Here is a 72,089-nt window from a genome sequence, read left to right on the forward strand (position 1 = left end):
TGATGCAGGGCAATCTTGATCCAGCATTTTCTAAACCATGGTCTCCCTCTCCTCCCTGCTTATACATTCAAATACCAGTGGCAGATGCAAGGAAGTCTAGCTCCCCACCGCCTAATGGACTATTACCTCCAATTGCAAAACCAGGCAGGGGAAAATGCACTACTACAAGCACAGTACTTGAAATAATTAAGGATGTTGAGATTGTAGTGTCCGTCAGTAAGGGGCGAACGATGCTTGCGCAAGCATGTGATGTTGCTTTTCCCAAAGGTAAAGAGAACTTGGCATTAGTTCTCAAGCGCTACAAGCGTTGTCTTTCTAACAAACCAGTTGGAACTCATGAAGGTGGGTCTGGTTTATGCAAGGTCCTCATGGGCACCTCTTGTGTGTAGTAACAACATGTGTATGATTCAGCATGGATAAGGATTTTTGCGCTTTGAAATTGTGGAATCCAATTCACTTTGTACAACTATTCTCAAGATGAAAACCAGATGTAGAACAACCACAAGGCTTAAGACATACACGTGGGTGATTGACTTGGGCAAGATTAGGTTTTTTTTTCAATTGGATTTGGCTGATTTAATTTATATGTATTACATTAGGAATGTTTTATTTACTTCATTATGTTTTGGAATATACAAATTTATATTGGTTATCCAAGGGAATTGGCTGATAATTCAATGGAATTAGCACTTTATGAATGCTACTTGAAATTTAATGGATAATATTCACAGTGGCTTATTACAGGTCCAATTCCATGTGAGGTCTATTTTCACGTGTATTCGATATTTTTTTTAAACAAAATATATATTAACGTCATGATAGTTGTCCTTTTTGTGATGGTTACAAGATGATTAAATTACTATTTTGTTAGAACTGTCACAAATGATATGCTTTTTTGTGATTGTTTTTAAGTGTTTGTTACGGTTTTATGTGGTGGATATAGGCTTATCTAGAGGAATTATTTGTGACAGTTTTGAAACAAAAAAATAACCCCCACTCCGTCACGGTTTTGGAAAATTAAAAACAATGACAAAAGGCTTTTTGTCACTGTTTTTAACAGTGATATAAAACATTTTTTCTTGTAGTGATTAGCCTTGATAATAAGCAAAGTTTATGATGAATTGGGTTTGATATTCACTCTTATGAGTGAGCAGCTTCAACTCACTTAAGAGATACAGGGGAAAGATAAAACCAGTGTAAATTTTTAAGGATGTAAAAAGCAGCATCACCAAACCGGGAAGGTAATTAAACATACTTTTTTAATTCACACAAAAAATTGTTTATCTCTCATGTTTCTCATTTTATAAGTAAAATAATAATAATAAGAAAATGATATAATCAAACGTCAATAAAACTTCTTCTCTTTCAATTCTCTTATCCAATCTCAAAACCTTAGTTAAACTAGTTTTGAGACGGAGAAAATGAGGGGAGAGATGGTTTTCTACTATAAAGCAAAACCTGGAGTTAGAAACTACACGATCTTCATGGTTTTATATAAACATGAAAATGAATGGAGATCTTATCGAGAATTATTTCCTTGAAGATATATCTGGTATGCAATATTTTTTATTTATTTATATATTTTATTTTATTTTCCATCGTTTTACCTAGGGGTGTCAATGCGGTTTTAGTGTTGTAAGAACTAAGGACCATTTAATGTTGCGGTTCTAGTTCTTAAAATTGTGGAACCTTACCCATAACCACCAATTCCGGTTCTTTATTTCAGTTCTTAAGAGATTCACTCCTACACACATTTTTTATTGGTCTCATTAAGAAAATGTGTACTAATACCGCACAAACGAGCCATTTTTTAAATATTGATCTAAGTAATCATGTCATTCTATAATTAATAAGTGAAGTAAAACCATATATTTAAGGTTGTTAGATATACTTTATATTATTTAAAACATTAAATGTTGTGCCAACTATCAAAGTTTGTAAAACCTTTGGGTGATGATGATACGAGAGGTCTGGGGTTTGAATCTCGCCGCATCAATGAGTTAATAATCTCGTTTAAAAACAGGCTTGCCAATAAAAAAAAAAAAAAAAGAAAACTACATATTATACTAATAAATAAAATTTTGTAATATATAAATAAACGTTTTGAGTTTATATACACTTTATTCGATAGTTTTATGCTAAAAGCAAGGACCAAAATATCACCGATATATCGATATATCGTTGATATATATATCGGTATTTTGGTACACCGACATCGATATTTCCGACATATATCCACCGAATATAGAACTTTTTTTCCCGATATATATCGGAATTTCCGATATAAAACTTTATATCGCCGATATAATTGATATATCCGATATTTACGATATATATCGGTTGCCTTTTTGACCATTTTTTAATATCAATCCGATATTTCCAATATATTTCCGATATTTATGATATTTTAAATAGTTTGGACTGGTCACCAAAAAAATAGATATATCCGATATATATCGATTTTTGGGTACACTGATATATTCATTGATATCGATATTTTGGGCCTTGGCTAAAAGTACAATAACATTCGGTTTTGGTCTAGTTTTTAGTTTAAAAAACCAAACAAATCCAACAACTTCCACCAGTTGAACTTCGTCGTCATATTTCTTCTACTCCATAAGTATATGGAGATCTTCCCAAGTTTTCTGGCAACTCTAAATATTGCAAAAGTACGTGTGACACGTCTGTGAAAAAAGTGGATGAGGCTATAGAATGTTTATTGCTTCTCTTTTATGGGATTTGAACAATAAATATTTGGGTTCGATCGCTGGCGTGGTAATTGGTCCTGCCTTTATTGTGCAATCATTAAATAATAATCTTGCGGAGGTTTGGTTTTTTGTTTAAAAAACCATTCGGTTCTCCTAATGGTTCGAGTTTTTTAGTACCCAAGCCATTTCTATAGGAACCGTAACCATGATTTTTATTTTTTGTTCCGGTTATGGTTCCCCGTTGACAACCGTGGGGGTGTCATTAGCCTCAAATCATAATAAAAAATTGAAAATTAGTCTAATTGATGTGAATTAGGGTTTCACATTGATAATTGAGTTCTATATTAGTTTCCATGTCATAAGGGAGTACTAGAATTTGGTCTAATTAGTATTTTGAGGTTATTTAGTATAAAAGTATATTGGGATTATTATTAATTCCGAATTTATGGTGTTTTATTTGTTTTAGAAGCTCTTTTCCTATATAAGGAGTTGTAGGCCTTTGCCATAATTAGTTTTTTTGGAATTGAATTGAATTGATTTTATTGAGGATTCTTGGAATTCGTTTAATTGCAATTGCGATTGTGTCACACCCCGAATTTCTACAGAATTCGGAAAAACATTATTTGTCCCCGACTCTTCGATCTCCGAGGTGTGACGCACTCTCCACTCCCAAAAACCCATCAACAGTTTAAATATGTGGATAAATAAAAAAACCAAATAAAAGTTCCATTATACAAATGTCCTCTTCCTTACAAAAATTTACAAATGAAAATACGTAAAACATCGTCTAGACTGAAAATCTATATCACCTCAAGGGAAAACAAAACACAACCTGAGATGCAATGCTAACGCAAACCACAAGCAGCAACCAATCTTCTTCATCACTAAACCTGTCAAGACTTATCAACTATGTTCATTTAATGAACACACCCGATAAGCAAACATGCAAATCGGGTCAGCATTATAAACAATGCTGGTGTGAGTAGCCCTAAAATACAACATATAATATACATATATATACACAATCCACAAGGCAGTTAGTTCCTCCACCGAGGCGCCTTAACTTTCAACGACTAATACAGCATCCTTAAGCACAATAATAAAGGGTGTAGTTCCTCCACTGAGGCGCCTTAACTTCCCACTAACCACACAACAAACTATACGCATAATAAATAAGGCATGTAGTTCCTCCATCGAGGCGCCTTAGGTTCAACTAAACAAATAATCAACCAAGCATATTACCATAATAAGATTATTTCAGACTTTCTTTGCGTGTCCCTAAAATCACGTCGTATATATGTCTTACCTAGTTTCCCTGGCTACCACAATCGCTACCCAACGCCGAACATGTACATCCACATGCCTCCCTTACATAATGAGCCACTCCGTGCGTAACTACCCTAAGTGGGATGTCACACACCAAGTAAATCCTCACACGGAAGCTAAATCTATGTAAGTACTGCCATTATTCGGCATAAAATATTGCGCATCATCGTTCTATTTTGCGAACGGAACAATCAAGCCACTATTCGGCTACGCCAGGAGGGCCATTCAGCTTTACTGAAACGCTAGGAGGGCCAATCACATTACTTACGCCCGAAGGCCATTCAGATTAAGCGAACGCCGGAAGGGGCAGCCCAAGGCCATTCAGATTAAGCGAAATGCCGGAAGGGCCAATCACATGAGTTGTGGTAGCTAGGTTCTAGGATTTTCGTTACGTAATTTATTCAAGTGTCATACATTAATGACTCATAATAAATCCACTATATCACGTGCATGTCAATTGCCTTATTGCATTAAGCCACAATATATAGAAATATCTCAATATATCTCATAACCATTTTCATACTTTCACGTGCCAATATATTATTGCACTACATCACACTCCGTGGGCAAATATTCACCAATACTATGCTACCTCATAGTAGCATCTCACATATATAATAATGGAGCGTTTATATAAATTTCTCCAAGATATTACATTAATATATATATCCCAACATATGATATCATGTCATAATGCTTCAACGATCGCATACATTTTATTATAACTTATTAGGAATATAATGTCTCCTAACATCTCAATATCGTCCACGTGTCAAAAAATACACAACATCAATGTCAAATCTTTCTTAGATAATGATAACCAAATTTATACAAGCTTTTACAGCATTTTATTACTATATGTGTCCATATAATATACAACATAAAACGTAACACAATTAGACAGTCCACAGTCCACAATCAAAGCCCAATATATATATGCTTTACACACTACTCACGTCAAATCTAAATTAGATAATGACCAACCAAGTTATATAATATCGACAATATTTTATTACTATATTTGTCCATACAAATCAAATAGGTGAAAAACTGGAAAAGTCAACATTTCATAGTCAACGGTCAAAGGTCAAAGTCAACATGTCATGGTCAAAGTCAAAGTCGACCGTCAATGGTCAAAGGTCAACATGTCCTGGTCAAAGTCAAACTGTCGTTTCCGTGTTCGACAGGTTCAGGGTCATAGCCATGGTTCATGGCTAAGGGCAAAGGTGCATGGCTCATGGCTAAGGTAATGGTTCGGACCTAACCGCCAAACCCAAACCTTAGAACCCGAAAGTCTAAAAAGTTGAAAGACCCATGTAGATCTATTTTAAGTCCAATGGGTGGCCCCAATCAATATTAGAAACCGCCCAAAAGCAGTTAAGTGGTTCGGTCCAAAAATTGAACTGAAACCGACCTAAAAAACTAAAAGCTGAAATTTCGGCCCAACCACCATTGAAATTTCGGCCTAGCCACTAAAAGAAATCGGCCCAAGACAAAACACTTAAACATTTTGGCCCAACAACTTAAAATAGAATCTGGGCCCAAACAAAACCAAAAGGTTTTGGCTCAAGGCCCAAAGCCCAAATCGTAATCACCCTCATCAGTTCTCTTCCACCACCAGCACCAAAATCCGGCCACCACAAGTTCAAATCGCCTACCCATTCCAACCAAGCGGTTGGACTCCTAAAGAAAAACCCCACAACATTAACAAAATCAAAACCCTCAAATTTTTGAATCCAAACCCTTCATCCAATCTAGATCTCAAAATTCACGCCGCCATTTATGGCTGGTTCAAGCTTCCAACAGCCCCCATCAAATTCCAACATTCACACATACATCAACAACCCACAAATCAACCAAAAACAGTTCAAACTGTTTTACTGGCGGAGGTTTGGTCGAACCGCCATTAATGGAGCTTCGAGCTTCAACAACCCTTTCCAGCACCCATTCGGCAGTCCGACCACCAATCTCCAAACTCCGACAATCAAACCAAAACAAAAAAAAAAACAAAACGAATACAGGGGTTTTCGCTGCCACCATTGACGCTCTGTCGAAGCTCCCAACAGTTCTATCAAATGTATCGACACCCCCCCTTTCCTAACCACAATTCAATCAATAACAACCCAACAAAAACAACACAACAACAAAGGTAAGTTAAAGAAAACAGTATGAGCTCGCGCCTCCATTAACCCATGTTCCGAGCTTCAACAGTTCAAATGAAACTAACAGATATCGACATAACTAAATAACTGTGAAAACTGAAAACTGGTCGGAAACACTTTTGACAAGAATTCAGTAAATTCTAAAAGCGGACCAAAATTACACGGTTTTTTAGTAGTGGTGAGAGATAACTCTACTCACCTTTATGAACAGCTCGACGAATCCTCCTAGTCCGAATCGTCGCGCTCCACCCTCCAGCAAACAAGCTTCTAGCTCTGCCTCCATTTTTAATATTTTATTATTTTAAAAACCCTATTATCTAAAACAATGTGTTTATATACTTGGGTTCGAAACCCAAGCCTAACACAGACTCGGGCCCAGAAACCAAGCCCACATGTCCCGAATCCAATCCAACGAATTTTGAAAATAAATAATTTAATTAATTAATAAATAGAAAAATACGTATTTAAAAAATACGGGCGTTACAGATTGCATCAAATTAGTATCAAGAGCTAGATTTCAAAGCTTCTATTGTCTTTGAAGGTTTTGGTTAATTGTTATATTATCATTGAAGAAGATAAAAGAATTAGACGAAAAAAAAATCTCTTTCGCAACTCTATCAAAGGTATATGTTTATTGTTTTTTTTAACAAAATATATATATATATATATATATATTGTTCATCATCTTTATTTAACCCTAAAATAATATTTAACCCTAAAATAGGTTAAAAAATGCGATATTGTTCATCATCTTTACTGTTACGCGACACTATTCACTGGTGTTACTATTCATTGTTACTGTTTCGTGTCCTGTTCACGTCACTATTCATATATCACTGCAGAAATAAAAAAATATTATTTTTATGGCGACCACAATTAGAGAACTTAATGTGAAGTTTGAGGCATTAGAGAAGGGTGTGAATTATATAATTGAGAAAACATATGGTTATGATGAGAAGTTCATTGCTTTAAATGAAAAAATTGAGAAATTGAAAGTGGATTTGACGAATTCTCTCGATGTGCGTTTTGCTAAGTTACGAGATTTGTTGATGAGTGGAAAGAAACCTTGTAGAGATAATTTGCCTCCTCCTATTATTGTGAATCGTCCTCCACCAACCGAGCGTGAATTTAAGCCAAAAGTTAATATTCCATAGTTTATCGGTATTTTGGGACTTGAGGTTTGTTTTGAGTGGATTGCCTCGATAGAGAATGTGTTTGCTTATCAAAATATTTCAGAATATGACAAGGTTTTTTGGGTTGCTACTAGGCTTCGCAATTTTGCTTTGATTTGGTGGACAGAGTTTCTCCAACAACGCTTATGCTAGAATTTGGGTAAAGTCACTACACGGGAGCACATTAAAGAAACTTTGGTTACTAAGTTTGTGCCTATGTATTATGCGCAACAATTGTACGGGAAGTTGCAAGATTCGAAACAGGATTCTAAGACTGTGTAAGAGTATACTTGTCACACCCCGAGACCCAACACATATCCCGAGGACGATAAGATGAATCTCGAGGCGGTCGCTATCCTGATTCTAACGAAATTTCGGCAGAGTTTCCTTTGTTTTATCGACGTTCGTATACAAAAAAAAACCTGTCATTACCTGGAAATCATATACTACAACCTTCCAACAACCATATCTATATAAAACCAACCTTATACACAACAGTATATACATCCACCAAATGTTTAAGTGTAACTGCTACTCAAATACATCAAGTATTACATCAAAATGAGTTTAAGCTCTCTATACAACCAAAAGGAGCTAATTTCACCCTATACCACAAAATAACTTGACCCTGTCCCTCGTCAAGCATAAGGAAATCAGCCCAAATCCCCATAACCTTCCTCACTAGTGGTAGGGAAAACCTCCTCCGCAACTGGCTCGGCTGAAATGTTAATGTAGGATAAGCAAACAACTATGCCCAGTAGAAACGCACATAACCAATAAATAGTCTACTTATAGAAAACATCCAAATATCGTGACTATATAATACATCACTAACTAGTATAAATCATTTTGACATGCTTCATTAATATTCAAAATATAGTTTTCATAATCATCATACAACTATTGTGGGGTTTGCAGATCCTATTAGAATGGTGAGGTAACGACCGGTACCCGACCCGATCCGCGGGCATATCTCGGTTCAGTACTTTCTAGTGTGAACCATGCACCGTTGTTTTCTTGATTTTACCGGCAGGGAGCTGAAATGCCATTATTGTGTTCGTACACACAAAATCCCCAAAGCTTTTAGGGCTCAGGTGGGCCCTGTGACCACGACCCCCATACGGGCTGTCACCTAACTTACGGTGGTCAACCGTTCGATGACTGTAGACTGCTCAGGATCCTGACACACATCCAGGAGTAGACTAAACTCTCACTCCTCGCGTCTAAACCTCATCAAGGTAACATGTAACCTCACACAAGCTAAGCACCATACAGCGTGACATGTACAAACATGGTTATCTAGAAAAAAGTAGAAAGGAATTTCGGACTACATCCGGTGATGCATCCCTTTAAAGGTGGCCCACCACCTCGAAAGGTGTACACCACAGTTGGAATCCTGAAATTTGCCGTCTCTAGGAAATGCAACAACGGTTCCTTCTTTATAGAATGCAACAACAGTTTTCTTAAATAGTGATAAGCATAGTAATATATATATATATATAAATATATATATATATATATATATATATATATATATATATATATATATATATATATATATATATATATACTCCTATTACCGGTCATTTCCAAATACTATAGATACATATTATTTAGTTTTTCTTTTAAAACTGTTGGTTCTGTATATGTGAGTTCCTGGATTTCTAACAATCGAGTAATGCAACCTATAACTCCCAACGGGCCAGTGATAGTAAATGACAACCGATGATTCCCAAACGGCGAATCATCGTAAATAACAACGAACCATCCGTGGAACAATCCAGAACCTCACACATAGTTACAAACAACCGGGTAATCCTTACCCGCATTACAAAATCCATCTCTCTGTCTCCTTACTGAGACAAGAGACGAGAACCCTTCCCAAAACCAGTTTTGCTCTTTTAACAAATAAAATAAATCTCCGCTACCCAGATTTCGCAAAAACCATTTCACACGAAAGCTATTCATATATTTAGTTTATATCGAGTAAATACAATGCAAAACATGAATATCACATATACATGCATGGTTGATACGCAAACTATCTTTCCTAATTTAAAATAATCAAATCATGCATGAAAATAAGCATGCTATATATTGGTATGTAAGTTCCTACTTTAGCAAGCTCCTTTCTCCTCAAGCCCACTTAACCGAATCGAACCCGCTTAACCGAATCCACTCTTATTTGACTCCTATAACATCATATACATATACGTCGACTATTAGAAGTTATCGAACGAACGAGAATTCTCATCTAACGTAAGTCGAGAAGAATCTCGACGCTACGAATTTGGTTTCAGGAAATTCTTCCTATAACTACAGTTAACAGAGCTACATGCCCTTTCTAGCACTGTACCTCACGTCGACACCAATCATATCACTTCCAACTTCCTATTAAGGTTTTTCCCCCAACTCTAACTCCAACAATTTCTGCCCCCTTCGATTCATATTAAATATAGCAATAATTACGGGTGTGTTCCTTCCCAACCATTCGTTAATCAACCTAATCCTAAACAAGTATATAACTAACATGAACTACTCTAAAATAGAGTGAATATATAATAATTCGTACCGAGTCAGTAAGAATAGCTCCTTAGCTATCTGCTCCACCAATTTCGCTAAGTTGTATCTCCTCCAACAGCTACTGTCGAATTTAAAACCCCCCAATTAGTTTTCATCAATATATCCAATTCCATCTAAATCGAGTTTAAACTATTTGTTTGAGGTGAAATTAACTCACATTTCACTTTGATTTCGCTTGGTACGCTGGAATTTCAAGAAGATTTCGAATCCTCACCTTTGGTTTTACGGTTTCTAAGGATTGGATGTGCGAATTGAGGTTTTAATCACTGAATTTTGGGTGAATTTGGGGTTTCTCTCTCCTAGGGTTTAAGAGTGGGCAAAATTGAGAGAATTTGGGAAAAAAAAATTATTTCGATTTGGTTTTGTTTTTTGTTTGGTTTTTTTTTTTTTTTTTTTTTTTTTGTCTTTTACTTGTTTAAGTTATTAAGGCCCAAGCCCAATATGCCCAAATTAGGCTTAAAGTCCTAATTAAATTCTAACCACTAACTAATTTGACTTAGCGTCGTAATTATTTTTTCGGCCCAACCAGCTTAATTTAATTTTCTACATTCTATCCCACCGCAGGCTATAACGATAACTCACTCATGCGTGTAAGCTGTTAACTCGTGCCAGCTTCGAACGCAGAAAAGTCGCTAACCGACATTTTTGTCAAATTTTCGTATATGAGTTGCTTACCTAACGTGGCTTATGAGTCGGAGTTAAGTTTCATTAATTTATGTACGTTTGAAATGTAAACCTGACCGACCAATTACATAAATGTCCCTAGGTTTGCTATGTAATTTACAAAAATACCCTTAACGAGAATTTGAGTCTTTACAATACTGAATCATTTTATCGTGTACAATCACGTTGCAACCTACCAAAAAGTGAAGAAGCCCGCATTTGCCTATTAGGGGAGATATTCGGTATGATTTAGTCCATGTACGAATTTCCACCTTAGAGGAAGCTTATAGTTTTGATTTTGAGTTTGAGAAGAAAATGAGTTATATGTCATCTATGTCATCTTACAGAGTTACTCCAATAAGTCAGAAGAGAATTGTCAAGTGCTATAGTTGTGGTCAAGAAGGTCATGTTCAAGCAAATTGTCCTAAGAAGCCAGTTTTGACTATTGATATGGAGTCACCTCAACTTGAGACGAATGATGAAGCATACAGAGACACATCTGAGGGAATTCTTACTCCAATAAATACATGGTTCCCTATGCTTTTAGCACATATTTCACCAGTACATGAGTCTGCATGTGGTAATGTTTTCCGACAGAGTGCTACTTTATATAATCCATTGGCTTCTAAGACTTGTCCTGCTCATGTGGTTTTGGATAATGGATGTAGTAATTTTTTGATTTCTCGTCGTATGGTTGACACACTTAGCTTGACTACTATGGTACATCGTCGACCTAGGAAGGTGCATTCTTTCAGAGTTGGAGATTTTGAGGAACAGGCATAGACAGTTTGAGTTGGTGTTCGCATGAGATATTTTAGTGACTATGTTTTTTGTCATGTGAGTGGTCTTGATGCATGTGACTTGGTCTTAGGCACCAATTGACAGTATAATGTCCGAGCTGTTTATCGTGTTTGGGAGCAGATTTATCGTCTTTCTCAGGGTCGACGTGTCTTTACACTGCATAATTAGCCATTGCTTAAGATGTCGTCTCCTCATATCGTGTTTATTACAGTTGGGAAGGATGCTTATCTGCCATCTCATCGTCGCAGTGATTGGAGATCTAAGAAGACTTTTAACTCGTCGGAGTTGAGTTCTTCAAGTGGGGGAGTATGATGTGAATTAGGTTTTCACATTGATAATTGAGTCCTATATTAGTTTTTATGTCATTAGGGAGTACTATAATTGGGTCTAATTAGTATTTTGAGGTTATTTAGTACAAATGTATTTCGGGGTTATTATTAATTCCGAATTTATGGTGTTTTAGAAATTCTTTTCCTATATAAGGAGTTGTAGGCCTTTGCCATAATTAGTTTTTTTGGAATTGAATTGAATTGATTTTATTGAGAATTCATGGAATTCGTTTAATTGCAATTGCGATTGCATCAAATTTGTATCAAGAGCTAGAATTCAAAGCTTCTATTGCCTTTGAAGGTCTTGGTTAATTGTTATATTATCATTGAAGAAGATAAAAGAATTAGACGGAAAAAAAATCTCTTTCGCAACTCTATCAGAGGTATATGTTTATTATTTTTTCTGAACACATATATATATATATTATTATTTTTTTTAGGGTTAAAAAAAATGCGATATTGTTCATCATCTTTACTGTTTCGCGACATTGTTCACTGGTGTTACTATTCATCATTACTGTTTTGTGCACTATTCACGTCACTATTCATATATCACTACAGAAATAAAAAATTATTATTTTTATGGCGATGACAATTAGAGAACTTAATGTGAAGTTTGAGACATTAGAGAAGAGTGTGAATGATATAATTGAGAAAACATCTGGTTATGATGAGAAGTTCATTGCTTTGAATGAAAAAATTGTGAAATTGAAAGTGGATTTGACGACTTCTCTCGATGTACGTTTGTTGAGTTATGAGATTTGTTGATGAATGGAAAGAAACCTTGTAGAGACAATTTACCTCCTCCTATTATTATGAATCGTCCTCCACCAACTGAGTGTGAGTTCAAGCCAAAAGTTAATATTCCATAGTTTATCGGTATTTTGGGACCCGAGGTTTGTTTTGAGTGGATTGTCTCGATAGAGAATGTGCTTGCTTATCAAAATATGTCAAAAGATCACAAGGTTTCTTGGGTTGCTACTAGGTTTCGCTATTTTGCTTTGATTTGGTGGACAGAGTTTCTCCAACAACGCTTACGCCAGAATTTGGGTCAAGTCACTACATGGGAGTGCATTAAAGAAGCGTTGGTTACTAAATTTGTGCTTATGAATTATGTGCAACAATTGTACGAGAAGTTGCAAGATTTGAAACAAGATTCTAAGACCGTGCAAGAGTATACTGAATTCCTTTTATCGTCTACAATCAAGTTGCAACCTACCAGAGAATGAAGAAGCCCGCGTTCGCCTCTTAGGGGAGATATTCGGTATGATTTAGTCCATGTACGAATTGCCACCTTGGAGGAAGCTTATAGTTTTGATTTTGATTTTGAGAAGAAAATGAGTTATATGTCCTTTATGTCATCTTACAGAGCTACTCCAATAAGTCATAAGAAAATTGTCAAGTGCTACAGTTGTGGTCAAGAAGGTCATCATGTTCAAGCAAATTGTCCTAAGAAGCCAGTTTTGACTATTGATATGGAGTCACCTCAACTTGAGACAAATGATGAAGCATACAGAGACACATCTGAGGAAATTCTTACTCCAGCAGATACATGGTTCCCTATGCTTCTAGCACATATTTCAGGCAGTACATGAGTCTGCATGTGGTAATGTTTTCCGATAGAGTGCTACTTTATATAATCCATTGGCTTCTAAGACTTGTCCTACTCATGTGGTTTTGGATAATGGCTATGGAATTTATTTGATTTCTCATCGTATGGTTGACACACTTGGTTTGACTACTATGATACATCATCGACCTAGGAAGGTGCATTCTTTCAGAGTTGGAGATTTTGAGGAACATGCATAGACAGTTTGAGTTGGTGTTCGCATGGGAGATTTTAGTGACTATGTTTTTTGTCATGTGAGTAGTCTTGATGCATGTGACTTTGTCTTAGGCACCAAATAGCAATATAGTGTCCGAGCTGTTTATCGTGTTTGGGAGCAGACTTATCATCTTTCTCAGGGTTGACGTGTATTTACACTGCATAATCAACCATTGCTTAAGATGCCGTCTCCTCATATCGTGTTTGCTAAAGTTGGGAAAGATGCTTTATCTGCCATCTTATCGTCGTAGTGATTGGAGATCTAAGAAGACTTTTAACTCGTCGGAGTTAAGTTCTTCAAGTGGGGGAGTATGATGTGAATTAGGTTTTCACATTGATAATTGAGTCCTATATTAGTTTTTATGTCATTAGGGAGTACTAGAATTGGGTCTAATCAGTATTTTGAGATTATTTAGTATAAATGTATTTTGGGGTTATTATTAATTCCGAATTTATGGTGTTTTATTTGTTTTAGAAATTCTTTTCCTATATAAAGAGTTGTAGTCCTTTGCCATAATTAGTTTTTTTGGAATTGAATTGAATTGATTTTATTGAGGATTCGTGAAATTCGTTTAATTGCAATTGCGATTGCATCAAATTGTCTTAGGATTAGGATATAGAGCCAAACTACATGTAAACTCCAAAAAATCTACACTTAAAGTGAGTTCAGTGGTGTCATCCAAATAGATTAGTTGGTAAAATCTATGGGTAATGATACTAGAAATATAGGTTCAAATCCTGCATGCATCCGAGTTGCCCGAGTTACTGATCTCATTGAAAACAAGTGTACCAATAAAATAAAATAAAAATAAAAACAAAAATATGACATGCTGGCTAGTAGGGTACCCCATTGGCATGTCAAACCGTTACAATGTGTATTTTAGCCGGTTGAGCATAAATTAACAGACGACATAAATTGGGTTATGTTTTGTCTCATTGAACTTTATTTTGACAGCTGAGCTAGATGTGAGGCCACAAATTTAGCTATGTAAATCACGCCATCCGAATTTCAAGAAATTGGGCTACAGAGTTGCTTCAAAAATAAAATTAGTTTTAAAGACCTAGAAATATTATTTTTGGGTTTTAATACCACTTTGGACTTTTTGCATTACTAAAAGTCATTATTTTTTAAAATGTTTTTGAAATTGGGGTTACGACTCGAGACCGCCCGCGAAACCATTTTTTTTCAAACTTTTCCTTCTTCTCTTTTTACCCTTTAACTGTTTTTGATAGAAACAAAACTACTTCACAGTTTGTTTAATTCATATTCTTCACTTAAATTCCTTCTTTTTATTTCTAATTTATTTCTTCCACAATCTCAGTGTTCATAAATTTTGTCAATACTCCGATATTAATAAGGTTAGACTCTTTTCTCATTTTAAAATGCATCATATTGTTATTTCACTCATATTTCATATAAGTGCATATTGTGTTGAAATGGAATTGTTTTGAATTGTTAATTCACTCATATTTCACTCATATTTCATACAAACATAATAATAACGTTTTTTTTTCGTGCAGTTGAAATGGAAAATACTGATACACATACTATTCAAAAGGATAATCATGTTTTTGCTGTGATATCATATCTGTATGATACACTTGCTATTCGTATTGGGTTGGATTCTACAGTTAGCGCACTAAAGCGCAACATATATGATAAATGGAGAGATGTTACCCCATTGGCTTGTAAGCTTTATTTTATTCGTGATGAGAAAAAGTCTTCAATTGATACTGATTCAGAGTTACAATCATTAGCTTTATTTCTTTGTGCAAAAGGAATTTCCTCCTATAAGATTTTTGTTGGTTTGGATGACTCAATTCAAAATTTGATTTGTGATGAGGTTGAGAATTGTAGCATGTTATTTGCACCAACTCTGCACAATGTTTTCCAATATCTCGCTGCAGTTCTGCACAATGTTTTCCTTCAAATGCATTCTCGAAGAGCCTTTAATTTGTCCTGTTGAAAGGAGACACTCGACTCAACAAATCAAATGATTTCTTGCATAGGTGCCACACAGTTGCTGATAGATTGTTTTCTTAAAGTTGTAATTCTAAAATCATATGCAGAGAATGTTAGAAATGAGAACCTCCAAACGTTTTGCCATGTAATTTGCGTTGGTATGGCTATCTTTGATGCATCCGTCGGATCCTTGGATCCCATCATCGCTATGTATGTGTAGGAAATGGGCAAAATAAGTGCGAGAACCCCAAGGTGGAGCAGAAATGGTACCAAGCGGGTGGGCCTTATTAGGGGCTGGTATGCCACCAAGAGCTACCTTTAGAAGTTAACAGTTAGAATAGTCAAGAATCGGAAACCAAAAAGATTAGTGCGGTTTGATTTGCGGACACACAAAGAAAGATCTTATTTAGCGGTTATGGAAATTTAGATCACGGATATAAATGCATGCATCTTATAATAACACACTCAAAACCGAGCTAAAAAATGATGCAATTGATAAATGAGTAGGATATCTCCTATTGCTACCGTGAGTAATGTCCCAAAGAACCGGGAAGTTTCTAAGCTTTAGAATTCCAAAGAACCTCGGGCTAGCCCTTAGTATTAACCACAAACTTAGTTTTTGTTGTGGCGAGAGAAAGCATCAAATTTTTCTAAGATATCTATTATATGAACCTTCTCTATATAAATAGGGAGAGAAGTGCTACACAGAACAAAATCAAACCTACCATTACTAGGACACAACTTTAAGTTAACTAAATCTAATATTGGTTAACTTTATTGTCCAAGACTCCCCTCTAGTTAGAACTTTATGTCCAACTTGAAAACAATAATTCAAACCGAAGTTAACAATATTAAGAAAACTATCAAGTAACACCTTAATTAGAACTATGGAGTTAAAGTCGCAAAAGCTAGGAGTTGGCGCCTAAGGGGTGAGCATAGACCCTACTTTTGACTGCATAGATTAGTGCGTTAGAAAGACAAAACATGGAGACTAACTTGAAATCAGTTTCTCATTTTTCCTTTCTCCAAAACCAAGCTTCCATACAAATATATAACCTCTTAAACTTTAGGAGCACCCAACTCAAAACCAATTAGTGATGAGTGGAGACTAGAGAGGCCCAAGAATTCATGCAACTAATCTATATTACAATCTCAAGTACTTCTGTTAATGCTGCAGTTATCCTTATTTAGGTGCTGTGACTTATGACTTCTGTACTTCTGCTAATCTGCAAATATTATATTTGTAGACATCGTCACATCCATTATGAGAATATATACATATATAATCAGAATCTTTACATACCCCTTTGTTCATTAATCAAATTCAAAGCAAATGGATACATTTAGTTCTCTCTCATACACAGAGAACCATTAGCATAATGCTTGAAAAGAGTTTCATATTCTATATATAGTAATGATGTCACCATTTAAAGATTTATATAGAGTTTTGACATCATATTGAAAAAACAAACATTTGATATTATGTTCTTCTCCTTGTAATTATTTCCTGATTGCAAAGAAATGCAGCAGATCCTATATAAACAATGACAAAGTCGCGGCAGATCGAAATGATTCCCTAGTATAATAGCAAAGTGTGTTTGTCATAAACATTGTTGTAGGAATCAAATTTTTAGTGGAACAATATACAGTAATTCCAAACTTTCAAGTTGACATACATTATAAACTAAACTTGAAATCCAAAATCGAAACACTCAGTTTCAAGTGATTCATTCTTCCTTTCCAATTACCGCATTTTATTCAGGCTTTAAGCTCCAACTTCTTTTCTTGTCAGACAGGATCTTGTATGTCAACTTTGCACGAGCTTTTTGAATTTTTTCTCCACAATTACTTGATGTGAATAAGAAGGCATTGTTTTTCTTATACGACATTACATGAACTTGCATACATAAATTGCACAGTCCACCCTGAAAATCATAATTGATATTAGAGTCCTCATAATTAGTCAATAATTTACAGAAACTTTAAAAGTATTGGGACTATGGGCATATGATGATTCTTGTTGGGGGCAATCCATAACTTGAATCAGCGAATCAATAGGCCACAATTTTTTGCCTTCTTTATTGTGATGTTTGTTAACCAACTCGGTCACTTTATTTCTCTATAAATTCAATCATTTAGTTAGACTAGGGAAGAATAATAAAGACAAATTAACAATCAAGAAATTGGGAAATTGGGTCACGGAGCCTCTTTTAGAAAAGTTTACAAACAATCAATTATAACCACCTATTTTGCATTTTTAAATGCATATTGCACAAATATAAACCACCAGCGTTAAAATACTAATGCATTTTAAAATGTATATGCGTAATGATATGCATTTTTCACAAAATGCATTTTATTATTTAGTAGTTTCGACCAACTATTATGAAATGCAATGCAATGAGTTGGTTTATGATTTAGTGTCTAGAGGTTTAGGGTTTAGGCTTAGGGTCTAGTTTATAGGGGTTTAGAATTCGGTGTCTTAAGGTTTAGGGTTTATGCAATTAGGGTTTAGTGTCTATAGGTTTTTAGGGTTCAGGCTTAGGGTCTAGTTTATTGGGGTTTAAAGTTTATTATTAAGGTCTAATTTACAGTGATTTAGGGTTTAGTGTGTAGATGTTTAGGCTTAGGGTCTATTGCCGACAAGTTTAATTTGTGATACACTATATGCAATTTAAAATGCAAAGTCATTGTCAGCACTCTAGGTAAGGCAACAAAAATGAAATATGCAGAATGCAAGCCCCCTTATACATAAGGTGCCATAACCAACACAGGTTTAAAGTACACCAAAAAAGAAATCCGTCATTGATGCTCCTGTTTTGACTTTTACATTGTAAAGATGCTAACCTTCAATGTTCCAAAAAACAAGGATGCAGCACGCACCCATCTATAGAGACACATCTAGAAGCAATTTGTTAACCTCTATGACAAGATTTTACCGATTAACAAAATACCCTATATATAATGCCACTCTTTAGAGAAAGAGAGAGTCATAACTGATTACTATTCTATAATTCTATATACCCTATATATAATGCCACACCTTAGATAAAAAAGATAGCTCAATTACTACTATTATAAAATGATAAATGACTACTATTCTATAATTAGAAATTATTACTATTACATAATTATCAATGACTACTATTCTAATGACTATTCTATAATTATAAATTACTACTATTCTATAAATCGAATTCTAATATCTACTCTAAATCCCCTATACAAGTATACCAGACTATAGATATAAAACTGCTCTCGTGTTAACGATCTTAAAACCGCCGAGCTATCGGTATCCAAAGGTAAATCCTAACATGTAAGCTTCTAAATACCCTATACAAGTATGCCACACATTAGAGTAAAACATTCCTCATCTGAGTCAGAGTTTTCCCCATCTGCACTGCTAAAATGAAATACAAAATGAATTTGCATTTTGAAATGTATGACCAATGAAGTGTTTTTACATTTTTAAATGTTGTCAGAGATTTCACATTTCAAAAAGTTGGCATACGCATTCCTAAAACAAATTGAAACCTTTATTTACTAATTACAATGTAAGTAATGCTTGTAAATAATTCGGTTCCTTTTTTTTTCACAATTTTATAAGGAAAGTGAGTGAAACATCTACGTTTTTGAAAATATTTTCGAAAATATGAATTCTGATTTTGGAAATAAATGAGAAATTAATGGAAGATGTTAATTGCTATACGTTGAATTCACTAATTAATAAATTTCTATATATGATAATATTAATATTTGTTAAAATTGAAAACAAATTTATTACATACCTTTGATCACGATTCGCAATTGACGTCTTCTTCATTTTTATCTCTCACAAACTTAATTTTCTCAAGAATTTAGTTCCTTAAATTGAGTAACTTTTCATATCTAAATTTTTTGATTCAGTTTTTTTTTTTTGTGAAAATCAAAATTTTGTTTTGCATCGTAATTAGTCGGTTTTGCTGGTTTATAAGTGAGGATATTTTCGTCTATTCATGGTAAAATTGGGTAAAAGGTGTCAGTTCCATATTCTAGTTAAGAGGAATATTAGGACTACTAAATATTTATAACTAACTCCTGTAGACTAATTTTCTAATCCGAATTTAAAACGTAGGTTGGAATGATCATTTTGTGTATGGGCCTTAGGTAACAACAACCCGAATGGAGTTGCTCTTAGTCGGAATTTTGGTGTACACCGTAGACCGTGGACCGTGGACCACGGAACACTAGGCGCATGTTAGCCTACAACTAGGAGTGTAAAAAAAAACCGTTGACCCATCATCTGGTAGGGTACTCGGTCTTCACCCGCCACCCAAACCCGCACCGACCCGAAAATAGACCCGCCCGCCCGCCACGTTTTTTTATGCGGTCGGGTTATGGAGTGTAGGTTCTATGTTCAAACCCGACCGATCAAACCCCCCAAACCCCACCGTGTCAAAACCGTTGACCCAAATCCCGTTGACGCACAATTTCAAGACTCTAACTCTAATATTTTTGTATTTTGTTTTATAATTTCTTTTAACTTTTGTAGAAATTTGAGATATAAATACAAACTTATGAGTTCAATATCAATTTCACATATTCAAGTTTGAACATTGGGAAAATATCGAAATTCAAATTCAACTTTTGAATTTTGGAGAAGATAAATCATTCATCCTTGTATTCATTTTGAATTATTTTTAGTTTATATTTTATTATTTTTGTCTGTAGATCCTCGCCCCATCTTCATTTTTTATCGTGTTATGGAAAATAATCAATTTCAAATGGTAAATCGCGATAAAAAAGTTTCAAATTTACAAATATGGTTTTGGATTCAAATTCAAGTTTTTTTTTTTGTTTATTTTTATTGATTGATTCCATTTTTTTATCTTTGTGAATTGGAAATATATTTCTTGCGAGAATTAGAAAGTTTTTTTTAGTGAAATTGGGTTAAAATGATAATTTCATTGGGCAGGATGATGACGCCAAAACCCGCCGTAGTAAAGTCGACCTAACGGTAGGGTGATAATTAAGACACGACATCACCCCCACTTACGCCACACTTTGATTTCAGATTTGGATTGTATCCCCTAACCCCGCTCCACCCCGTATTACACACCCCTACCTACAACCATTTGAAAAAATTATCTTTTTCTCATTTCTCACTTTGTATATAAATATTAAAAAAAAAAAAAAAAACAGAGTTTCCTCTTCTTTCTAATTTTTCTCCAACCTCAAAACCCTAGTTAGTTTTGAGAGAAGGAGGAGGAGAAGAAGAAGAAGGAGAGGAGAGATGGTTTTCTACTACAAAGCTAGACCCGAAGCTGGAAACTACACAATTTTCATGGGTCTAGATAAACATGAGAATGAAGATCTTATCAAATATGGTTTCCCTGAAGACATCTGGTATAAATAAACAATCTTTCGTTTTCTTTCTTCAATTTCCATGATACGCGTGTATTTTGATTGCTGATTTTGTGTGTATTTTGATTGTTAAACTATGAGACTGGCTAATTACAGACAATTAGTAAACTACATTGACACCACACACTAGCAATTAGAAATCATGTAAAGAAACAATGATAAATTTTATTATTTGTCATTTTTTGGTCGATTACAGACAAATCAGAGACTACCATGTGACAAAAAGACTTAAAAGGGAAGGTTTTGGAAATCAAATGAAAAACTGGATATAAGAAACTAATAACTGCCGCAACAGACAAAATAAAGGACACAAATAGATGATAGTAGAAGATGAGATATGAGTTAGAGCCTTAAGGTTAAATCAAGCCCTCGGACCTCTTCTATTGGTTCTGGTTCTGGCTCTGCCTCTGGCTCCATTGGATTATATTCAAACTGAGCTGGCTCGCCTGGTATGTTGTCATCACTAGTTGCAGAGCCAGATGATTCTCCAGATTGGAAAACAGTTCTGGGCTGTCCGAGCCTTAAAGCCAGATCAACTTGATTTTGGCTTGTCATGTCGAACCTGCCAGTGGGTTCTCCCCATGTAGCGTAGCTATATCTAGTACTGGAGTACCGAGGTTGGTAATATGGTGCATGGATGGCTAACCTTGGATACATCCCAGTCCCGGACAGTCTATTAGAGAACCCATATCTAGGATCAGATCTAGACACACTGGAAGATGACGCATCAAAGGGATTGTACTGATAATAACGCATCACCGCGTCAGAAATCCTCGGTCTCTGTTGTTCTCCATTTTCATCGTGTGTATGGGCATTTTGGTGCCTACCAAGCGCCTGTGAACTGGAGAATCTGTTAGGACAGAATCTGCAGGAGTGAGTTCTAGGTAACCCCTGCTGGGCTTGGGCTGGCAAACCCAAAACTACAGTACGTGTGACACTCCAAGGACCAGCTGGTGGTGAATGAGAAGCATCTGTGCTTTGTGCCTCCATTGAATAGTTGAGCAAGACCTTGCTTTTAGTTGAAAACTGAAATAAATTGGTGTTTAGAACAATGTGAAAGTGACTATTTATCAGTGGATCATTAAAGACAAAATCTTCTGCTTATGGAAATGTATCTTATTACATGTAGTAATATGAGCCTTTTTAGTTCGGCCATTATTTCCGTAAGGCAAAATTAACTCATTGCCAACTAATGCTATTCCATTGCTTTATTTGGATACTCTTATATGACCGTTGGTTTGTAGAAACGTGTAAGTTGGATCACCGCGAATTTTGACTGATGAAATCAACAATTCTAAATAGTTCTTATATAGAAGATTATCATGTTCATGGCCATAAATTATACTTACCTACTATGATATCCCGGGGCTGAGAATAGAAGGTTTAAGTCTTACCTTAACATATCCGTTGCAAGTTGGGTTATTGCATTTTCGTTTGAGCTGTATGGGATGAAGTTCACATTACCAGCCAAAGTATGAGAAGGTTTTGATTTTTAGTATTCAGTCCAATACACAAACTTTAAACTTTAAAGGTTTCCATGCAATAAAATGCTCTCTAGTGTTCTAATGTACATCATGTTGCATTTTTCCGTTCCTCTTGAGTGCGGCTCACATGCTTGAGGCACTTAACAGGAAGTTCTATGGGATGATACTCAGTATCCTCTAGTTACCTGAAGTCTTTTTATGAGGATGATATATAAAGTAAATGCAAGGCTTATTAACTTTAATTGCTTGCTAGGTGACTTTGATGTAACTTTTGGCGTTTGTTGACTTCAGACATTTTAGTTTGTTTTATTTTTCCTTTTCTTTTGTATTTGTTTTTTTTTTTCAGTCGGGGTCGGGAGAGGATCATGACTATGGATCAAAATTATCTTCATGGGACAGTTCCATGTGTCATTAGTTGTTACTGCACTTGCAATTTTGCAAACTATGAGAGCTCCATTGAAATTCTCTTAGAAGAAGATTAAATTATTCTCCTTCTTCAGAAGAAGATCAAAGCGTCTAGGCTAAAATAATCCATTATTATTATTATAGTTATCATGATTATGATTATGATTATGATTATGATTATGATTATGATTATGATTATGATTATGATTATTTTATTATTAATAATATTATTATTGCTATTAGCGTTATTTTTTGATAATAATCCCTATTTTCACCTTTTGTAGTTTGAATCACCTTGAGTATTTCCGAGTCTACAATCTCTCTCTCTCTCTCATCTGCATGTTCACCGGTTTTCCTTAACAGCAAAGAAATGTCTCCCTATTTTGTGTTGCTTTACCAGTGAATCTGTGTACTGCTCATTGATAAATCTTCTTGATTTGTCTGAGAGGTCCCTTTTTGTCATTTGAATAGGCTGTCTTGTGTTCCATTCCACCAATGGGCTATTTTCTGGTTAGACTTCCCTCGAGTTTTCTAGACTGACACAGATGTCAGATGTGCTCTATTTTCATTGCTTTGCTTTGATGGAAAAAAAGAGAAGAAAAGAAAAGAGCACGGCATCGAGTTTGTAGTTGGAGAGCAGAAAAGGTATGAATTGATGGAAACCGGGAAATAGATTTGAGGTAAAATTTAACATTAGAAACATCCTTTTTGAAGATGAGGCTCCTTGTTAGATATTATACTTAAAGGGTTTAGCCTGCTCTATGCTTACGGTCCTATGGCAGCGCTTGTGATCTTGTTCAGCGTGATAAGGTGTGATGGTTTCACATTCATTTGGTGGGGATAATGGTTTTGTGGTAGTATAGCGCATCTGTTTTAGTGTGATTAGCTAGTGTGGTTGTAAGTGCGACCTTATTTTCTCTATTGGCAATGAGTTCTGATCGTGCCATTGTAAAAAAGGGAACAAAAATCTAAAGCTTGTTGTTCTGGTATCGAAATATTTCTGAGTTGAAGTAGGGTTACTACTACTTTGTTTCTCCGTGTGTATGTGCTTTCCATGTTGTTTTTATTCTACTTATTCCCTTTTCCCACCAGTTGCCCGTCTACTGACTCCCTGCTCTCGTATTTAATTATTATTTTATGATAAGAAAAAGAAGGTTTTGGTCATACCTAGCATGGAGAAAGGGAACATAAAATTTATATTGATTGGGAATTCCTTTTTTTTTATATATAGTACTGATATGCCTACTTATCCTACATTTCTACCGCCTTACCAAAACAAGTAGAAAAAGAGATAAGACACTGCAAAAAAGAAAGGGAAGAGATAAGAATTACAAAACCTCAAAAGAAAAAGCTACCAGCCTGCAGATGAAATTCAAATACATTTTGTGGTCTTCATGATCCTGATTCTAGTTAAGAATAATTCAGTTTCCATTGTACTGTTTTCATTTGTTGTAATTTGCTATTAGGCGGATGTACTGCCCTCTTCATTACTTTGAAAATTTCATTTGACATCTAAGAAGTAGTTTCTAGGTTTGCTCAGTACCTTGCTTTCTTAATTGCATGATTTGGTTAGCACTTTTGGATTGACGCCATAGACAACTTATGATGTATAACTTGGACACAATGAAATGCTTGATTAATTGAATAAGATTATGTGGGTCTGTGTCTTGATGTACTGGGTGCATTAGCAGCTTCTGTTCCTGTAGCTGGTTCCAAACTAATTTTGTCCAGAAGAGCTCTACGCCTCTACCACATGGTTCACAAATGGTGATTCGAATACCACCTCTAGGCTTTGACAGTTTGACCAATAGGCTTAAACCGGATTTGGCGGCATGTAACCTTCAATCACACTGAGCATTGTATTGGAAATTATGTTTTATAAATTACAACATTTAGCATGAAACATTTAATTTGATCATCACAAACTCATACTAGGTTTTCTGAATGTTTAGACAGCTAATATCATACAATGATACATAACTTTAGGTCGTTCTGGAGCTACACGAAGTCTGGACCAATTAATTCTAAATGGTTTTTGAGAACTCTCATGGGATTCACTATTTGAGCCGTAAAGAATGAACTATGTAAGTTTATGTATCATGTAGATGACTTCAATAACAAAAGTTCAAGCTTGGACTTAGAAGAAACAAAAGTTAAGCTAAAATTTAACCTAAAATTGTATTGTGTTCTTGTTGAGGTAGTTGTTTGGTAGACTTGTTAATGTACACATCTATCAAGTTCGTTGAACTTGCTTGACAGGTTGTGTGTATTGCAGGTTCCATGTGGATAAAATGTCTTCCGCCCATGTTTATGTAAGACTAAACAAGGGCCAGACCATCGGCGATATAAGTGAGGGTTTACTGGAGGACTGTGCTCAGCTTGTCAAAGCAAATTCTATCCAAGGCAATCGCTATATGCTGTCTTGTCTTCTCGTTCAGTTTGTAGTTTCACAAGAAAGTCTTATTTCGTGATCATGCGTGTGACTACATACTGACATTGGGCATGAAATAAACTTTTCTCTTCTCTTCCGTCTTCATCCATTTCTTTTTTCTTTCACAAGTTTACAACTTTTTTAAAGCCAAAAAAAAAAAAGTGCAAGACAGACCTAGTAGGATGCAGAGAGGTTCGTGGTGAAGTTGAATAATTGTAACTTGTAAGGAACAGATAATCAAAAAGAAGAAAAACAAACTGGCGTGTTTAACTATACCAAAATTGTTTTCTAGACAGTCTTTATACTACTATAATTAACTGTAGTTGTAGCGTTGTTACTGAAGCGGTGCAGCAATGTATTTTATTAGCTCCCGTATTAGTATCTTTTATTTTTCTTACTTTCGATAGTACTTTAGCATTGCTGCTTACAACATATCTTTTATTATTGTTAATAGTATCAGTTTTAACAATTACATATGAAATAGACTAATATATTTACTGATATATATTCCAGTGTATTCACTAACATCAGATAATCAGATGTATCTTAGTGTCAAATATGTATTCCTGTGCCTATTAGTGTTTGCCGATGTACATAAATATTTTCTGGTTATTTCTATGTAGCTCATATAGTCATATGTAGGTATAATTTAAAAGGGAAAATTACTTTGATATAGATGCGATTAACTTCTAGGTTATGTATTGTGTAGTGATATAAATAACTGCTTCATTTAACAATAACAGTACCCTGGCAGGCAACAAGGTCAATAACATTGATGTTGTTTATACCCCTTGGTATAATCTGAAAAAGGCTGCCTCTATGGATGTGGGGCAAGTTGGTTTTTACAATAGTAAGATGGTTAGTATCCGTGTATCTTTAAAATTTACCTAACCATAATCTTCATCATGCATTTTGTACAGTTCTGAGGTGGTGTTGCTTTGTTCAGGTCCGCACTGTGAGAGTAGAGAAACGTGTAAATGAGATAGTTAATAGATTGAACAAGACCAAGGTGGAAAGGAAGCCTGACTTGAAAGGTGATTTTTCTTATTTTAACCGCATGCCATATGCCCTGATAGATTATAGGCTCTGACATCACTTGATACTACTATTCCTAACCTGTTTTGCAAGTGTAGTCTATACTTGTATTTTACCCCAGTATATTAAGCATTGCTTCAAGAATGGATTACATTTAGCCATCTCCAACCATTAGAGTTGAATTGATCTGCATCTGCGCAACAGTGTTTGCAGATGCAGGGAAGCCTGATTCTACTCCAATGATTGAAGCCACCAAACAGCACTTTTGCATTTGGGTTGGTGCAGTTGTAAATGAAGTTTGATCTTTTAGCCTGGCTAGTGCTATGAAGGAGCTTATAGCTATTTTCTATTGTGCAGCTGAGCGAGAGGCGGTTAATGCGGCGGAGAGAGCTGAAAGAAAGCTCCATATGAGAGACAAAGTAAGTTGCATCTTTATTTTCCCCGATTTTTTATTTTTTTGGGTAAATTTTTGAATTTAGAGTAGCAAAGTTGCACATGGCATGAAGGAGGGGGTGTCTAGGCATTGCTATCTAAGACATCCTAACTAGGTTGGCATTACCAGCCCACTTATCACATGCCATCTTACATTGAATGGAGGAACCCAAGGCCATCACTCTTAGAAAGGTTATAGGTATAAAGAATGGGAGTAGTGAGTCTAGAAATTAAACCCAGTGTTACAGTGAGTGAGTGAGATGACCCTGAGATATGTACAATACTCTTGCCAATCAAGCTGTAAAACTATCATATCCAAGCCGAAAGTGAAGCTCAAATTCTTGAACAAGCCTTGAAGTTTATGTATATCAAGTCTCTCTGGCCCTCGTGACGATGTGTTGCTCAATGCTATCATTCTGCAAATCGTCAAATTAGGTACTGACTATTGGAACTTGGCCTTGGGGATTACTGGATGGATAGTGGTTATTGTTCCAATACATTCTCAAGGGAATCTGTTGATAGTGGATATTCAAGACTTGTTTAAGGAAGCAAAAGTGATCTTCCAGACTGGTGCATAATAGTTGTTCATCTAACACATCCTTACTGAAATCCACTGATTTGCATGAGGGGAGCAGAAGCAATCTCTCATACATTGTATGGAAGTGGACAAGCCACAAATAATCTGTAATTCCATACCCCTTACAAAGAGGGACTGAGGGAGAAGTTGGGAACTGGCATTCCCTATTGTTGACATCACCCGCCCGTCTCAATAAATATTAGTATTAGTATTAGTATTATTATTATTATTTATTTAACTTCTCCAGTGACTTAGGTGGGAATACTATTTGGAGAAGATTCTTGATGCAAAGTTTTCATGAAGTTGGTCAATGTTTTAACAGAAACGGCGGGAAGAGATGGAGAGGCTTGAAAAGGAGAGGCAGTCAGAGATACGAAGCTACAAGGGCTTGATGGTTGCAGAGAAGATGACATCGAACAAACAGGTTGCTTCTACAAACAAGTCGTTGCAGGAACTGGAAGAGGATTTCATGTGAGGAAAATACCTCTGGGTAAAAGATCTGCTCGAGCCAACTTTACCTGCCCATTGCAGGACAGGAGAAATCTCTTGACTAAGAGTTTGATACTGCCAGATATCAATCTCGTAAGAAGGCGGTGATTGCCAGTTTTCAGTCTCAGGATTCATGTTCTACGAGTGATTGATTAACTGAATCATGAATAATTTCCTCCTGTTAGATTTCTGTGGCAAGATAATCCGTAACTTGTGTTGGCGTACCAATATATCAGCAATAGTTTTGCTTTGGATCATCCTAGTAGCGACGAAGTATTATTTCCATTTCTTCTGTGGTGTTTCTTCCTTTCAATCTTTTATCCTCAAATGAAGGCCAGGTTTTATTTTTGAAAGAAAACTTGAATTTGTTGTATGAGTTGAAACGATCAGAATCTGGATACATGTAGATTTGGATCTGAATCCCACCACCTCAGCCAGCACACCACTTGTGAACAAACAATCTAGCAGATCATTCCAACCGTCCAACGCCTATCCAGCAATATTTCGGCACCGATAATTCTAGTATTTGAGACTCCGAGCTAGGCTAAATTTGGTGCCAATAACAATAGGGTCCTAAAATCTTGAACTTGAGTTTTACTCTGCACCAATAGGACCGCCGAGGCTTGATATTTTTTCACACCATGTAATATCTTCTTGTGTTCCCAACTTGACTCTATTACCAACCACTCGAAGATTGTTTAAACAGCCTCAACACCTATGTACACTTCCAAGACTTTTGGAGCACAGTCAACGCCCATTCATGCAGTTTCCAATACTTCACTTCAGTTTGAAAGGTTTAAGACAAAACCCAAGGTTCCAGAGAGAGTGAAGTTTTGGGACTTTAAGGACAAGTTAAGAAACTATTCATATTTGTTACAAACATGTGCTTCAAAAGGACTTATTAAAGATGGGAAACTAGTGCATGGGAATGTGTTGAGAAGTGGTTTACAACCTGATTCTCATTTATGGGTTTGTTTAGTAAATATGTATGCAAAGTGTGGACGTTTCGAGTGGGCGAGATACTTGCTTGATAAAATGCCTGAACGAGATGTTGTATCTTGGACTGCATTGGTTGCTGGGTTTGTTTCTCAAGGGAATGGGATTGAGGCTGTTAGTTTGTATTGTGATATGAGGAGGGATGGAGTTTTACCTAATGGTTTTACTTTTGCTACTGTTTTAAAAGCATGTTCTATGTGCTTGGTATTGGAGTTAGGGAAACAGATGCATGGAGAAGTTATTAAGCTTGGGTTGTTAGCAGATGTGTATGTTGGTTCTGCTCTTGTTGACCTTTACGCAAAATGTAGTGAAACGGGTCTTGCAGAAAATGTTTTGTTTTGCATGCCTGAGCAGAATGCGGTCTCATGGAATGCGTTGCTTAATGGCTATGCTCAGGAAGGGGACGGTGAAGAGGTTTTGAAGTTATTTAATAGAATGGTGGAATCAGAAATGAGGTTCAGCAAATACACTTTATCTAGTGTCCTCAAAGGTTGTGCAAGCTCAGGAAATGCGAGGGAAGGTAAGGGAATTCATTCTCTTGTGGTCAAGATTGGGACTGAGCTTGATTGTTTCTTGAGTAGTAGTCTTGCTGATATGTATTCTAAGTGTGGGATGACCGAAGATGCATACAAGGTGTTTCTTAGAATTGAAAGTCCCGATGTTGTATCTTGGAGTGCAATGATTACTTGTCTCGATCAGCAAGGTCTTAACTACGAAGCAGCCAAGCTATTCAATAGAATGAGGCAAACTGGTTTGAGACCAAACCAATTTACTCTTGCTAGCGTTGTTTGTACTGCGTCTGCACTGGATGACCTACAGTATGGTGACTGCGTTCATGCTTGCGTCATGAAATTAGGGTTTGAGTTGGATAACTCAGTAAGTAATGCACTGATCACAATGTACATGAAAGCTAGATCCATTCAAGATGGTTGCAGAGTTTTTGATTCCATGATGGGGCAGGATCTCGTTTCTTGGAACAGCCTTTTATCTGGGTTCCATGATGGTGACTCTTGTAAACAGGGACCACAGATCTTCAAACAAATTCTTGTGGAAGGTTTCAAGCCTAATAACTACACATTTATCAGCATTTTAAGGTCATGTTCTAGCTTGTCGGATATACGTTTTGGGCAGCAACTTCATGGCCATGTTGTGAAGAACAGCCTTGACAGTGACGGTTTTGTGGGAACAGCTCTAGTTGACATGTACTCAAAATGCGGGTGCTTGGAAAGTGCGCACGGAGTATTTCAAAAAGTGAAAGAAAGAGATGTATTCGCTTGGACAGTAATTATTACTGGATATGCAAATATCAATCAAGGGGAGATGTCCATGAAGTACTTCCGTCAGATGCAAAGAGAGGGTGTGTGCCCCAACGAATCCACTCTTGCTAGCTGTTTGAGAGGTTGCAGTGGCATAGCAGCACTAGAAAATGGCAGGCAGCTCCATTCTCAAATTATCAAGGCTGGTCAATCAGATGATGCATTTATCGCGAGTGCACTCGTTGATTTGTATGGGAAATGTGGGTGCATAAAAGATGTGGAGGCTGTGTTCAGCAACTTGGTGTCACGGGACATAGTCTCGTGGAACTCGTTTATTTGCGGGTACGCTCAATATGGATATGGGGAGAAGGCTCTCAATGCATTTAAAGGCATGTTAGATGAGGGTGTCACACCAGATGAAATCACCTTTATTGGTGTTCTTTCGGCATGCAGTCATGTGGGTTTGATCAAAGAAGGGAAATATCACTTCGAATCAATGAGCAAAGTTTATGGGATTACACCGACGCTTAAACATTATGCGTGCATGGTAGACATCCTTGGTCGTGCGGGAAGACTTGATGAAGTCCAGAATTTCATTGAGAAGATGCCATTTGCGCCTGATTCATTGATCTGGCAAACAGTTCTTGGGGCTTGCGTTAGGCATGGCAATGTGGAAATGGCTGAAAAGGCGGCAGAGGAACTCTTCATACTTGAGCCCCAAATGGACTCAACTTACATACTGCTATCCAATATATATGCAGCCAAACGAAGGTGGGATGATGTTGCCAAGGTCCGGGAAAGGATGTCCAGTCAAGGTGTGAAAAAAGAACCAGGCTGTAGTTGGGTAGAGATTGATGGTCAAGTTCATGTTTTTGGGTCAAGAGATGTATCCCATCCGAACGTTAAAGAGATCTACCAAAAACTGGATGAAATGGGACAGGAACTGATGTTGGCTGGGTATGTTCCAGATACAGACAGTGTGCTTCATAATGTTTCTGATGCAAAAGATGTAACTGCATACTTGGGTCTGAGACTTGGAGGTTAAAGCAGCATGGCAATAAGGCGTTGGTACTCAAGGTTTTTTACTATTTCATAACGACTTTGCAGTCTCGTTTTATTTTTAATTGTCTAACTCCGATCCATGGCTTCTATGCTATGTTTCTCTATAGTTAAAGCTTAATACTCATATTCTGACCCACTTGTAACCTCATTCTATTAATGCTTCTGACCCTAAGCACGTCTACAGGAAGCCAATGAGAAATATTTTGACTGGGTGAGCATTTGAAACTTTCAATGAATGTCAAAGCCTTTGAAGGATCTCTTTGTTCACCTGATGCAAATTTATTCTCCGTGAGTATGTCTTTATTTTTTCACTGGAACAATTTTCTGTTTCTATTCTGAGGCATTCCTTCCCCGATTTGACCAGTATATATATAATGATTCTTTTGTATACCACTCCTTTCTCCAGTTTATACAGTATAATTATTCAATTATGCTGCACTTGTTTAGTACTTTACTGGAAGCTTTCTTCGTTTCCTGATGACTCATTTCCTTATTATTTGACCATTGATGATGTCGAGAATTTCGTAATTAGGCAACTGAAATACAAAACTGTGCCTTTAATTGGCTGCTAATGAAATTTTACCATGTGCTGAATTTTCTAGATGTAGGCCTCTTTTGAGTTGCATGGCTTAGATTAGCACCCTGCGATGGAAGCAAAACGTGAGGGGGATGGCAAAGGATGAAGGGGCTATGGGTCGACCTAGTTGTGATATACCTGTCTTTTTTATCAATCAAACTTATTCTAGTGCTAGAAAAGGGTTAACTAGCATTACCCCCACTAGATGAGCCAATTAGGATTTACACAAATTAAAAAAAAAGTGAACTTGGGTTGACCATGTGTTTTTGGGTGTATTTGGGGAGACCCTAATTTCCCATCTAGTGGGGGGGAAATCCTAATTGGCTCATCTAGTGGGGGGGGGGGTAATCCTCGTTAACCCTATTTAATATTACTATCAGTTCTCTTTTTTGTGGCTCATTGATGCAAAATTTCAAATTATGTGCCTCGATGACAAGCGGTGGCTGTATTGGTTCATGTACAGAGGTTTCAATCAGGAACCTGGCCCCTCTTAAGATTCAACAGTCGCACCATGGCTACAACAAGTGCTAGGGCACTGGAGGGAGAAGACTGGTCTCTTTTACAGGGGTGAGAAGCTTAGACGAGGGAAAAGCATGCAGCACGGCCAGAAGATAACTTTCTCTTGAAATGCAGATCAAGCTGTATGTCAAGATTTCTTACGTACCACTTTTGTTTTGTTAATATTTATGAAATGTTTGGGTTGTGTGAACTTTTTTTTTTTTTTTTGATAAGTAGACTTTATTGAGAGAAAAGTGCAAAGCACAAGATACAGTACATTACATAGAAGAAAAAGTGAGTGAGAACTTCACACAGTTCTGAGAGATACAAAATGAAAAAGAAAGAACACCAACTATCCTCATGCAAAGTGATCACCGATAACACTTCGTCAATCTCCAGATATCACAAGACTCCATTCTAAGATCAGATCCTTAAACCTGTAGTTCCTTCTTTGTTGAGTAGTAGACAACCAATGCCATAACAACCCTTTGATCTCTAACACAATACTACGAACTGATGATGCTTTACCCCTGAAAATACGGTTATTTCTCGTCTTCCACAACACCCACATGGTTGCATACAGTAAGAGACGCCATATCTTGTTCCCGAGGCTCCCTGATCTTCTCTTTGGCCCTAAGGTTAAGAATTCTTGTACTGAATCAACTTGTGCTAGTAGTGGAAAGGCTATGACCATTGGCTGTAGCAGTTGTGTCCATGCCTCAAGAGCGAAAGAGCAATGCAAGAAAAGATGACAGATGCTCTCATCAAACATATTGCACATAGAGCAAAGTCGATGCACATTTGTACCCCTATGTGTGAGTACATCAGTGGTGAGAATGCTTCCCAAGATAACTTCCCAAAAGAAAACTCTCACCTTCAAATAAATAGGAATCTGCCATACCAATTTATGGGGAAACAAGGGAGTAGGTTGGTAATCCTGATTTCTGCCTTCAGCGATTATAACATCGTAAAAAGAGTTCACCGAGAATATTCCGCTCCTAGTCGACCTCCACCAGCACCTATCATCCTGTTCAGTTATTACCATTGCATTCAACATTGCAGTCAAGTTTGCATATTGCTGCAACTCCCAATCATTACAACGTCTCCTAAGAAACAAGTTCCAAGCCACTTGATTGTTGTCCGTGTGTGCATACTCATGAACAAAACCCCTTTTGTGTGTTGATGCTTGATAGATTAAGGGGAATCGCTCTGCCAGAGCTCTGTCACCAGCCCAACTATCCAACCAAAAGGAACACCTGTTACCCCTACCAACTCTGAACTTAATTCCACACTTAAATATGGGTAAAATATTAAGAATGCCTTTCCACAGTCCACAACCGTAACATTGGTTTGTGTTATTCGGCCACCACCTAGATTCAGAAAACCCATACTTTGCAGTAATAACTTCACGCCACAAGGACCCCTCTTCGGTTAAATACCTCCATAGCCACCGACCTTGAAGGGCGATTCATTGTCACCAACTTTCGTATCCCCAACCCACCCTCCTCCTTAGATACACAAACCTTATTCCAGCCAACAAGATGATACTTCCTATGATTGTCAGTAGAACCCCATATGAAGTCCCGAATAAGCCGTTCAATAGCATTAGCAACACCTTTAGGGATGGTGAATAAAGACATAAAATAGATGGGTAGGCTTGATAAGACAATACTAGCTAGAATTAGTCTTGCCCCTTTAGAGAGTAATCTACTTCTCCATCCACCTAGTCGTCTTTGTACATTCTCAATCGCTGGATTCCACACTGTTATATTCCTATAGCTACCCCCCAGTGGCAGTCCCAGGTACCGACACGGTAAATTATCGATGGCACACCCCATAGCTTGTGCTAATGCATTCATGTTGTCAACCTTACCCACCTCAAAAATCGATGTCTTGGACATATTTGTTTTCAGGCCAGACACGGCTTTGAAGATGAGAAGTATAGCTTTGATTACAAGCATCTGTGATACTGAAGCTTCCAGCAAGAACAAAGTATCGTCCGCAAACTGAAGAACGGCTATTTATGGACCACTAGGAGCTGGTTTGAAGCCTTTGATATACCTCAAATCTGCTGCTTACATAACCATTTTAGTAAGAGCTTCCATTACCACATTAAACAAGAACGGAGAGACCGGGTCACCTTGGCGCAAACCCCTTTGACTTCTAAAAAATCCTACCGGTGAACCGTCCACTAAAACCGAGAAAGAAGCTGAAGTGATACACCTCTTAATCCAATTCCTGTACTTCTCCCTGAACCCCATCCTTTTCAATAAGTAGTCTAGAAACGACCAGTTTACATGGTCATAGGCTTTTGAGATATCGACCTTGCATAAAATGCCATTTTCCTTATTCTTCAGCCGAGTATCAATGCATTCATTTGCAATTAATGGCCCATCCAATATTTGTCTACCACCGACAAAAGCACTCTGCTGAACTGAAATAACATAAGGGAAGACAACGCGAATCCTGGTAGCGAGAACCTTAGAGATAACCTTATAAATACCACCAACCAAACTTATTGGTCTATACTCCTTTAGTGTCTGAGCTCCCAACTTCTTCGGTATTAGCGTGATAAAAGTTGAGTTATTCCTTCTATCCAAAGTGGTTTCATCTTGGAATTCTTTTACCACGGCCATGATATCTTTTTTAAGGAAATGCCAACATTTCTTGAACACGCACATCTGAAAACCATCTGGCCCTGGTGCTCTGTCACCCCCAAGATCTGTAATGGCTGTCGCCACTTCTTCTTCAGTAATTTCAGCCTCCAACCCATTTGCTTGGTCCTCCGAAAGCACATTAAACCTAGGTTACATTGACACGGGCACGCGTGTCGGTGTCCGACACGGATACGGGGTGTCGGATACGGCGAGCAGTTGAAGATCGACACGGGAACACGGATAGGAATAATTAATTAATTTTTTAATAATTATAAATTTATTAAATTAGATGGTAAATCAGAAATTCGAGGTAAATTAAATACAATTTGTTTGTGTGTGTCCAACACGGATACGGACACGGACACGTGGATACGTATCCGACACAGATTTTTTTCAAAATATGGCGTGTCCATGTAACCTAGCATTAAACTCAAGGTCATCCAGGTCCGGTCTAACCAAAGGATCTTCTGAATAGAGAGACTCGTAATAATCAAATACATGCTCTCTAATACGTTCTTTGTCGCTGACCTCTGTGCCGTCTATGATTAAGTTGTTGAGGTTGTTAACTTTATTCCTTGCATTTGCTGTTTTATGGAAGAATCTTGTGTTTTTTTTTTTTTTTTGATTGGTAAGCCTGTTTTAAATGAGATCAGTAACTCTTTGATGCTGGCGGGGTTCGAGCCCCAGACCTCTGGTATCATCACCCAAAGGTTTTACCGACTTTGATAGTCGGCACCTGCATCTTGTGTTGTTTTCACCCTCTTTAAAGTATTTTATTCTCGATTTCTGCCGCCATGAAATCTCTTCCTTTCTCATGAGAACTTGGAGTTCGCATCTAAGATTAGTTCTATGAACCTCCTCGTCAGAGGTTAGAGAAGATATCTCCTCTTGTCGATCCAGTGCATCGATCTCCTCATACTTATTCTTTATAAGTTCATCCACTCTCCCGAAACATTCATTGTTCCATACCCTTAACTTGGTCTTCAATTCTTTAATCTTACACCACCAGACAAAGCTTGGGGGACCATCAAAGGACAATAATAGCCACCATTCCTCCATGAGGGTAGTAAGAGCTTGATCTTCAAACCACATCAGCTCAAATCTGAAAGGAATAGGACCTCTTTGAGATTGAGTGCTATCTAGAATAATCACCCTATGATTTGATATAAACTTTGGCTGTGCAACCTCCTTAGCATGTGGAAAGTGATCGTCCCACTCAATAGATGTGAGAAACCGATCAATGCCGCTGAGGCTTCTTCTATCAGACCATGTGTAAAGAGCCCCGTTCAACGGGAAATCAATAAGACAATTTCTTGTAACAAAATCATCAAACATTTGCATAGACCTTGTGATTCGACATCCTCCCGCCCTTTCATGACTGAAACGAACTAGGTTAAAGTCCCCACCCAAACACCACGGCAACGTCGACCATGCCCTCACATCTTCGAGTTCTTCCATGAAATGCTTCCTACTAGTATTACTATTAGGTCCGTACACGCTTGTCAACAGCCAAGAGAATCCATTAATCTTCATTGTACATTCAACTGAAAGAGAAAATGCCCCATGAAGTTCATCTGTCACATCCATTATGTCTGAGTCCCATGCAATCAAAATACCCCCTGATAATCCAATAGCAGGGAGGTGGGTATACTTCCAAGGATACCGCCACAAATCCCTAATCAGTGGGTTTATTTCTTCCCCCATCTTTGTTTCTTGTAACAGGAGAACTACCGGTTTATTCTCCGTCATAATAATCCGCCCATTGTTACATATTTCCTCATTTCCAAGACCCCTAACATTCCATGAAACCAGTTTAATTGACATGATCAACTTCCATCTCCCTCAGTTGGACCCCATTGTTCTCCTTCGAAACCATACCCGAATGGTTAGACTCCAAAAATTTCTCCTTAGCCAGCTCACCGAAAAGTTTCTCTAGTCCCGAGCGCCCCATTCGAGAAGAAATACCCAAGTTTCTGGCAATTGGGATTACCATGAAATTTATCCAATCACCAAGGTCTTCTGTGTTCTTGCAACTGTACAACCTCCCGGCCACCTCCCCAACATCTAATGGGATGGGCTGTGTAGTATTGTCCCTGTTACACTGATTTAAACCTTCTTGTTCTGTATGAGTAGCCCTTAAAATTGGAACTTGGCAATTCACCAACTGCGATGTTCCTCCTTCAAGCATTGGAATAAAGAGGTACGATTGTGGAGGTGGTAAATCCCTACTGTGATCTTCTAGTAGCACAGCAGAGGGATCACTAATTGATGAGAAGGCCGACTGATTGTCAAATATAACTGGTAGGCCTGGATCTGATACCCCTCTAAGTGGCATGTTTGCCCCTTTCTTTGACTTATGACTCTTCTTACTGGGCCTGCAGAAGCCCTTCCTCCTTAAAAACCCCTTAGCCCACACTCCGCATTGCCCCTACTAAATTGATTATGGGCCCTTCTGCGAGCCATGTGGGCCTTATTACTCGCAATTGAGTTCGTGCCTAGTAGTTCCTCTGGCATACCCTCACTTGTTTGTGGGTCAACATTAACATCAGGTATTGATCTAGCACTCCCACCCTCAGAACCTGTCCTGTGATGTGCATCCATGTGCGCAACATCTGTTATAACCATCGGGTCTCGCTCAACGTCGCCATCAGACACTGGAGTTGGATTACAATTTTCATTTGTCATAAGTTCAAAATTTGAACTTTGATGATTTCCCCCTCGTGCTTCTGGAGAAACTAGACTACCAACTTGAGCTATTAGTAAGTCTACGTGGCGAGTACTACTGTGCCTTGATTGGAGGTCCACTTGGTTTCTGGGGTTTAGTTGACTATGAGAAATCTGAGGCAGTAAAATATCCACCTGTCCCTCCCCATTTCTTGATGTTGCCACATCATCCTCCTCCAACTGCTCATCCTCCCCGTACAGTTGTTGTTCCCCACTGGAATATTGCACCTCTCCGCCACCTTCACCAAGTTCCACCACCACCCATCTAGGGAAGATATACCCCTCTCTTCCAAATTAAGGATACGTGGGACACGACCCATATCATTTACTTTCAATTTAACTCTCATAGAAGAACTACAACAGTCAAGGGATTCTTCGTCTATCACCGCCTCCTGTCCACAGTCCTTGGCCAGAGCTTCAGCTGTAGTGCATGTCCTCAGGGGTAGGGGAACACCAATAAAGTTAATGGTCACCTCTTTAGCTGACAGTGAGTCATTCGAGATAGCTCCCACCTCAGGGTTCCATCGGCTAAAAGAGATTTTGCCATCCCAGAATTCCAAAGGTGGCATCTTTGCTAGTCTCTCAGCTTCACGTTCAGTGTTAACAAATGCAATTGCTTCTCCCCTTCCGTCATCCTAAAATTTGTAGGCCTACACACCGCCATGAGGTTCTGTTTTACCCATCTCCAGTCAGGAGTACCTTTCGACGGTTTGCAGATCACAGTAGATGACCACCAAGATGCATTCATCACCATTCTATTTGATGTTACTGTAATGGTGGGTCTTACAATAGGGAAGCCAGGTTCGTCCCATTACTTCCTCTCCATGCAGCTTGGGCATTTGGTGGTTCAGGTACTTGTGGAGTTGGAATCCTTACCTCATTCCGTGCTAACTGCACATTGTTGGGTTCTAAAAGCTTTGATATTCTCGATCCCACTTCAGCCCATCCTTCTCTATCTTCCCCGGCAGGAAAGCATAAGGTTTTAGGCCTACTTGCTCTATACCTGGGAATAATCATCAGGCTGATGAAATCACCCCTTCTGTTTGTGCATACTGTAGCGATCAGCTTGATGTGGTCATCCCAGAAGGAAAAGGGAGATCCTTTGTTGGGTTGTTCAAGAGAACATTGACAGAGAAAACTTCCTAGCCATCTTGCTGCATTTAAAGACGTCGAACATTGGAAAACTCCTTTGCGTCCTCGCTCCGTCAAACTAACCTCATCTCCACCAGACGAGCTCCTCCACCACTCTAGTTCAAAAATTTCCCTTCAATTACAGCAAAGCTCCTTCTTCTACCGCTTCTAGATCTGGACATCTTCTACCGCTTGGTATTCAGGTTCATACTGTCGTCTAATTTGATTCGGTCTTCTGCTAATTTTCTTATCTCATATTTATGCTGCCGCTTGGTATTCAGGTTCATCAAATGTACAGAGTAGAAAAACAAATGTAGCGTGGTTAAAGTGTAGCTTGATTTTCAACAGTACCACGCTACACTTGAAGTGGCACATGGGCAATGGTGGAGCAAGGGAATTTCTCCAGGGGGGCCTGTGTGAACTCTGACTGCGATATCCTTTTGCAGCCTGATATAAGACGGGACAGTATGTTTTTGTTCACCGCACAGTGTTCCTTATAGGAAGTCACCTGTATCGTAGGCAGCTTCATATGAAGTGTTATCTGGAGAAATGTTAAGCCTGGTAAGTCACCAGTTCAAGCTGACTTGTTCATGTATATCTTTAATGGTTGAGATTTATCTTTCCTATGAACTTAACAATTTGTCTGTGTTCTAATCATTTTATGCATTTTGGTTGAACAATTCAAGACACTTAATGGGGATGCACTGCCTACGTAGTTATGTAGCAGATGCAATTTATGCTGGACTCAGAGTGGATTTCCCTGATTCATCTGCTCCAGAGCAATAATGAAGGACGTCAGTGCTGATGATGGACATTGAACTGGATGGTGCGCGGGAACAACTCTTTGGTGAACATTGCGAATGAAGAAGAGTAGGCCTTCCACCTAGTCTTGGCATATAGAGTATGGAGATGAGGTGTAACTGTGTGATGCATGCTGCCATGTTAGCACAGCTTGAAGGGTACAGTGTGCTCACCAAATCACCAATAGAAGAAACCTAAATTCATTTTCATTATGGAATGACAATCTCTAACTTAGGTGCAACAATGAGTGAGCAGGGTTTGCTCCTGAATAATGGGGCGTGGGCTTGTTAGTCACATAAATGTATGTTGGAAAGTTGGAATCATAAAATTTTGTATTTGACCTTTTTTAGCATTGCATGCAAGTTTATGCTGTTGCTTCAGATTTAGTTTAATGTTGTTACTCACTGAGAAAACTGCTAGTTATTTCTTTATTTCTAATTTTCTATATTATGAATGATTGCACTGCTCAGTGGATGCTGAACCCTTTGGGCCTTGAATAATTCCCATTTCCACACGGAGTCAAGTTATTTACCCGTTCATGTTGCCTCAATGGCATAACTCTTCTACCCAGGTCTTAAACACTGCTTTCTCCGGTTTGAGCAGATTAATAAATTGATGATTATCTTTCATACATTAAGCTATCTTATGAATTGTTATTTTGGTAAACAAAAGAAGAAAAGCTGACGGAGAAGAAAGGAGGGGTGGAGGTGATTTATTGAACTATCTAATGCCGTATACTATATGCGGAGTTTTTGTATGGCCAGCTTTCGTAAATCCTTATAAACAAGACAATCCCACGACCTGTCCTTTTTTCTCTTGCAGGGTTGCATCCCTTTTACTGCTATTGCAAAATAATACTAATCTGGCAAAGGAACAATTAGCTTGTTTTTGAGTTCACCACAGGCTGGTGCAGTACTAAAAGTTGGTTAAACGACTTAACCAATGGAATCACGAGAATCACCAATTGAGTAAATATTCTTAGAGTTGGTAGTTTCCTGAAAAAAATTGCATCAGACATCATGCAGAGGCTTGTTTATTAATCAGAAATCGAGAAGGTTGAACCGAGGTTCTTATCACAATAGCTAGCCTCTATTCTCGTCGTCTTGTCGTCTTACTCATTCTTTTTAATTTTAGTTCCATTGGACTGTGAGCTGTATGGAAAGCTTTTGGGCCCTCTTACATTCGAGTCGGATTTACAGACAACCGCGAGAGATTGTTATGGCATGCCAGTTGCCAAAGAAATTGCATGTCGAAAATGACATGATAGGGAAATAAACTAGTTCACACCTTGAATGCGGAATGGATACCAATATTATACCATTAACAAAAGAGTGGACTAGTGGAGTGGACCGACACAATGAGCGCCAGGTTGATTTTTAGGCATGGTTGAAGTTTAGTGTACGTGATCTCCTACCATGAATATCATATTATCATGTTTGCGAAAATCAACTCCTTCAATATGTCCAACCTTGTGGTGTGTTAAGTTTGTGATCTCTCTAACGATCCACAATATTTTGCTAAACACCTGTGACAAGGTCACAACTTAACGCACGCTAGACATAAAAACGAGTAAATATTTTTGTGGGCATGATGATATCCGTTGGCAGGGAGGTCATGTCTACCAAAAAATCAGCCAATCACTCATTGGTAGGTTAGCATTATCAATTCGGATGTCTTTTTGGGGGTGTTAAGGTAGTCTGACCTCTCTTACCAAAGTTTCAATCTAACCTCAGAAAAGACTGTCATTGCAAATTTGCAACTAACAGCCCGTAAACCAAATTAGTTTGATTCCTGCACCACATATATAAAAGCAGCTCCTCTGGACCGTTCTCTTTACACAGTATTTCTAGTCTTCACTAGCATTTGATGTGTACTTCTACTAAATAGTATTAGTTATAATGATATATCATCTAATTAAATTATTTTAAACTTTGTGAAAAAAACAAAGACTAGATGTTGGAGCCTTATGTTGGAGTGGGTTGAAGCCCTAAAAATTGTGGCCACTTCTACGGCAAGAATAGGCTTAGGTTTACGTGTAAAATGTAGTCATCATATAAGACTACGGGATGCTAATACAATAAAACGTTGGTATATCCAAAAAACATATATAGAAATTGTACTTTCTTCACTTCGCCAATAATCAAAATAAAATAAAATATTTTATAACTATCTGTCTATCTCCTATAATCTATATCTCAGGTTCCTCAACAACTTAATATTTTGAAATTTTCTGACTCAATAGAACATTTTGAACTCTACCCTGATTAAGGCTAACGGGCTAAGTCCAATGATTTGGTGCACCATAACAGAAATAGCATAGTGTATGGAGTTAGGGGGATGGCCTAGGTAGGCCCAATGGTTTTTCAAGTATCCACTAGTGTTATAAGCGTGTGGCCAAAACCCATAAACAAATAAACAAATAAAAAATAAGAAGAAATCAGTAGACCCACCACAAACGAAAAAACCCAAAACAAATTTGCAGTCACCATTGCTATAGGCATGTGTCAAATGGTTTTTATATTCTCTCTCTATTTTGTTCTTTTCTCCCACATATCTCTAAAAAAAGAGTAGGGGTAAATATGTATAAAATTATAAATTTAAAAAAATTTAGAACCAAATTCTAGCTGCCGCCTCTCCATGAGAGGCGTGCAACTCAATTTCTTATACCCACAATTTAGATTGGCGTATAGAGCTATGCCATCCCTGCTATTCCTCGACCTATATATAGCTAAATTTATAGCGATGGCATTGAAGGGTTGAAGTTTTAGCGCACCATTGGATCATGATTTCAGTCATATTTGGTGGGATGGGCGCAAGGCCCAAAATATTGCCGATATATATCTTTTTTTGGCACACCGATATGGATATATTCGATATATCTCAACCGAATATTGAATCTTTTTTTTTCCGATATTTATCATAATTTCCGATATAACGATATATATCGACCGATATAAATTGTTGATCTTGACCGATATTGTTGACTTTGACCAAATATTGTTGACTTTGACCGATATAATCAATGATATTTTCGATATATAGACATACAAAACAAAATTTTGACCGGTGAAAAAAAAATAGATATCTATATCTTAATATTAAAGCTCATGAGTATTATATTAAAATTCCACGCCATCTCCTATTAAAACGAGAATTTTCTCCTATTCAAAAACGGGAATTTTTATTATTAAAACAAATTTAACACTTTTAATTAAAGCGGGAATCCTTTCTCCTATTAAAATGAGAATTCCTCCCCCTATTGAAAAAGCGAAAAATCTAGCCTATCTAATTAAAACGGAAATCATTCTCCTATTAAAACATAATCTCTCTCCCAATTGAAAAAACGGGTTTTAAAACTTAATTTAAAACAATTTGTTATAAAATTAAAAATAGTTAGCGACTAAAACGGTAGTCCCAGTTTTTTTTTTTTTTAAATATAAATGTTTTCAAAAGAGGGGTATTTTTAATTCTATTAAAATTCCACGCCATCTCCTATTAAAATATTTCTCTCGTTATTTTGAAAACGATAATCTTTTTTTATAACGGGGAATTATTCTCCTATTATAACGGAATTCCTTTTCTATTAAACAAATTTAAAGACTTCTAATTAAACCGGGAATCATTCTCCTATTAAAATGGGAATTCCTCCACCATTGAAAAGAAAAATCTAAAGATATCTAATTAAAATGTAAATTATTTTTTTATTAAAACAAATATCTCTCTCCCAATTGAAAAAAACGGTTTTTAAAACTTAATTAAAAAACAATTTGTTGGAAAATTAAAACGGGTTAGCAACTAAAAAAGTCCCAATTTTCTAAAAAATCTAAATATTTTTCAATATTTCTAGTTTTCAATATTTCCGATATATCCAATATATATCTGTTTTTATATACATTGAAATATTAACCGAATTCGATATCCGTACCCTGGTGGGGATTCTATACACAAATTCCAATAGGATTTACTGTCAGTTTTTTACTTCCCAAATTTTTTCTCAAACAGAGTAATAGAAAGTGTGCACGTGCCGCACGCACACTGTCCTTACTTCTGAAAACGACACAATAAAACCCCATTTTCAAAACCCTAAAACTTGCTTTATTTTCCAAACCCTCTTTTTTCTTCACTCTTCTTTTCCAAGCTTTCAAAGAGAAAACAAAAAACAGTAAAACTAACAATGGCAACTCCTTCATTAGATGAAGAAACAGCAAAGAAAGTCATTCGTCAGGTTAAAAATCAAAACTTTGCTATTACCCAATGTTTAAATTTTTCTTTCTCGTTTTCTATTCCCCTTAATAAGTAATAATATCGTTTTTTTTGTGCTTTTTTGTTGTAGGTTGAGTTTTATTTCAGTGATAGTAATCTTCCAAGAGATGGGTTTCTCATGAAGACTATTAATGAGAGTGAAGATGGATGTATCCTTATTTTTTACTTTATTTATTTCTTTAAATTTATTGTAACTGAGATTATATGTTTGTTGGTTTCTTGACTTGATAATAATAGTGGTGAGTTTGGCATTGATTTGTTCATTTTCTCGAATGAGAAGTCATCTTGGGATTGAAGGAGATGTTTCTGAGGATACTGTTAAGGCTGTAGCTCAAACTTTAAAGCCTTCTGGCTTTCTCAAACTCTCTGATGATGGTGTGTCTATTTTTATGGCCTTTGGTATTTTGATTAAAGATGTTTTTAGTTATTGAGTTCGGGTTTTTTGTATATTAGGTAAAAGGATTGGTAGAAGTAGTGAGCTTGCTAAACCTGAAGAAGTGATTGAACAAGTGGATAGTAGGACGGTTGCTGCTTCGCCTTTTGAGCATGACATTAAGCGTGAAGGTGTGGAAACTTTCTTCACCCAATACGGAAAGGTATTTTTTTTCCTTTTATGTGAAATTTAACGAATAATTTCTAATAAGCATGTTAGTTGGGAACTTGTATGTATTGACAAATTATGTTGAAGTCTTATGTCTGTGAGCAGGTCTTTAAGACCGAGTGAATACATAAATTTTTTAATAGCTCTGTTATATTTTGAAGAATGTCATGAACTGTTTAGTAAATTCATGAGTTGGTTCTTGGATGTAAACCGTAAGCATCAACTCACTCTCCTTCAGTTGGAAGAACGAACAAGTTGCAAAATTGTACTGTTTCTATCCTTTCTGACTGAACTACACAATCCATTAGTAGTTTATATTTAAAGATGTCTGGGCGTATACTGCCGCATCAATCAGTACATGTACTTTTTCTTGGAAATGAAACATGTTTGTATATGCTGTTGCTGGTTGTGGAGTCCCAGGTAGTATGTTTTATGCGTTTCATTAGTGTAGTACTGTATACCCTCTACTAGAATATTGTAACTATTAAGCGTTCTCTTGATTGGTATGTTACTTGGTGTTTAAAATAAACTGCTGTCTTTTACTGTTTATTTAATTATGTATCCAAGGTTTAGAAAAACATATTCTAGCCTCGAGGTGCGGCTCAAGGCATGCACTTCAATGCATTTTTTTCAACACTATAGTATCCAATATTATAGAGATTGCATCATGTTGTTTTACTACAACATTCTTTTTGGTTGTACAGTTGGGTATAGCTCTTTACAGTTGATAATTGATGCATTACATGCTTCTTTCAGGTAAATAGTGTCCGTCTACCTCGTCATGTTGCTGACAAAAGATTTTTCTGCGGTACTGCTCTGATTGAGTTCTCAGTGGAGGAAGATGCTACAAATATTTTGAAGCAAAGCTTGAGTTATGCTGGTGCTGAACTTGAACTAAAACCGAAGTAAGCTCACCTTTTGGTTGGACAAATCTAGGGGTGCAAACGGATAGGTTTGGATTCGGATATGACTATATCCGAATCCGAAAATTTATACCGATATCTGAATTCGAATCCAACGGATATTAAAAATTTTATCCAAATCCGAATTTGGATATCCGAATCGGATATCGGATAACATCCGATCCGAAAATTAATATTAATTATTATTATTTTTTTGAATAATTCATTTTACCACTATAAAAACTATTATAAATATATATATTTGCCATTTATTATTATTATTTTGTTATTATAGTTTTATATTATTAGTTTATGATTTTATATAATATTTTATACAATAATAAATAAATAAATTATATATAATAACTATTAATTTTTTAAATCGGATCGGATATTTTCGGATGCAGATATGGCAATATCTGAATCCGTATCCGAAATCAGTTTGGACATAAAAAATTATCCGAATCCGATATCCGAAATTTTCGGATAATATCTGATTTTTCGAATCGGATTCGAATATTTGGATATCCACTTGCACCCCTACACAAATCAGTAACCTCTCCCCACACACACACACACACACACACACACACACAGTCACAATAAATGTAGCTTTGAACCCTTTTAATAGTGTAATATCAGGTGGGCTGCACACAGGCATAGCCCATCTGTTTTTACTTCCCCTGTACTTTAATGATCTTGTCCAACAACTCTATGGTTCACACTTGAAATTTAGATGAGCTTTTGTGGAGCCTTTGCTTTTCCCAGTTGGTTACCACAAGTTTCATTATCCCAATGTCTGGTGCTGAATTGATTGCTTGGAAATTCTGTTGTAAGAATTAGATGTCAATTTGAAATTTATATTTTGGGGTGTCGTCATTGCTTTAGTGGTCTGTGTGTGTGCTTATCTGTCATATTTCTCATATTGATTTTTGTGATTCAGGAAAGATTTTGATGCTGACAGAGAAAAGAAGACTTTGGAGTTTGAAAATTCTAAAGCTTCAACCAATTCAACCAACGACAACAATGCTAGTACAGATTCAAAGTATGTTTTTACCACTTTATTAGGAGTAATTAAAGTCACCTCCCCCCGACCTTTTTCTTTTCTTTCTTGGTTCTTATTTTGTTCTTGTGATGTTTCTTCTGTTATTGCAGCTATCCCAAAGGTTTGATAGTTGCATTCAAGTTAACACACAAGTCAGGAGGAAAATCTACTGAAGTAAACGGTAATTGTGAGAAGTCTGGAAATGGAGAAGTTTTCGAGACCGAAAAAGAAATTGTTCAAGATGACGAAGTTAAGTCTATGGACGAGGTCAAAAAGGATGATAAAACGTCTGAAGAGAGTGATGTCAAAATTACAGAAGATGCTGTTCTTCAGAATGATGAAAAGTCTCCTGCAGATAGCTGTCAAGAAAGTGAAGAGAAAGCATCTGCTGGAGAAAAACCATTAACAGTGATTGATAAAGATGATAAGGATGTGGTTATGCGTGAGGATCTTAAGGCCCTCTTTCAGAGGTTTGGAACCGTCAAGGTATTATTTTGATCAAATTCTTAATCATTTGGGTTCATTCCGTTTTTTGCCTGAAACTTTTGTTGGACGGTGTACTCTCATACCACTTTCACGTTTTCGTCGGTATTTTTTGTTACTTGTTGGTTTTAGGATTCTTCAGAGGTTTTTCTATTTTGTACAAATCAAGGCCCAAGAACACCTGTTCTATTATCTCTTCATCGTCATGTTATTGAGTGCTAGATTTTGGCTTTTAGTATTCTTCTGATGATCTTCATGCTTGGACTGAGCCCGTTTTTCTTACTCCAGTCTTCTTTTGACTGAGATATCATATATCTACAGCCATTGTGTCACATTGCAATCCGTTCTTGTCATGTGTACCTTTATTTTCTACCACAACAATTTCCCCATCATTATTACCAGGTAGAGTATAGACTGCAGTAAACCAGGAGCCAATCAAAATAATGTCCTTTATTAGGTATGCTGGTCTTAGTAATAAGACTTTTCTTGTTGTGTAACTGCATTAACTTAATTTCCCATCCCAAAAAAAGCATTGGACAAGGTTATTGTTCGACGTAGCAGAGATATGTTGTTTTTACACTATCGTATAATTTTCTATTGGGATGCGACTTTTCTTAAACATCCTAGGAATGAGGTCCAGCTGTTTAGGTAAAGCCTAATGTCACCTCCTTGTCCACCATTTTCAGTATGCTTACAAATAGTTAGAATCACCCAGAACAATCCTTGAATTGGTGGGTTGCTTTGCTATTTAAGAGCATTTAAGAAGGTTTGGTCATGACTTAAGAGCATTTACATTATGTGTCTAACATGATTTTATTTGTTTCTTGTACTTGAAGTACGTGGACTTCTCGATGGGGGAAGATTCAGGATATATTCGTTTTGAAGAGCCCGAAGCAGCTCAAAAAGCTCGTGCTGCAGCAGTGTTGGTGGAAGATGGCCTCACTGTGAAAAATTACTTTGCAACATTAGAGGCAGTAATTGGTATGCCTTCTGACGTTTTAAGTTTCTTGTTTCATCTAGGTTATTTGCGCCTAGTGTAGGACTGTAGATTAGTCGCAGTTATCCAAAATATTTGAATTTATCGGAATTCAGTATTCAACCAAATTTATTAGAATTTTTTTCTTTTATTGTGATAGTCCTGGCCTTTTCCAATTGCAAAATCCTAAATTTTATTTATGGAATATCCCTTTCCATTATTTTTTTTTTATTTTTTTTTCATATATATATATTTGGATTGGCAAGCCTGTTTTAAATGAGATCAGTAACTCTTTGATGTTGGCGGGGTTCGAGCCCCTGACCTCCGGTATCATCACCCAAAGGTTTGACCAACTTTCCTAGTTGGTACTTGCGTAATTTCCACTATTAATGTGTGATGAACTTAAAAGAGGGGGTCTCCTTGCTTATGAAACTCAGACAACCCTACTATGTTTGCACACCTTTGTGAATTTATCTTTTGGCATCCTACCTATTATCCTTACACCCTTACTGTTTAAAAAGATTTTCAGAATGGGACTGGGGCACCCAAATATGCACAGGCTTAGCAGGACACAAGTTTTTCTTCTGGCTGAAACTCTCTCTCTCTCTCTTTGCACATAGATTCTCTTTAGTGTAACAATAATGAAAAAAGAAAAGAAAGACAGTGTTGCAATTCTTGGTATGAAAATTTAGTGATATTTGTACGAGTGTAAGTAAAACTATGGGTTGGCACTAATGGATCTGTCACCCGCTTCTTGCTCAGGTGATGCTGAAAAGGAGTACTGGGGCAAACTCCGTGGTAGTCAGGATAGACGGAGAGATGGTAGTAAAAGCAGCAGAGGAAGGTACACAAGTTTGCTTATGTTTATTATTATTTTGTGATTTTTGTTGTCTTCACCTTTGTTTGTCCTTGAAGTATTACATTTTACGTGTCCAAAAAAAATATCGTGCTCATATAGAAGCTTTGAATAATGTGATTTTACTTGCAGGGGAGGTAGAAACTTTAGAGGTGGAAAGCAGTTTAATGGAAAACATTCTCGTGGTGGACAGAATAACTATTCTGGTGGGCGGCCAAATAAAAACCAGAGAGTTTGATTACAAGTTCGCTCCAGAAACTTGCACAATAGAGTTCTAAACAGGATCCTCAGTTTGTTACGGAAATGATCTCTAAACAAGAGAGTTCTTCAGAAACATGTGTCAAGTACAAGGTGGCTTGGCCAAGTTCTTTTCGAGTTTTTTCAGTTATAATTTGTGGTTCTTCACAATTTTGTTACTGGAATAATTAATATAAGCATCTATTTATATAAGCTTGTAGAAGTTTTGGGTTATTATTCAGATCTCGTGGTTTTGGTCCTATTGTTATGTGATTTATATTCTTTTAAGTTCCACAATTACATGCATATTGAGTTTTGGTGACCTGTAGATAAAAAACGCTTGGGATCCAACATTTCTGAACTTAATTTACGAGTCTAGGTTTTCATTGTGCTATATATAATGTAGAAGTACCAACTGTATCAGCTGATACACAATTAATGCTTCATTTTCAACAAGAAACTTGTAATGGACCACTTTTGAATTAGATAGACTGGGCAGGGCCATCTTCTATTTATGCGACTTTTTAATGGTTTTAAGCAGGAGTCCGGCTACTCTATAGCCGGGTACAGGGATTTATGACATCTGTCTACTTAAACAGCGCAATTAAGTTCTGTTAGTTTCCATTTTCATTAGTTTCTCTTTTGTTTTTACTCTCTTAAAATAGTTATTTCTCTGCAACAAAAGCTTTTGTCTTCCACAGTCCACTATTCATCTTTCTCTTCAAAAGTTTTTCCTTTAAAAAGTAAAAGCCCAACTCGAGTACCAACCCATTTCTTCTTAAACTCAATTAGTTGGCACATCCTAAACACTTTCGGTTATTAAATTTCAGTCCAAAGATCTTAATTTGATGCCAGCGTTTTATATGTTCTACTCATTTGCTACTTGCAGCTATTGTGTCAAAATAGTTGTATTGTTTGCGGGTGTTGCACGACCATTACGATACGAAGCGAGACGTTGATCCAAAATTAACATTGCAACCTGGGTGGTGTACGTTTATTATGGCTTGTAGCCGGTTCTAGTTGTTTGATATAGATATATGGTTGTAGAATGTTGCTTTTGTTGAATAACTCTAATTGACATGAATGAAATGTATGGTTTGCCCCTGCTACTGAAATTAATATAATCATATGGGTAATTAGGCTTGGGGATGGAGGTTAGCTAGTTAAGACTTTAAAGACAGAAAGAATTAAAGACGATGGATTGGTCTCTTCTAATTTTGATACGTGATTTTTCCATAAAAAAAAAATTAAAAAAAAAATACTAATTAAAAAGTGAAGCAAAAATGGAAACTAACAGAAGTTAATTACGCTGTTTAAGTGGACAGATGTCATAAAATTTGTAACAGTTAAAGAGATGCTATCCCTGTACCACTCTACGAAGATACTACATTGATAGACTGTTCGCGACTGGGTCTTAATCGATATGAAGTGATTTTGGTGCAGTATTGATCAATGACTTGCCAATTAGTAGTCTGTGGATTCAGCTAGAAACCATCAGAGAATCCTTGAATGTGCAATTGAAGGACAATAACCTATTACCTATAGATTCAAACAGTGGAATAATTCAAAAGGTAATAAATTCCTATGTTGAAAGGGATAAAGAGAGGCCATGTCGGCCAACTTGGGGGTTGGTTTGAGGCCTAACGCCAATTCACATTTTAGTTTGTATTCAACTTTCATTTTCTTCCTCTCACATTGGAAAATTATCAAAGTGGGCCAAAATTAAAACCTTTCACTTCAATGATGAGTCTGGTTCCTCTGGTTATTGCACTGTTAGATCTGTGCCGAGATACACAACACACAGATATTGAGGTCTGTATTTCAAGACAAATGTGTGTATTTCGAGATGATCCAATGGTGCAATAATACGGTTATAGAAATTCATCTCTGTACCGGTTATAGAAGAACCAGACTCATGATAGAAACCTTTAGAATTGTCAAAATGATTGGCTCTTATCACTAAGACAATAACAATACGGGATGGGACTTGATTCAATCTATTACTGCTTAAAGAGTCCGGCTCCTCTATAACCGGGTACAGGGATAATATCTCTGTAACTGTTACAAATTTTATGACATCTGTCCACTTAAACAGCGTAATTAACTTCTGTTAGTTTCCAATTTTGCTTCATTTTTTAATTAGTATTATTATTATTTTTATTTTTTATGGAAAAATCACGTATCAAAATTAGAAGAGACCAATCTATCTTTAATTCTTTCTGTCTTAACTAGCTAACCTCCATCCCCAAGCCTAATTACCCATATGATTATATTAATTTCAGTAGCAGGCAAACCATATATTTCATTCATGTCAATTAGAGTTATTCAACAAAGGCAACATTCTACAACCATATATCTATATCAAACAACTAGAATCGGCTACAAGCCATAATAAACGTACACCCCCAAGGGCATAGATCAAGTTGCAATGTGAATTTTGGATCAACGTCTCGCTTCGTATCGTAATGGTCGTGCAACACCCGCAAACAATGCAACTATTTTGACACAATAGCTGCAATTAGCAAATGAGTAGAACATATAAAACACTAGCATCAGATTAAGATTTTTGGACTGAAATTTAATAACCGAAAGTGTTTAGGATGTGCCAACTAATTGAGTTTAAGAAGAAATGGGTTGGTACTCGAGTTGGGTTTTTATTTTTTAAAGGAAAAACTTTTGAAGAGAAAGATGAATAGTGGACTGTGGAAGACAAAAGCTTTTGTTGCAGAGAAATAACTATTTTAAGAGAGTAAAAACAAAAGAGAAACTAATGAAAATGGAAACTAACAGAAGTTAATTGCATTATTTAAGTAGATAGATGTCATAAAATTTGTAACAGTTACAGAGATGCTATCCCTGTACCCGGTTATAGAGTAGCCGGACTCATCTTCGTATAGGAAATTATTTGTTGCAACCTGCAGCACAAATCTACTTCTACTGCTTTAAAGAAAACTCCCATCTACACTAACATTTTCCACTTTTGCCCCTATTAATTTTCATTTAATTCAAGTATTGTTCAAATCTAGAGAATGTAATAAGCTATGCTTTGGGAGGGCATAAAAGTAATTTAGATGTCCTACTTTCCATCAACCTGACTTTTATTTTCCAGTTTTACGCTCTATCATTTCATTTATTTATATCATCCAAAACATATTAAATTAGTAAATTTTATGTTGAAATGGAGTAAAAAGGTAATTATAAAATTCAAACTTTTGACCTACTTTTCTAGGTGGCGTGGGTCCTATGATTTTTTTGACACATGGGTTCTATTTGGGAGGCACACTGTACTAGTATACATAAGAGTGTAGTGGAACGCCATTGTGTGTTCCATTCGATTTCGGAAAATTAGTTTAAGGTCGGAAAATTAGTTTAAGGGAGTCGGTTAAGAATTGTTTGGACTCCAAATACAGAGGCATAATATTATTAGTTTTACACCCAAATTTAACCAAAACTAGAAATTGACACATGTTTAACCACTTTAGGAAGCAATGGACAAAAGTACCATATTTAATTATTTGCAATACTTCTACAATATGTGAAACAACGAGATTTTCTCTCCAATAATCTCTTAAAAAAATCATAAATTTTAAATGCATTTGAAAGTATGCATTTATTTAAATGTTGCACATTAAAATGCATTTGAACTCGTTTAATTAACATTTTAAAATACATTTAAGTTATTTTGAACTCAACATTTTAAAACATATATTCTAAGTCACTATTTCACTTATAATCACCTGCCTTTACATTTAAAAATACATATAGTGTAAAAACTAAACATATTATGTCTCCAATATTTTGTGGAGGCATTTGACACTAGTCGTTAAGTCTAAACCCCAAACCTCTAGACACCAAACCCAAAATCTTTATAAACTAGACCCTAAACCTTAAAACATTAAACCCTAATCTCTATAAACTAGATCCTAAGCCTAAACCCTAAACTTCTAAACATTACACCCTAAATCAACTCATTGCATTTAATAGTAGTTAGTCGAACTGTCACATCCCGAATTTTGACAAAATCGGAAAAACAATATTTGTTTCCAACTCTTCAGTTTTTGAGGTGTGATGCACTCTCAACTTCCAAAAACCCATTAACCGTTTAATTATTCCAATAATTTGAAACCGATAATTTTTTTTAAATAAACAAAAGTCCTATACATTACAAAAGTTCACAATTATGATTAAGTTGCAAATTTCCTTTCAACAACGCTTTAATTATAATTACAACTTAAAATACAAAATATTGTCTCAACTAAAAATCTATTGCACCTTAAGGGTAAACAAAACATATTATGTAATGAGATGTTAACGCAAACCACAAGCCTCAATCAACCTTCTTCAACACTAATCATGTCAAGACTTATCAACTATATTCATTTTATAAACACACCCGATAAGTAAACATGCAAATCGGGTCAGGATTAGTATATATATATATTCATTTCAACACTAAATAATGCTGGTATGAGTAACCATAATAAAATACAAATCATACTTATACATATATATACAGAATCAATAAGGCAGTTAGTTCCTCCATCGAGGCGCCTTAACTTCCAACGAATAATACAACATTCTTAAATACAATAATTAAGGCAGGTAGTTCCTCCACTGAGGTACCTTAGCTTCCAATTCAATAATAATAAGGCATTTAATTCCTCCACCGAGGCGCCTTAGCTTCAAACCGTACTAGATCAACTGCATCTAATAATAAAATAACAAAACTAAAACTTACTCTACACTTAAACTAGTGGGTCACACCTACATTGAACCAACAGAGTGGGTCACACCTGCATAAATAATCAATTCAACCCACTATTCTATAAAACCATTGTGAATGCAAAATAAATTACAATAAAACAAACATATCATATACATAATTCCAATCATCTCATTGAACCAACAAGAACAATCTCAATGACCAATTTCACAACCACAATAAATCATTTATTATAGATTTAACGTACACTTTGATATCTCATCACAATTGTTGTTTAGAGTTTCTAGAATTACGTCGTCTCTATGTTTTACCTAGTTTTCTGTCTACCACAATCGCTCCCCTTAATCGAGCCGAACATGCATATCAGCATACCTCTCTCATATAATGGAACCACTTCGTGTGTAATTATCTTAAGCGGGATGTCGCATACCAGATAACCCTCACACGGATGCCAAAACTATGTGAGTAAGCCTTTACTAGGCATAACATATCGCGCGTCTCGTTTTGAATTGGTGACTAGATAATCAAAGCCATCATTTGGCTACAAGGGCTCCAAGTTCCCTTAAATTCACGTTATCTTAAAAAGACAACTTTCATATTTATCACAAGAGTTGTGGTAGCTAGGGGCTAGGATTTTGCGTTACGTAACTTATTCAAATGTCATTCATTTGTATCTCATAACCATTTCACTCTATCACGTGCATGCCAAATAAATTATTGCACTAAGCCACAATATTTAGAAATATGTCAGTACATCTCATAACAATTTTCATTCTTTCACGTGCCAAATAAATCATTACACTAAACCACAAATCCTTCAGAAATATTGCAAATCTCCATAACCGCTACATAACTTTTAGTAGCATCTCAAAAATATAACTGATAATTTATTTAATTATATAATTATCAAACAACAATATAACAGAGAATAATATTTAGTACATAAATTTCAACTTACAACGAAATGTCATAATCACTCTATAAAATATTGCATAATAATTTTATTGCATTTCAACAAGGTTATAATATTACACCAAAAATATACGTACATTTTGATTCATGCGCGCTAAATAATTTGTAATCCATTCTAAACACTTTTTAAACACCAAATACATGTCTTAACACTTAATACATTTCTCATTACAACATTTCTACGCATATCACGTGCTAACAAAATAAATATTATTTCCCATACGAAAACAACACCAAATGCATATATTGTAATAAATCCGAAAATCTATCATTTATTCATTTCATCGTTAAAACAAATCGGTTAACTACTACGTACACAATTTTCTTCTTTTATCCTTTATTTTATATTATACAACGGTAGTAAGGACTATAGACTATTAATTAACTTCATATAATTAAATGTAAAACGGGATTGATCTCTACCATTTCATGACAACTACAACTACACACAAACTAATATTTAGCATTCCACGTACCAATATAAAATTAAATCACGCATCTTTGTTTCTCAGTTTAATTAAATTGAGAATCAACAACCAAATAAATAAATAAATAACTAATTAGTGAGGTCTACTCACTAATACAATTTAATCATTTCCTTTTATCTATTTTACGTTATTCAACGTTAATAAGTAATTTATAATATTAAATTTGATTCATACAAATAAAATATGAACTCTTATAATTACAACAACCGTTTCAAGACTATTAATTATACACTAATATTTAACATTTCAGGATACGTAACATATATTTATTTGTTTTCTAATTAATTGAATGTAATATATAGGAATCAACAACCAAATAATTGAAATGACTAATTAGTGAGGTCTACTCACCTTTTGTTGTTTCCATCGAAAGAACGATCATAGAAAAGAATCCACGCAACGTAAAATCCATATCACCAAATAATATAAATACTCCCTTTATTCATTATCTTTTTTTTTTTCCTTCTCCCTTATTATTTGTAATATTCATTTGATTTCTTTTCACTTTTATATATTTTTTTTCTTTTTGTTTTGTTCTAAGTGAAACCATATTATTTAGATACAAAGAAATAAACTAAGACAATTTCATAATTTTAAATTATCTACACGTTAGTTTCCTTAACAACTAAAAACCTTCTATTACTTTCCTTTGAATAAAAGTTAACTTTCCATAACAATAGAATTCTTACCATATTATCTCACCTTAATATTTTTTTTTTCTTTTTACCAAATATCTCTATTCATAAATATAGAATAATATTCACTATTAAAAGTACTCTATTTATTATATACCTTATATTAACATCTTTTTTGAAAACTTTCTAAATATTAAAAATCTCTACCAAAACTTAAAATTCAAAACACTAAATTTCTTTAATACAAATTTTAAAACTATTCTCTTGTTTTCCCTCCTTTCTCTTTTTATAATAAAAGTCAAACCAAAATTTCTAGCGTATTGACCATGCATTAAATATCTAATAAAAAAATACTAAATACTGTAAAAATAATAATGTACAAAAAAATAGGGGCTTTACATGAACCCACAAAATAAATAAATCAAATGCATTTTAAAATGTATAAGTTTATAACGTGCGGTTTTTGTTTGTGATACACTATATGCATATTAAAATACAGATAGATGGTTATAAGTAAATTCTATTACTTTACTTTTAGTGAAAATATTTGGTAGTTATATAAGAGTAAAAAAGAGAATAAAACGGTTACAAAACCTAATAACTAAATGCATTTTATTCAATGTGGTAAAAGTCAAATGCACTCAATGTGCACCAATCCACACCCCTTGTCAACTCAAACTAAGGGTTGAGGATGTATTGCACAAAAGACAATTTTTTTGAGTGAAAATTTTCACAAAAACCCAAATCTCAATGAAAAAGATGCCAAATCAAAAGCAACAAATTGTGCTCATTGAGTCTACTCAATGTGATGCACATTGAAGAAGCACTCCTAAATAAATTGTCCACTTCTACAAAACATGGGTAGTTATAATCAAAGCCCAAAAAATCTAAATTTTGTCCTTGTACAAGTAGTTTTCACTATTTAAGAAAGACAAATAAGACAAATAGTAGTAAATCTATAAAATATTTTTTTTTCAATATTTTATGTATAAACTTTTCTAAAACAGACTCCCTAACCCAATTTCTTGATTCGTTGTGATAGTGATGTAAATTTTGTCTAATAATGTTAACTAGGCTATATATGAGGAAGTTGGAATGTGATAATATCTTTAGATTGTCTCACATGAAATTCTGGTTGAGTTTGAATAATCTTTTGTGAAATTTGGAACTAGAATCGCCATAACAAAAGCTAATTTGTCAAAACCAAGGCTGAAAGTTTCGGGATTTGAAGATATTTTGGACCCTCCCTGTCACACCCTGAATTTCGACAGAATTCGGAAAAACAATATTTGTTCCCGACTCTTCGATTTTCGAGGTGTGACGCACTCTCAACTTCCAAAAACCCATAAACTGTTTAAATATGCGGATAATTAAAAACCAATAAATTTTTTAACTTAAACAAAAATCCTCTTCATTACAAAAATTCACAAATAAGATTAGGTTACAAATCTCTTTTCAATAACTCTTTATTTAAAATTACAAATGAAAATACAAATAACATTGTCTCAACTGAAAATCTATTTCACCTCAAGGGAAAACAAAACCTATCTTTAAATGTGACGCTAACGCCAACCACAAGCAGCAACCAACCTTCTTCAACACTAAACCTCTCAAGACTTATCAACTATGTTCATTTAATGAACACACCCGATAAGCAAACATGCAAATCGGGTCAGCATTATAAAAATGTTGGTGTGAGTAGCTCTAAAGTACAACATATACTTATACATATACATACACAATCCATAAGGCAGTTAGTTCCTCCACCAAGGCGCCTTAACTTCCAACAACTAATACGACATTCTTAACTACAATAAGTAAGGCAGGTAGTTCCTCCACTAAGGCGCCTTAACTTCCCACTAACCACACAACAAACCATACGTATAATAAAAAAAGCATTTAGTTCCTCCACGAGGCGCCTTAGGTTCTAACTAAACTAATGACCAGCCAAACATATTCTATACTTACCGCATTTCATGCTCAATTACAGAGTGGGTCGTCCCTGCACAAGTAATTAGTTTGACCCACCCTTCTGCAAAACCATATACAATCATTTATCTAAAGATATATTATTAACCAACATATTACCTGTAACGCCTGTATTTAAAATACATATTTATTTATTTATTAATTTAATTATTTATATAAAATCTGTTGGATTGGATTTGAGATATGTGGGCCTGGTTTCTGGGCCCGAGTCTGTGTTGGGCTTGGGTTTCAAACCCAAGTATATAATCACATTGTTCTAGAGAATATGGTTTTTAGAGAATAAAAAAAATAATAAAAATGGAGGCAGAGATAGAAGCTGGTTTGCTAGGGAGTAGGAACCAATGATTCAGACTAGGAGGATTCGGGGAGCTTGGGATTAAGGTGAGTAGATTAGTTTTTATTTCATGTATAATTTTACTGTTCAAAGTTTTCGTTCATTTTTCTATTATTATCATTCGTCCTGTCGTTGTTAAAATTGGTTAAACTGCCTCTTGAAACTCTGGAAATTTGATGTTGAACTGTCGAAAGTTTGATTTGGTCCCGTTAATGGCGGCGCGAGCCCAAACAAACATGGTCGTGTACATGGTTTAAAGATGTTATACTGTGTTGTGTGTGAGTGAATTTCGGATTGGTGGTCGCGATTTGGGGGAAGCTTAGACGCTGTTCATGCACTACTACAGAATGACACATATACCACGGTCAATAAGAACGTTTATACCACGGTTCTTTAAAAAACCGTGGGAAATACTTATATACCACGGCGGAAATTTCTTTGGTCATTGGTTTACTAGTATATGCCACAGTTACATGAAAACCGTGGGATAAGTTGGGCCATATACCATGGTTTTTTTTTTTCAAAGATGAGAGTACTCCACATCCCCACTACCTTAAACATAAACGGTGGTATATAAATTTTCCATTTTCTACCGTGGTTTATGACTTTATGCTAAATAGTCAAATACGCAAAAAAAAATACACAGTTGATGGATTTAATCCATTGTCTATTAAATTGGGCCTCCAACTCGCAAGCCCAACCCGAAAAGCTTCTCATATTCAATTTTTGAGGAGGGAAAAAACACACACTGAAAAACTCAAAATCATTTCCTCTTCTCTCTCTTGAAAAACGAGACCACACCTCAAAATCAAAAGCAATGACAGTAAAACCAAAAACCACCCCAACACGAGGAGGAGGAGGAGGACCAACGAGTCCATTATTATTCTCAAACAACGACCAACTCGAACGCGCATCGCGGTAATGCGCAGCCATTAACCGCAAATCCATTATTGTCGTTTCTCCTCCTCCACTTCAATCTCAATCCAACCCTTTATGTTTCAAGAAAGAGCAAATTACTGAACTTTTCACAAACCGTATTAAATTAGCAAGTGAGAATAAGATTAATCGAAGAATACTTGGGAGTTAAGGTTGATTGATCATATGTGTGAGATTATTAGAATTGATACTCAAGATGATAATGACGTAGAAACTAATTTCCAAAAAGGTGCCCCACTCAAGTTTTTTTCTTTTATTAAATGTTGGGTCTTTTTTGATTGTTTTGTTTTGTTTTTGTGTGTAGGCAAGTTGTACATTGGAGGTGGTGTTAAGATATATGCTTCGAGAGTTGATTTCGTGCATTCGGAAGATATAAGGTTCTTGGTGGGATTAATCGGGTCGGGGAGATGATGTACAAGGTATGATTGTTGTTGTTTAATATGGTTGACTACAAAGAAGCCTCCTTTGCTTTTATACTTAGTGGCAGAAGCACCAATAGAAATCAAGACCCTTTTTGAGACATACTCTGAAAATGGTATTATGAGTGTTGACCATCTTCATAGATTCTTGATTCAGTATCAACGTGATGTCAATGCTACTAGAGAAGAAGCTCAATCTGTTGTTGACACCTTCAAACATCTTTTCCATAGGAAGGGTCTTAATCTCGATTCCTTTTTTCGATATCTTTTTGGCGATACTAATCGCCCTCTCTCACCTTCTCTTGGGGTAATAATAATCCTCTTATATCTTACTTTATTATGTTTGGATTATATGTTTAAACATGCTCTTGTCATTTATTTAATTACATACGTTTTACTTGTATTTAGAATGGAGTCCATGCAAACCCACAGTTGTTTATAAGTCCACCACTCCATTCTCTTTAATTAGTTACTTAAGAACCCGCAGTAGTCGGTTTTTTGTTGTAAAAATCAGACTTTGTAATTCGTTCTACAGATTTCCTAGCCAGTAGTCACTGTTCTTCATATGTTTAGTAAAGTAGCTTTCGATATCGAATCCGAAAGTATCAAGGATCAGGATGCATAATTTCCTAGATAGTTCCATCCCTTCCATTTTGCTGTTGCAAAATAGCTTTAACTTACCTAAGTTCATGCTGAAAATGGCAAAGTCATAATTCCTACTGGATTTATTCTTTGATTATATATATATACTCCCACATTCTAGCAAAACTTTATACCTGAATTTCACAGAAGAAGAAACAAAACAGCTCTGTAAGTTATTTCCTTGTCTTAGTCATATATATCCTCACGTAAAAGCTTTTTTTTTTTTTTTCTTCGTAGAACAGATTAAGAGGGTGGTCTTATAAATTTGTTCTACTTGTTCTTGTGAATTATTGCCTTGTTTTTCTGCTTGAAACAATATGTAGGTTTTTCTACTTGTCCTTGTGAATTATAAGTTCCACAACCACTCATAAACAAAGTGGAGCTCCTATTACAGGCAAACATGCGTACCGGCACCCTTGATCGCCCGAATAGAAATAATGCTTGGAGCGCACGGATGAGGGAAAAGGGGTATGCTTTACTTCAGAATTCCTTGTATTTCTATTTACACTTGAGGCAAATATGTAGGGAGTCATTTTTCGTGGTGTTCTTAGTGGAATTTGCAGTCTACATTGGATTTCATTATTATAGTCAATTTCTTGCAATTCTTACTACTTAAACCCTTCTCTAATCTCTGTGTTCTCTGTTGCATAAGCAATATGGGCTTTGATACATCGACTTCACATACAAACCGCCTGAATCGATCATGTACCAACGATGTTAATTTATCATCCACTACACCATACCACTTCAATTTGCAACATTTAGTAAAATTGATTACTAACACTTATACATCCGTTACAATATTTGTCACACATTTGATCCGTTAGAAATGCTACCAACCGTCACATATTTTGTAGGCAAATGTTTGATTTATTTAGTAACATTTACTTGATATTTTGTGACAGATCTTGAAGTGTTGCTTATTGCAAAAATAAAAGTAAAATATTGAAAACAAAATAAATTGGGTGAAAACTATGGGGAATGTTTTTCATTCTCGCCATCTCTCTAACCCTTTCAATAATAACAATAGAGAAAAGTAAAGAGGAGGTAAGCTAGGGCAGATGTAACCGCCGACTCGACTACCGTTTGTGTTTCCCAATCGAGGTAAGTCGTCATCATCTCCTTCATTTTTTTAATCTTCTCTCTTCTTCCTCCTTTGTAACAAGAAGGGTTTTGGCTAGGGTGTTACATTTACACAAGCAATCGCTCAATCTACTCAAGAAAACTTCTTCTTTAACGCTTTATTTAGTGATGAATCCTCTTTTACTTGCAATTTCCAGTGTTTCATTTTTCAGAAAAGGATCGGAATAAGCTTTTGGGTTTGTCCAGACATAAGATTATTAGGTTGTATGTTAACAATAGATTTGTATAATCTGTCAGCCATGACCAAAGGTTGCATCTTTATATGATAGATTTTCTTGTTGAATTGTGTATCATTTTTTAGAAATCTGCTCATGCTTGTTTCATTCACTTTGATGTCGATTAATAGTTTATTTAATTAATGAAATCAGTATATTTTGAATCTCATCACCTTGGGTTTTGAATTATGTACTAAACTTTGTTCTTGAAGTGAAGTTTTGGATTTCGAGACGGGTGTTTCTTTCAAATTATGGGATACTTGTGTTGGTGCATAGTCTATTGTTATTGTTGGTCTTCTTGTGTTAACGCTTTTAACTTTGTGTAACTTAAATAAACTTAATACCGATTTACAAGCTTAAGTTAGTTTAGCAAATCACGCCAAAGTTTTAATTTGCATATCATTGGTTCATTTAAGAACAATTTATCTAAAAAAAAAATTTAATATATTTAACGAGTCAAAATTGGATGGTAATAACTTTGAAGATTATTACTATCATCTTAGATTTTTAGTAGACTTGCTTTTGTTGATAGGAATTAATCGATATTATGTACGCAAAACTTAGACCCAATTAATTACTACAAATTGTATGTGAAATTGCTAGTGTATTTAGTGAATATTGGGAGCATACAAGCTTTTAGCTAGTTATAGAAGCACCTTAGCAAAAGACTTGTATGCTAGTATCTGGTGGATGAGTTTGGTTGGAATTGGAGAGAGGTGACCCCCACCTTAACACTTACAGGTGGGCTAGTTGTAACAAAAGTGGGAATTGAAAACCAAACAAGTTCAGGAGGATAAATACAAGAGAAGCTGAAAAGCTATAATAAGACAAAAGAAAGGAATGATTACCACTTCCTTTAATTCTCATCTGTTCTCAATGTTAGAAACCTTATGGCATTGCTTCTCATTAAATTGAAGGTTTGAGATCTGATTGCAGTATCTGATTTTATTATAGGAAGCTGAAGGGGAAAATGCAACTGGTGTGAAACCTGGATCAAAAACTGAAATTCTGCTCCTGAAAGCAAAGGCGAAGGAGAGAAATCTGTCCCAGTGGTGAAGAAGGATGGTGATACTCCGTCCTCTTCGTCAAAGGTTCCTGTAAGTAAAGGTTTTATAATATTGGCACGTGAGTTTATTTAAGACCTACTCCTGCGCATGTCAAAATATTTTTATCTTGAGTAATTATAATTTAAGGTCTAAAAATCTACTTTTTTAATAGAAATTGATACCGAGTGTTATGACTTCCAACAGTTAATTTAGCAGTGTTCATGATGTATTTTGTTGACGCCCCTTGATAAATTTGGTCATTTTCTCGCTAGCTATTGATGCAAGTATATGAGGTCCCTGTGTGATTCCACTAAAACCAAACCATTCAGACTGATTGTACGCAATTAACGGATGGCTAAACGTGGTGTCATTCCTAGTCTAATAGGTTTGCTTTAGTCACTACACATTTCTCTCATTTCATGGTCTATTAATTAAGGTCATGATATTATAGGTCAATATGGAGCTTAGACACTCAAATTTTACTTTTTCCCATCCCAGTGTTGAATAATGCTAAATGTTACGCGATATGTTTAACAGACGCTCCGTTCCTCGACAATGAGTTTGAGAAGCCGGATCGGACTGCAGGTTATTCCCGCAAATGAGATAGGAGTAACCTTTGCAGATATTGGCTCTAGATGAAATTAAAGAATCACCGGGGAGTTAGTTATGCTTCCCTACGAAGGCGGATCTTTTCAAAGGAGGAGGTCTTCTAAAGCCTTGCAAAGGAATATTGTTGTTTGGGCCTCCGGCTTTGGGGAAGACAATCTTTGGCCAAGGCCATTGCTCATGAGGCAGGAGCAAGCTTCATTAATGTTTCCATGTCTACCATCACTTCAAAATGGTTTGGGGAGGATGAAAAGAACGTTGGAGCTCTCTTCTCACTTGCAGTAAAGGGCTCACCAACAATTATTTTTGTGGATGAGGTTGATAGTATGCTTTTAACCCGAAGTTGGGGGAGCATGAGGCGATGAGGAAGATCAAGAATGACTTCATGATCCACTGGGATGGGTTGCTGGCCAAACCTAGTGAGCAGATCCTGGTTCTGGCTGCAACAAATAGGCCTTTTGATCTTGAGGGAGCAATTATAAGGTGGTTTGAACGCAGGTATGTTTTGTGTGTTAAAAGACTGACAGTGACAATTGTTAGCAGTACACAACAGGCCAGAGTATACTCACTAGCTACTATCCTGTGATTACAATCACAAGTGCAAAGTTGTCAGAAGGAATGAATTGTTTAAAAGCGTTGATGACAAGTCTACAAATGTTTAAATATTGAATATCATTTGTTAAATGTATCCTGATTCTTGGTGCTGTTAATTATTAGGATAACTTAATCAAATGTGTTGTGATGAAAAAGTTGCACATGCCTGAATTTTAATGCTTGATGTTTACAGAATTATGGTTGGTCTCCCATTCTCGGAGAACAGAGAAAAAATCCCGGAAACACTTTTTTGTCGGAAGGAGAAGGTCAAAGGAGTAGATTTCAAGGAGCTTGCAACCGTGATAGAAGGATACCATGGAAGCGACCTCCGTGTCCGTATGTTTGTTCTTGGAGTTTATAATTTTATATGTTGGCAGCTAAAGTTAACTTTTGATGAAACTTGTTGAAAATGTAACCACGTGGTGCGATGGCGTTTTTATCGCCTGTTAGGGAATTTATTCAACGGGAGAGACTAAAAGATTTGGTAATTTTCTCCACATTTCTATTTCATAGGAAAATGTTCTCTTCACTCTTTCTTTTTGTGTTTTTATTACTAAGATTCAAACTTGAATTCCTATCTAAAACTTCGTTCTCTTTGCAGGAGAGAAAAAAAAACGAGAGAGTTGAGGAGGAACGGGGAACTTCGAAGAGGCTTCAAATACACCCGACAAGAAAAAGGACATAGAAATTTTCCTCGTGCCCTTAAACATCGAAGATATGAAGGTGCAAAGAATCGGGTAATGTAGTGGAGTTGTATCTCACTCACGGTGCATGTTTCACGCCTTATATATATATCAATTGTTTCTTTTTGTGACCAACTACAAAGAATGTATTTTCGGGTTTATGCTAATTTACTAAGTACTCGACTTCTTCATAAAAAAAATTATGCCCAATTTAATTTCTTTGTAAATCCAGATCATGTACATGTTTCTGTTAGATTAATTGGTGGATTTAGGCTTTTGTTGATGTTACAATTATAATATAATTATTTTTAGTTTTTTGGAATTAACATGGTGGATCAAACTCAATAACTCATCAAAGAACTAAATTCCTCAGGTTGTTGGACTTAAGGATTGTGCATCGTCGAAAATTTGTGTTGTTTTTGGCGCAATTTTAAGAGGACTGATTTGCCTTTCTAGTGCGTTGAATTGTTTGGCTTGAACATAGAAAATTTTCATGTCGCAGGTTGCTGCTAGTTTTGCAGCTGAGGGTTCTATAATGAGCGAGTTGAGGCAGTGGAATGAACTATATGGGGAGGGAGGTTCAAGAAAGAAGTAGCAGTTGTCCTATTTCCTATAGAGTAGCTTCAGCGCGAGGGATGAGTAAAGTCTGCAGTTTGGCACCACTTTTCTGCAGTTGGGATTTGAAGTTTCACAAAGGAAAAGCTTCTTTTAGAGGAGTTCAGGTAGATGGGATAAGTAATCTGCAGTGTAACACCACTTTCTCCCGGCATGAATTGAAGTTTCACGAAGGAAAAGCTGAGCGCCTGGAACAAGTGACGGCTTGGAGGTATTGAGCAAAACCTCCTGAATTTGTATGAAGCTGGACTGCCTGTCGAAAAGGCTAAAAAAACACATGATATAAACCTTAGAAACCTTGTAAGCTAGTTACACGTGTAGTTAGTCATGCGTGTTTTAGTGTTCAAAACACTAGTTCTTATCGGGTTCTTTAGCCGTAAGTTAGAAGACGTTGAGAAGGTTCAGAAAGATATTACTTCTCATATGCGTAGTATTCTAGTTGATTAGCTAGTTGAAGTTGCCGAGGAATACAAACTTGTGTCTGATAAACTTTATCTTACCATCTCCTACTTGGATAGATATCCATCTTTGAAATTAACCGGCATAAACTTCAGCTTCTTGGTGTTTCTTGCATGCCCCTCGTAAAAATGATAAACTCACTCCTTTTATTGTTCTCTAGATTGTATTATTGATTGAATTGTACTGTAATTTTATTGCCGTTATTTTTAATAAGGAAAATATGAAGAGATCAGTCCCCCTCATGTTGAAGATTTTGTCAATATAACAGATAACAATACTTACACCAAGCAAGAGGTAAATCCTTTCGCCCTTGTGCATCTCAACCTCATTTGTTCGCTTGTTATTTGTGTTTCAATGTCATCTAAATTTGCAAATGCTTTATGTTTTGTTCACAGGTAGTAAAGATGAAAACAAACATATTTAAGTTCCTAAATTTTGAGATGGGAAATCCCACGATAAAGACTTTCTTGTGGAGGTTTACAAGAACTGCACAAGGGATTGTGAAGTAAGCACGCCGGTCACACTTTTTGAATATCTACTTGTTATGCTTCCTTGTAGTCCTTGTGGATGTTTGGATTAATAAATGAGTTATGTGCTTTTTGCAGTCCTCCGTCTACAATTAGAGTTCCTAGGTTGTTACCTTGTAGAGCTAAGTTTATTGGACTATGGTTGCCCAAGGTTCCTACCCTCTTTGGTTTCTTGTTCAATTATTTTTCTTACCAACTTCACACTTCAATGAAGATGTACCCCTGGGTAAGTAGTTAATTTCACTTTGATACTTTAAATAGTGTTTATATTTAAAAAGAGTAATTAAGTTAATTTCCTCCTTAAGTTATTTGTCATAAGAGCTTGTTTCTCACTAGTTTAAAGTGTTGGGTATATGGATTGTTCAAGGCAGTTAAGTTTAACGAATTGAATGTTAATTGGTATGTTTAGTGGTGTGGTATCACCATATTATAGTAAAACTCTTTTCCAGCTAAGATTTAGATATTTACTTTTAGGAAGGAGAACTCTTACCACTTGCATACAATTGAAGATGAGGTGTTGATCTTTATGGGTTGGTATGTAATTAATGCTAGGAGTGAATATTCATCTTTTAACACTAATTAAACTCTACTATAAATTATGTTTATAAGTGCAAACTTTAAATAGAAATCTTGCTTTGGTATGTGGATATGCATAACCCGAAGTTTTTGTGTGGGGTTCAAAATGTCGATGATCCTTCCATATCTTACATAGTTACATGTCTTGCTACCTATTAGTGGAAATAGTAGATACTATTTTGCAATTTCATTTAAAGAACCTCTATAGTTTATCTGTTAAGTTCTTGTATGTTAGGAAATGTTGGTTCTCTTGGAAGTTATTAAATTTTTGAATGACATATAAACTATTTTATTAGTTAGGACCTCCTTTGTTTACTTCAATACTAACGTAATTTAGATTTCATCGAGTTGTTTCTAGATTAAACCCATTTTATCTATTACGCATATTTTATAGTTTCTTAACGTCTTATTTTTATGAATCTAATTTACACAAATTTTACTTATTACTATGTATCGATCCTCTCTATTTTCTTAATTTCTTTTTGGTGTCATTGGTATGGTTGCAGGTGTCGACGACTTTTATGATTGCTAGAGGAAAGACAATGTGAGAGATCAAAAGGTTTTGTTTTAGAGCTATTAGGACTTATTCTATCTATGTATTTTTTTTTACAAAAGACTTAATGAGTTATTATATTTTTGGTTATTATCTAATTGTTGAATAAAATGTAATCAAAGTTAAGACTTGCGAGTTATGAATGAATTATGGAGTATGTTTGGTTTAAGTGTTTTCTTTCTCGTTATTATACCCAAGTGTAAGTTTAAGTTTTTAGTGGGATGGATAGATTGTGTATAATATGTGTGATATATGTATGCTAGAAGTAGGTGGCAGGAACGATTGGGGCCATAATATTTAAATATATTTTTTTCAAATGTTTCCAAATTTAGCAACGGTTGTGTATCCGTTACTAATGGAAGCATAAGTAACGGTTACGTATCCGTTAGATATGAAAATTACTAACACTTTTATTTGTTGGAAATGAATTAAGAACAAAATTAATAACCGTTACTAATAATTTACTAACGGTTGATAAGTGTTGCTGAAATTAATTTTAGTAACATTTGTTAACCGTTGGTAAATTTGCTAACACTTTATAACCGTTACTAATATTTGTTACTAATATTTGTCACGCTTTTGTGTCGACGGAAAATAATCGTTACTAATATTTTTTGTAACGGATATATATCCGTTACAAATAAGCTGTTATGGTGTAGTGCATCTTTACCATAAAAAAATGTTAATTTATGGATGGAGTAAATCGTCGATGAGGGACCTACTTGTTTACCTCTATTACCGGTGGTGTTTTGCTTTAATCTTTCTAGTTTCTTCGATTCTCTTTCAATGCATCTATTCTCAAACCTCTTGGCGACCATGTGTGAGGTGAAAACCTTGTATGTACAAACTATGTGGGAGTGAATCATGTTTCGCTTTAATAGAACGTAGCTTAGTTTCTATTGGTTGTCTCTAAACCTTGTGAATTAAATGTTTTGCATTTATCTTATTGTGAAGTGCGGTCCTCACATTGCAAAGGGTTGATGGGAAACGAAGTTCATTTGAAGTGGGGGACAAGATCAAAGGTAAACAAATCCTACACATTATTGTCTTTTTTTTTGAAAAGTATATGTTTACATATGTTGTGAGTCTATATGTTAGGGCCCATATCAACCAGGTGGCAGAGAGTGTGGGTATTATACAATGAAGTTTATGAGGGAAATAGTAGAAGCTTGTTCAACTGGATCATTTGAAAATAAGGTATTTGAAAGTTTTGACAAACACTTTATTTGGCTCAATGACTTCGCCTTATTCTTATATAGTAACTCCACATGTTGTGCTTTGACTCATCCAGTTAACAAATTTAGAACTGAAGGAGATATACACGCAAGATGAACTTGACGGTGTTCGACTCGATATTATTCAGTTCATCCAGAAAATGGGGTGTTTCAAATGTGTTTAATGAGGATGAGTTTTAGCTATGTTAGGACCCCTCGGTTTAATTTATGAGTCTTACATTTTAATTTATGAAAAGGAATTTGAAGTTTGTTTTCTTAGTGCACTCAAAAAAATTAATGGAAGTTTTATTATTATTATTATCTTTTTTTGCAATGTTTGATAGTTTATTGTACATTTTGGAATTTGTTGGGAAGATGGAAATGTTGTATGTAGGCAGGCTGTGTAAATTTTGTTATGCAGGTTCGGTTTTTAAGTGGAAGACTGTTACTAGCATTATTATTAAAAAAAAAAATATATATATATATATATATATATATATATATATATATATATATATATATATATATACCACGGTTTGGCATAAACCGTAGTGTTTAGTATAACTATATACCACGGTATTATAACACATACACTAATATAAACCACGGTTTCAATAGCTTATATGCCACGGTTCTGTTGACAACCGTGGTATATAATGGGCATACAAACCACGGTTCTTTGAAAAACCGTGGTATCCGTTAAACATATATACCACATTTTTGCTATTATTATATACCACACCACCTATTGTCACGGTTGTATAACAGTGGTAAATATATTTATACCACACTTAAAAACAGTGGTATAAGTGTCATTCTGTAGTAGTGATGGTGGCTAAAGCCCCACCGATACCGATAGTATTGCCTGTAAATTGTATTGAACTATTGAAGCTCTGTTCAAGCTTGAACAGGCACTAATGGCGTCGCCCAGAGGAAAAAAAAAAGAACGAAATCCTTTTGATTTGATTGAACTCTTTTAGTTGTGATATTGGTTATTGGTTTAGGATTGGTTGTTGTTGGGAAGTGTCAGGTATGTGTTTTGACGTCGGGAGGAGGGCTGTCGAAGCCTGGAGAAGCCATTAATGGCGGAAAGAAATTTCCCAGATCTAGTTTTGGTGAAGATTGGGAATTCAATAATTGAAGTTTTCGCTTTTGTTAAAGTGGTTGGGGTTTTTCCCCTGATCATTTTCGGTGGGTTTGTGTAGGGTGGTGTGTGGTGGCCGATTAGTGGGGGCTGGTGGTGGAGGAGAAGCTGCTGGCGATGGAGGTGAGGAATCGAGATTGGAGGGTATCGAAATGTTTGGTTTTGATGGGGTTGCAAAACCGAGTTGGTTCGGTTTGGGTTGGAGTGACGAGTAGTGGCTGGTGGTGGCCGGAATTCGCAGTGGAGGCTGCTGGAGGAAGGAGATGACCGGTTTGGGCTTGGGCTTTGGGCCTAATTCCTTAGTTTTGTTGGTTGGGCCGGAACTAAGTTAGTTAGTGGGGTTGGGCCAAAGTTCTATTATTTTGTCTTGGGCCTTAGTTGGTTTTTGGGCTCGATTTTAGTTTGTTTTGGTTTGGGCCATTTCCAATTAGTTGTTATGGGGCCAGGTTCTAAGGTTTGGGCTTGGCCAGTTGGGTCCGAACCATTTTCCTTAGTCATGAGCCCTTGAGCCATGCACCTTTGCCCTTAGCCATAAACCATGGCTATGACTTTGAACCTGTTGAACATGGAAATGACAGTTTGACTTTGACTATGACGTATTGACTTTGACTTTGACTATGACGTGTTGACTTTGACTTTGACCGTTGACTGTTGACCGTTGACTGTGGAATGTTGATTTTTTTTAGAGTTTTCTCATATTTAAGAATATGGACAAATCTAGTAATAAAATATTGTCGAAAATGATATAACGTTGTTTGTTATTATCTAATTAAAATTTGACGTGAGTAGTGTGTAAAACATATATATATATATATATATTGGGCTTTGATTGTGGACAGTGGACTGTTTAATTGTGCTACATTTTATGTTGTAAATTGTATGGACAAATCAAATGCTAAAATGCTGTGGAAGCTTGTATAAATTTGGTGGTCATTATCTAATTAATATTTGACGTTGATATTGTGACATTATATCATATGTTGGGATATATATATTAAATACAATAGTTTTGGAGAAATAAATGTATAAACACTCTATTCTTTTATCTGTGAGATGCTAGTAGAGTATTTGTGGATATTTTCCACGGGATTGTGGCGTAGTGCAATAATATATTGGCACGTGAAAGAATGAAAGGGGTTACGAGATATAATTGAGATATTTCTAAATATTATGGCTTAGTGCAATAAGGTAATTGACCTGCACGTGATATAGTGGAATGATTCTGAGATATAAACGTATGACACCTGAATAAATTACATAACGAAAATCCTAGAACCTGACTACTACAACTCATGTGATTTGCCCTGTGTGGGCGTATGTGATATGATTGGCCCTTGTGTAGGGTGTATATATATGAGATGTTGATTGGCCCATGTGTTGGGCAATCGTAGACGAATGGTGGCTTGATTATTCCGTTCGCAAAATTAGAACGAGACGCGCGATATTTTATGCCGAATAGTAAAGATTTTACATAATGGCTTTCGCGGTGAGGGTTACGGTGTGCGGCATCCCGCCCAGGTAGTAGTTACGCATCGAGTGGTTCATTATGTAAGGGGAGGCATGTGGATGTACATGTTCAGCGTTGGGAAGCGATTGTGGTAGCCAGGGAAACTAGGTAAGACATAGATACGACGTGATTTTAGGGACACGCAAAGAAAGCCTTAATTAATATAATTATGGTAATGTATTGGTTAATGATATATCTTTAGATGGATGATTGTATATGGTTTTGCAGAAGGGTGGGTCAAACTACTTACTTGGGCAGAGACGACCCACTCTGTAATTGAGCATGAAATGCGGTACGGATATAATATGCATGGTTGGTTATTTGTTTAGTTAGAACCTAAGGCTTCGATGGAGGAACTACATGCCTTATTTATTATGCGTATAGTTTGTTGTGTGGTTAGTGGGAAGTTAATGCGCCTCAGTGGAGGAACTACCTGCCTTAGTTATTGAACTTAAGGATGTTGTATTAGTCGTGGAAAGTTAAAGCGCCTCAGTGGAGGAACTAACTGCCGTATGGATTGTGTATATATTTGGTATAAGTATATGTTGTACTTTAGAGCTACTCACACCAGCATTTTTATAATGCTGACCCGATTTGCATGTTTGTTTATCGGGTGTGTTCATTAAATGAATATAGTTGATAAGTCTTGACAGGTTTAGTGTTGAAGAAGATTGGTTGTTGCTTGTGGTTTGCATTAGCGTTGCATCTCAGGATATGTTTTGTTTTCCCATAAGGTGATATAGATTTTCAGTCTAGATAATGTTTTTTGTATTTTCATTTGCAAATTTTTGTAATGAAGAGGACTTTTGTTTAAGTTAAAATTTTTATTGGTTTTTAATTATCCGCATATTTAAACTGTTTATGGGTTTTTGGAAGTAGAGAGTGCGTCACACCTCAGAAATCGAAGAGTCGGGAACAAATAATGTTTTTCCGAATTCTGTCGAAATTCGGGGTGTGACATTACCATAATTATATTAATTAAGGCTTTCTTTGCGTGTCCCTAAAATCACGTCGTATCTATGTCTTACCTAGTTTCCCTGACTACCACAATCGCTTCCCAACGCCGAACATGTACATCCACATGCCTCCCCTCACATAATGAACCACTCTGTGCGTAACTACCCCGAAAGGGATGCCGCACACGGTAACCCTCACATGAAAGCCATTATGTAAGTATCGCCACTATTTGGCATAAAATATCGCGCGTCTCGTTCTA

The 72,089-nt window shown here is 36.0% G+C and overlaps 2 protein-coding genes and 2 pseudogenes across 16 annotated transcripts; all 4 read left to right on the forward strand.

Moving 5' to 3' along the window:
* The first annotated feature begins 20,639 nt into the window (after window positions 1-20,639).
* Window positions 20,640-28,146, forward strand: LOC147511297 (uncharacterized). 5 transcript variants are annotated; one of them, XM_086603008.1, is made up of 7 exons: window positions 20,672-20,917; window positions 24,811-24,908; window positions 25,100-25,227; window positions 26,010-26,113; window positions 26,202-26,289; window positions 26,648-26,709; window positions 27,622-28,045. In XM_086603008.1, coding segments are annotated over exons 2-7 (537 nt in total). In that variant the 5' UTR covers window positions 20,672-20,917; window positions 24,811-24,906; the 3' UTR covers window positions 27,775-28,045. The 5 variants fall into 5 exon arrangements, with proteins under 5 accessions (XP_086459133.1, XP_086459130.1, XP_086459131.1 ...); XM_086603007.1 differs by lacking the exon at window positions 24,811-24,908 and having other exon boundaries at window positions 20,640-20,917; window positions 27,555-28,146; XM_086603004.1 differs by lacking the exon at window positions 24,811-24,908 and having other exon boundaries at window positions 20,640-20,917; window positions 27,622-28,146.
* A 110-nt stretch (window positions 28,147-28,256) lies between these two features.
* Window positions 28,257-39,876, forward strand: LOC147511298 (pentatricopeptide repeat-containing protein At2g33680 pseudogene; annotated as a pseudogene). 10 transcript variants are annotated; one of them, XR_015219318.1, is made up of 6 exons: window positions 28,257-31,117; window positions 31,287-31,394; window positions 32,143-32,320; window positions 32,415-38,892; window positions 38,971-39,250; window positions 39,376-39,876. The product of XR_015219318.1 is annotated as a pentatricopeptide repeat-containing protein At2g33680 pseudogene, transcript variant X3 (transcript). The 10 variants fall into 10 exon arrangements; XR_015219322.1 differs by having other exon boundaries at window positions 39,406-39,876; XR_015219320.1 differs by having other exon boundaries at window positions 32,415-38,884.
* Window positions 39,877-43,483: 3,607 nt separating this feature from the next.
* On the forward strand, window positions 43,484-49,113 carry LA1 (La protein 1). Its single transcript, XM_086603010.1, has 10 exons — window positions 43,484-43,715; window positions 43,824-43,902; window positions 43,991-44,128; window positions 44,207-44,349; window positions 45,111-45,259; window positions 46,200-46,301; window positions 46,412-46,787; window positions 47,621-47,765; window positions 48,523-48,604; window positions 48,749-49,113. Exons 1-10 carry the CDS (start codon window positions 43,665-43,667, stop codon window positions 48,852-48,854), a joined length of 1,371 nt encoding a protein of 456 aa, XP_086459136.1. The 5' UTR covers window positions 43,484-43,664; the 3' UTR covers window positions 48,855-49,113.
* A 15,998-nt stretch (window positions 49,114-65,111) lies between these two features.
* On the forward strand, window positions 65,112-66,091 carry LOC147511300 (cyclin-A3-2-like; annotated as a pseudogene).
* Window positions 66,092-72,089: the final 5,998 nt, after the last annotated feature.

Source organism: Coptis chinensis, chromosome 3, assembly GCF_015680905.1.
Source record: "Coptis chinensis isolate HL-2020 chromosome 3, ASM1568090v1, whole genome shotgun sequence".
Taxonomy (NCBI): Eukaryota; Viridiplantae; Streptophyta; class Magnoliopsida; order Ranunculales; family Ranunculaceae; genus Coptis; species Coptis chinensis.

Excerpts from the sequence above, each read along its gene's own strand:
- LOC147511297 (XM_086603004.1), top strand. The coding sequence starts at position 20,805 with ATGGTTTTCTACTACAAAGCTAGACCCGAAGCTGGAAACTACACAATT. Across the intron at positions 25,228-26,009 it reads CAAAGCAAATTCTATCCAAG|GCAACAAGGTCAATAACATT; the intron begins GCAATCGCTATA and ends GTACCCTGGCAG. Across the intron at positions 26,710-27,621 it reads AGCTCCATATGAGAGACAAA|AAACGGCGGGAAGAGATGGA; the intron begins GTAAGTTGCATC and ends ATGTTTTAACAG.
- LA1 (XM_086603010.1), top strand. The coding sequence starts at position 43,665 with ATGGCAACTCCTTCATTAGATGAAGAAACAGCAAAGAAAGTCATTCGT. Across the intron at positions 46,302-46,411 it reads AATGCTAGTACAGATTCAAA|CTATCCCAAAGGTTTGATAG; the intron begins GTATGTTTTTAC and ends CTGTTATTGCAG. Across the intron at positions 47,766-48,522 it reads AACATTAGAGGCAGTAATTG|GTGATGCTGAAAAGGAGTAC; the intron begins GTATGCCTTCTG and ends CTTCTTGCTCAG.